At 49.3% G+C, this 72,089-nt stretch overlaps 1 protein-coding gene and 1 non-coding gene across 2 annotated transcripts; both read right to left on the minus strand.

Moving 5' to 3' along the window:
- Positions 1–666: 666 nt before the first annotated feature.
- On the minus strand, positions 667–31,948 carry IL4R (interleukin 4 receptor). Its single transcript, XM_033101672.1, is given in 14 exon segments — positions 667–2,868; positions 3,695–3,744; positions 5,061–5,139; positions 6,932–7,031; positions 9,796–9,952; positions 14,347–14,498; positions 15,692–15,746; positions 15,748–15,822; positions 15,824–15,845; positions 17,348–17,498; positions 19,039–19,126; positions 20,042–20,217; positions 21,506–21,649; positions 31,871–31,948. Coding segments are annotated over 14 exon segments (2,847 nt in total). The 5' UTR covers positions 31,890–31,948; the 3' UTR covers positions 667–1,289.
- Positions 31,949–66,935: 34,987 nt separating this feature from the next.
- On the minus strand, positions 66,936–67,009 carry TRNAK-CUU (transfer RNA lysine (anticodon CUU)). The gene has a single exon. It is a non-coding gene; the product is annotated as a tRNA-Lys (tRNA).
- Between the last annotated feature and the right edge of the window lie 5,080 nt (positions 67,010–72,089).

The raw sequence follows: 72,089 nt of genomic DNA on the forward strand, positions 1-72,089 counted from the left end.
GGAAGTGGTCCTTCACCAGTAAGAGATGGGAGTTGGTGGACAAACACCCCAGCCCCGCCCCCGCCTCACTTTGGCAGGGACACCTCTAGACATATGCCGTGCCTGGCTTTCCAAAGCTCCCCACGGGATTAAGCAGAATTGCCCACAGTGCTGCTAACACCTTTAATGTCCCCGGCCTCACGGCCCCTTTCCCCAAGCAGGGTTTCCTGGAATCCCATCTTAAGTCAATGAATTGCACTTGTATCCCTGTCTGGGGGGAACCCAAGCAAGTTACTTAATACCTCTTGGACCTCTTGGGAGGGTTCAATGCATTAATAGAGAGACAAACGCTCACCAGGATGCTTAGCAGTATGTTTAATAAGTGAAAAAACAAACAAACAAAAAGATAAAGAACCTTTGTTTACATAAAACTCCACCTCCTCCCATTCCACACTCCTCCGCAAACACAAACACCAGGTTTTCAACAATCTTTGATGCGCGCACAAACAAGTATTACTCAACCGGAGGTCTGGCCCAACATGCAGGCCAATTGCGGTCAGTGTCTAGAATGCCCAGCTCAGCCGGATCTCAGGTGAGAACCCTCCCTCTGGTCTCTGGCTGCCAGCAACGGGGTACGTGGGGGCACCGACTGGCCCCAAGGTAGCTGGGCATGTTTATTCTGGGGGGGCCCACGCTTAACAGGAGCCCCTAGTCTTACACTTGTGTAGGAATCGGAGAGCAAATTGTCAGTGCTTAGTCATCAGATTACCCTCCCTTTAGGAAACACCCTTCCACAGCCCAGAGCCGGCCTCCGGTACCAACCTAACGAAGCTCCGTAGAATAACTGGGCACCTCTGGGCGAATGACCTCCCTTCCAGGGCCTCAATTTCCCATTGGTTTCCCAAGGCCTCCCAAGGGATACCCATTGGCTCGGTTAGTTTCTAGGCTCAGCGTCCAATCTGGTGACACAACAGCAGTTACTCCCAGGACTGGGCAAGACAGGGGCCGCAGACTAGGTGGACAGCATGCAGTGGTAGCAGCTCGTTCACAAGCCAAGATTCCTGGAGGTACCTGCTGGAGGCACAGCTGCCAGGCACCCTCCACTGCCACAGGATGTGCTGAGCCATCAGTGTTGGGAACAGGGGGGACGAAGGGGGACCCCCAGGGTCGGACAACTTCCAACGTCATGCCAGGGTTCTCTGAGTGTTTCAGAAAGCTGCCAGCCTGGCTGCCTGCAAGGGGGAGGCGTCTGGCAGGCATGGGAAGGCCCAGTCCTCACCTGTAGACCTCGGAGCCAAGAGGGCACATCCCTAGGAAGCACTCATGCACGTGAGCCCTGCAGAGAGCGTGCTCACCACGTTGGGGGTGGGGCTTGAGCTCTGAGCACTGCTCTGGGCGGGCTGGGAGAACAGGGAGGGCTTACCCTTCTCGGAGACACCCGAGGGTGCCAGGGAGGCTGTCAGGAGGTGCGCCTCCACTGGGACCCCACCTGGCAAGGGGTCCGGGACCCTCAGCGGGCTCACCAGGGGTGAGGACCCGTCCCGGCAGCAGCAGCCACAGCAGGGGGTGGTCACAACGTGGGCTTTGCCACTCTCCTCCAGGCCGTGACACTGCTTCAGCTGGCCGCACAGGTGGCAGGTGAGAGCCGAGTAGACAAAGCCGCTGCCCAGGTCATCCCTGACGGGGTCTGGGGCTTCTTCTGGGGGGAGTGGGGGCTTCTGGCCGTTCTCTCCCTTTGCCACTGGCTCCAGCATGAGGCCTTCTGTGGAGCTGCTTGAGAGGGGTGACTTCTGAGGACTTTGAAAAAGCTCCATGTCCAGTCCAAAGGTAAACAGGGGGGCGGGGGTGGGGGCAGGAGCCTCAGGACAGTCAGGAGTGAGGCTCTGGAAGGGCTTATAGCCTCCCTCCTCACTACTGGCCTCAACCCCAGGTGTCTCGGGGCAGGTGGCACCTCTGGCAAGCAGGCCAGAGAAGGCCTTGTACCCAGCTTCCCCGGAAGGGTCGAAGCCCACTGTCCCCCCGGCCTGGGTGTTGCCCTGCTTCACGGCACATGTGAACTCCCGGTAGCCGCTGGTGGGGGCCGGGGCGGGGGTAGGGGCTGCAACGTGCTGGAGGACACTCCGGCGAAGGACCTGCTCCCAGGTTTCTGGCTCAGGCTGGAGGGCAGTGGGGGGCTCCAACGGCTGTGGGGCACAGAGGAGGGTGGGGTCCCCATCCCCGGGGTGTTCGGCCAGCTGTGGGTGTGAGTCCAGCTCTCCAGGACCCGACGACTGGCTCAGGAAGTTGCTGAAGCTGCGGTAAGCAGGATTGTCTGCGATGACGGCGGTTGTCTCGGTGAAAGGCAGGCAGCGTGGGCTCTGCCGCCACACGGCCGGAGGGTTTGACTCTGCATTCAAAGCCTGCTCCTGGCCCTGGAACGATGCCGCCTGGGGCCCTGCACTTGGGAACTCAGCCCGGGGCATGTGAGCACCCTCACTTTCTGAAGGTGGAAAAAGGCAGGACTCCTCCAAGCCCTGTGGGCAAAATCCCCCATTGTCAACCCCAAGAAGGTCCAGAATCAGGCTCTCAGTCAGGCGGGCCGCGATGCCCTCCCTGCCCTCCTGGAAGCTGCCCCCGCTGCTCTCGGGTGACGGACAGAAGCTCCTTTTATCTTCCTCCACTTCCTCCTCCTCCTCACTCTCCCCTGGGGCCTCCAACAGGTCCACGCGCTTGACCACGCTGATGCTCTCCGGCCAGAGAATCGTCTTGCTGACCTCCACAGAGTGCCATGCTGATTTTCCCGGGCCCTGGAGAGGCCCGTTTCTGGCCACCTTGGAGGAATCGTCATCCTTTTCTACGCCATGCTCCAGTAAACAGGGCAGGAGTTTTGTGAGACAAGTCTTCCAGTGTCTGCAAAAGCAAAGTTTGGTCCGGGTTCAGTTTCACCACTTGAGAACTCCTATTCATCCTTCAAAGCCCTAGTGGGAAGTCACCCTGGACTGATGTCTATTGTAAACATGCTTCTTGCCTTTATCATCAACAATCTATCAGTCTGTCCCACTACAAGCTGGGAACTCCTTGAAGAGTCTGTGTCTGACTTTGGGATGTCAGCATGTAACCTGGTACCTAATACAAACCCAGTCTATTGAGTAAGGAAATGTCTTTGTCAGGGAGGATGGTATTTAAAATACGTGTCAGCACCCAGCATCAGTAATGACCAATTAGAATGGCTGTGGGGTCCTGGGTTCCCAGTGTCCTGGAGTCTCTGCTGTCCCAGGTATAAACCTTTCGTTCCTGGACTGTGGTCAGGCCCAGGAGGCACTGAAGGAAAAGGCAAGGAGGCCAGCGTGATGGTGGCATACTCAATGGTTTAGGATAGTGGTATGTGCCGACCTGTATGCAGTCACGTCAGCATTTTAACAACTGGCACCACTGCCCTGGTTGTCAACTCTGCCAGTCTTGCTCAGGCCAGACTGTGCACCCCCAACGGGATTCAGCATGTGCCTGACTCCCCCACACTGAAATTCAGGGGGCTCAGCCAGCAGCCTACCTACCCAGACCACTCCCCCTCCTGCCACCCCTCGAAACCCAGTGTCACAGGAAAAGTGCTGAATGCCAAGAAAGAGAAGGCAGACATGGAGGGGATGTGGGACCCCACTTCCACGATGGGGTCCACCCCCCCAATTCCATCCTCTTCCAAATGTATGTCGGCGAGGACCTAAGGTCATATACGTACGGGCACTTGGCTGTGTCCTGACCTTGGGGCCGCTTCCCCCACAGTGACACCTAAACACAGAGAGAGACAACCAATGAAACGGAGCAGAGTGGCCTGTCCAATCAGCTTTGTTATGGGAAACCGAAGTCCTGACATCACACACGTCTGGTCCAATCAGGTCACTTCGGGGCTCTGAGCCTGTTTCCAATATCAAGCTTACGGGAATTACTGAGCCTGCCCCAATATCAAGCTGCTCTGGCCAATGGCAGACATGATCCCAGTTCTCTGTAGCTCCTCCCACTCCTTGAATCGGGCCCGGCCATGTGACTTGCTTTGGCCAATAGAATGTGGTGGAAGTTATACGGTGCCAACTGGGAGAGAGACCCATGGCTTAGTCACCTCCACAGACCCAGGTGAGAGCAGCCAACTGCCAGACCTTTGAGTGAGGCCGCAGGGGACCAGCCAGCCCAAAGATCTGCCCAGCCAGCCTGGTTCCCTCCACCCCTACCGCTGAGCTGAGTCCAAACTGCCGACCTGAAGAAGTAAGAGCCCAAGAAATGGCTGGTGTCACAAACTGTCTGTTTTGGGATGATTTTTTATAAAGCTAACTGATACATAAACCGCACTTACTATGTGCAGGACCCCGTAATATACATTTTACATGTACTGTCTCCATGAATTCCAACATCAGGTGTGAGGGAAACACTACTGCAACCCACATGAGGAAACTGAGGCTCAGAGAAGTTAAGCCACTTGCTCAAGTCCACTCTGCAAGGGGGAGGCAGAGCCAGGGTTCAAATCCAGCACCACTGGACTCCAGAGCCTGCCACAGGGTCCCTGGAGCATTGAGGACACCCGGACCTTCTGTTCTAACAGGTCCTGTACCCCCCACTCCCTCCTCCCTAGAGAACCCTGCTACTGCACAGGCAAACCCCACGTGGCCATTGCACTGGGGACGCTGGCCCCATCCCTAGCTCAGGGATGGCCATCTGGTTGAACCACTCCTCACAGGTGAACGGTTTAGGAAAAAGCATGGGATGCGATTCAGGAGAACTAGGGAGAGATTTGCTAAGTGCCTTGGGGGCAGTTTCCTGCTCCCCCCTCTCCCTCTCCTTTTGGTTTCCTGCCCTGGTACAGGGACCCCCCCATGAGATGAACAGGCAGATGCCCTCACGGGCCATCGTCTCCCAGGGGAGGGGAAAACATGGAGTGACCAACCCCAGGGGAGTAACTATGAAAGCCGAGGAGCGGCTAACGATCACCCCAAGTGGCTGATCGGACCGCCCGCAATTCCAAAAGCCAGTGAATAGCCTGCACATCCCGGGCATCTGGAATCCTACCTCCTGATACATCAGTGCAAAGCATCCGACCCAAACCCTGCTCCTACCTGAGACTCCTGGATCACAATAGTCATGAGGCGGCTGTGGGCAGGGTTGGGAATTTGGTCCCACCATTGTTTCTTAATCCTGGAAAAGAAAAGGGAAAGGTGCTGACCTCTGAATCCTTAACAGGTTGGTGCTCCTTCCCATAAAAAGGACCCCGCTTGAGTGGTTTTGGATGTCTTCCCTGAACGCCATGAACAGGTGCTGCCCCCTTCCCAGAGGAGCAGACCGAGGCCCAGAGAGGGGAGGTGACAGCTGGGAGGAAGAGCCAGGTTCCTGCTCTGGCATGCTGCTACCTAGGTGGAGTTCTGACTCGGCCATCTCTGTCCTCAGTGGGAACAAGCCCCAGGGAAGTAGGACAGACTCAAGCTGCAGAGAGAGAATTTTGGGTTTTCCCCTCGACAAGCCCGTCTCTGGAGCAGCCAAGAGCAAGGCGCCAGGGAGAGGCCTGGGATGGCCTGAGAACCTGAGGGAACCCTGGGAGAAACAGATTCCTTCTCTCTTCCTGAGTCAGCCTGGACCCATGGAGGGTCAGCTCTGAGAGGGAAGGTCCTGAATTAGCCTCCACCTACTCCAGTCAGTCAACATGCCTTTATTGAGCACCTACTATGTACCACTCAGTGTGCCAGGCCTCGGGGACACAATAGCGAACAAGGCAGACTAAAGCCCTGCCTTCTCAGAACTGACCTTCTAGAAGAGGGACAGACAAACAGATACAGGAATGATTACATGACATCATTAATTCATGGCAATAAGTGCCATGAATAACAATGAAGAAGATGAATGGAGAGTGCAATCCGGGAAGGCCTCCCTGAGGAGGTGACTTCTGAGTGGTGAGTAAAGATGGCTGAGGAGCGAGTCATGCAATGTCTGGGGAAAGGGCTTTCCAGGCAGGTGGCACAGCGAGTGCAAAGGCTCGGAAGGGACCTGCTTGCTGTGTTCAAGGAACAGCAAGGAGGCTGGAATGCACTGTGAGTGGGGCTGGGAAGAACAGCTGAGAGGGAAACTGAGGCTCAGGAAAGGGGAAAAGACCAGCCCAGCGTGGCTCAGAGGGGTCAGTGACAAGACATGGAGAGGTAATGTTGCCCTCCCTGCACAGTTAATGTGTGCCCTGCAAAGTACGGACACTTTCACTCATGTCAATCCTCAGCCACCGCTAAACCTGACACAGTGAGTTAGGCTCGCTAGTCCCACTTCAGAGGTGGGAAGACTGAGGCGCCGAGACACCATGCACTCACTGGAAACCAGGCTCCTTCTACCCCCCCACCCACTGGACTCTCTTAGGACTTTTAGGACAAAATATGCTCTCACTGTATCTCAACCTGCAAAGGAGGGACCCAAGGCCAGTGGTCCCACAGCTACCAAGAGCCACGGCCAGGATCTGAACCCAGGTCTCTTGACTCTGTCAAGGCGATCGGCTAGAATGCCTGTCTGTTGCCACATGCCCCCAAGTGTCTGGACCACAGACGGATGGATCTGAGCGTGATCCATCTCCCCTCGCCACAAGCTCTTGCCCCAGCTCTACCCTGGCCAGCTCGTTCCCCCAGTCAGGTCTCACCTCTGAGGTCTCCTGCCCTGGCCTCCCCACCTAAAACAGCACCTGAAACATTCTCTCCTTTGCCCCTGGTGTATTCCCTTCAGTGCAGGGACCACTATGGAAAAGGGCTGTGGTCATTTCCTGACCTTATATCTGTCTCCCCCCAAGGACACAGGGTGCGTATTGGTTTTCTTTCAGTTGTTGCCTCAGTGCCTCACACATAGTAGCTGCTCAATAAATACTTATTGTCGAATGGAGGGCTGCAAGCTGACAGGCTAGGGGGAGGGGGAAGGGGTTCCTGCCCGCCCCACACCCCAGAGGGGCTGGCCCAGGACTCACCTGAGGATGCTGAAGTAGCAGGACAGGAAAATGACCAGGATGGCCACGCAGGAGATGCTCACAGCCAGCGGAAGGTGCTGCTCCCAGGACAATTCATAGTCTGGAGGTGGGAGGGAAGCCACGAGTCGGCATCAGGCTGTGTACATCCTGCACTCCAGTTCCCAGAGCTGGATGCTAAGGCCTCAGGAAAACACCTTCCCAGACCCTGCAGGAGCTGGCCGCCCCCAAACCTCCCACCCCATCCCTGCCTACCCTCCCCATTGTACACTGAGCCCTCTCCAGGGCTGTCCCCTGCTCCTCCAAAGCTCGGGGCCACCTCAGGATCTTCGGCTTGCTGCTCTCTCTTTCCTGAAGCATAGAGGTCAAGGGCAGTTACTCTGGACCTGGACTATGTGAGCTCAAAGCCTGACTCTGTCATATCTTTGCTGGTGACCAGAGACATGTCCCTCGCCCTCTCTGTGCCTTGGTTTCCTCATCTGTACAATAGGGTTGGCAAATAATACTCTTCAAACAGGGATGATGTGAGGATTATACGATTTAATATATATTACACTCAGAATATACATTACAACGCGCGTCCAATAAGCATTTGCCGTTATCCTCTTCGTTCAGCTGGTTCCTTCTCCTCATTCACCGTCACCAGCTCCAAAAATCTTTTCCACACACTCTCTACTGTTGCTGCTCCCGTCACTGCATCCCCTTACCCACTTTCTTCTCTTCCCGGACTTACTGCCATCTGGATCTAGATATAGCAGATTTATTCATTTTTTTGGTTTCCTTGCTTATCTCCTGTCTTCCCCTCCAGAATGCCAGTTCCACAAGAGCAGGGATTTTTGTCTGTTTTGTTCACTGCTGATTCCCCACTGTCTGGCACGGGGGCCAGGCACATAGTAGGAGCTCAATAAACATTTGCGGACATAATGACTGAGTATCCAGTATATTGTATGTGTTCCATACAAGCTATTTCTCTTCCCTTCCCTTTCTTTCCCCAGGTCAATGGTAGAAGCAAATCAATTCGACAAAACTTGTCCAAGGACTTACTATGTGCCTGGCCCGGCTCTGGGCCCCGGAGACACAGACTCAGAGTAGACACGACCTACAGAGCTTGCAGCCCAGCATAGGAGACAGACAGGCAAAGAGACATCCACGGAACAAAGTGAGCAATGCTGAGAGGCACGTGTGGTGGGTGGGGTCAGAGTACCTGCCAATTATCATTGTGTCCAGCACTTTGAAGAATCTATCCTTCACTGAATGTTCACAACAGACTCCAGTCCTCCCCACCATAGAGATGCCACCTGAGGCAGCTTCCCTTACCCTATCTCCCCTTCTTCTTTGCCAGGTAGCAATGTGTCCACCCTGAGGTTTGGGCCAATCACGACTCTCCTAGTCCCCTTTCCACACATTGGAATTCCAGCCTCCATTACAGTTGGGAGAGTCCATGTGACAATCCTGGCCAATGAGATACAAGGGGAAGTCTTCTAGGGAAACTTCTGGAAATTTTTTTTTTTTTTTTTTTTGCTTCCTGATAAAGGAGAGAGATGCATGAGGTGTATTCCCTGGGGGCAGCCTTTCATTCCCTTTGGTCTTTGGGGTCTGAGGGTGTGTGCAGCAGCGGACTTGGGGCCATGAGGTAACCAGTCTAAGGATAAAACACTACCATGCTAAGGATGGCAGAAGGAAGGAACACGAGACGGGGGTGACATCACTGAGCTGCTATATAAACCTGGGAAGGTCCACTTGTAAGACTTCATTTTATGTGACATAATTCAATATTTCTATTGCAAAAGCCATACGTGATAAAGTTGCAAAGAATTGTTTTGGGAATGTAGCTACCAAGCAAGGAACTTCATTTTCCAGAATCCCTTGCAGCTATGTTTGGCCATGTGACCAGTTTCACCAATAGAACTTGAGAGGCAGTGATATGTGTCGCTTCCAGGCAAAGGCTTTTAAGAAGGAGGTGTGGTCTCCCTACTCTTATTCCCCTTTCTGAATGCAGATAAAGTCAGGGACCTTAGAGATTCTTAACTTGGGGTCCACAGACCTCCATCAAAGTTGCAGAGAGAATTCAGGGGTCTGAGAACTTGGGAGGGAAAGAAATGACACCTTTATTTCCACTAACTTCTGACACCTAGCATTCTCTCCCATTCGGAATGGAGGGAGGAAATAACAGCACATACAGCTCAGTAACAGCTCCCAACAGAAATCGTCAGTCAGTCAGCTCCCAACAGAAATTAGAGCTGTTCTCGTATCACGGTACAGCTGCCATCCCATGAAATACCATGCTCATCTACTTTGAAATTTCAGTATTTATGACAACTACCACCAGATCCTGTTTTTAACGTGTTGATAAAGAAGCATACATCCCTAGGTAAATGTACTTTAAAATATTTTTATAATTGCATTTCAATAAAATGAGTTTCCCTTGTAGCCCTATATATTTTATTTTATACATTGAACCAGGTTATTCTGAGGCGGGGTCCACAGGCTTCACCAGTCTACGACACAAAAAAGGTTAATCAACTTTGTCCTAGAGAATGACGGAGCCATGGGGAAGAAAACCACCCACAAACCAGCAAAGTTCACAATGTCTGAATCCCCTTTCCGGACATTCGAGTTCCTAGCCTCCACGAGCGAGAAATACCTTCCTACAGTGCTAACCCACGGACCCTGTGGGCTTATCGGTTACTGCAGCCTAGCCTACCTACCCCAGCCAGTTCACCACGTCAGTCCGTAATCTGTTACAGCAGTGACATCCTAAGATATGGAAAGCCACAGACTCAGCCAGGGGGAGCGTCTGGCCACAGAATAAAAGCGAGGAGCAGAGATTCTGTTGTAGCTGCTCAGGACTCACACTGGATACTCACAATTCCGCCACCTGATGCTGGGGCTCCACTCACTCCAGGTGCTGTTGTAGAGCTGAGCCTCGGCCTTCACCCGTATGATGTAGAAAACCCCAGACTTCAGTGCAGTGGCCGGGAAGAAGAGCGTGGTATTCCGGTGGCCCACATTATACTCTATGAACTGGTAAGGGAAAGAAGACATCAGTGCCCCAGCTCCCACCCTGGCTGCCGTCCTGAGCTAACCCCACCGTGTGTAAGAGCCGCCAGCCCGGGTATTTGGTTATTCCTCCAGTTCAGGCCTTTGCCATGTCTGAAACTGTGACCAGAGTCAAGTAAGATGGGTCAGGGAATCAGCCCTCACCCGACCCCCCACTAATTAGCCATATGACATTACTGGGTCAAGTTGATTAATGTTTCTGAGTTTTCGTTTCCTCATCTGTAAATTGAGGGTAAGGGTCCCTATTGTCTTTCTGGCTGTGTGACCTTAGGTAAGTGGCATAACCTCTCTGGGCCTTGATGTCGTGCAAAAACGGTGAAAATAAAAGTGCTTGCTTCCTGGGGTTGGTGTGAGGATTAAATGGGTTAATACAAATCAACATTTACGACAGGGCCTGAGAGGGATGTTTCTGAAGCACAGATAGCCACTGTGTGCCTCTCTCTCCTTCGTGGGCTCTCTAGAGCCTTTTTGGTCAAGCTCAAAATCACTAGCCTCCAATATCAGCCCTGCCCAATTGAGCCCCCACTGGGAAGGGCATTCCAAGGTCTGTTGTTAAGAAGGTAAGATGATTAGTAAGTGTTGTCTGCTGTCCTTTTGTATTAAAAAGTGGGAGGGGGGGAGAAGGCAGTGATGGTGTCAGACAGACGCTGAGAGAGCCCCAAAGCCCCCACCTTGTATCAAGTCCCGTGTGATCCCCTCTTCTTGAGTGGGGCAGGATCTGTGACTCGGGTCTAGCCGATAAGTGCCGGGTAGGTAGGGACTACACGTATGTGATTGCATGAGGTAAGGCTGTAATCCCAACTGGCTAGGACACCCTCTCTCTCTCTCCCTTTGTGATTCTGAGAAAGCCACGAGGGAAGGAACAGAGCGGGGGAGGGGGGCCTGCCGGGGGCCAGCGACTCACTGAGGCTCTCCATCCCACAGCCCACAAGAAACTGGACGCTGCCAACATCACAGAGCTTGGACGTGATCCTCCCCCAGCCGAGCCCCAGGGGAGACGGCAACCCTGGCTGACTCCCTGCTTATTGCCGGGGACCAGCGGGGGTTGTGCCCAGACTCCAGCACAAATTGTGGGGCAATAAACGTGTGCTATTTAAAGCAGCCATGTTTGTGGTGACATTTCGATGTGGCAATGGAAGACTAACATGGTGATGAATGAACACTCAGACGTCTGTTTGCACTAAGCGTAACCTCTGGACACACACGCCTCTGGGCCCTTCGCCTGCTCCAGCCTGGCCTCCCTCCCTGCCTGGCAAAAGAGGGAGCAGCGGTCAGCCTCCGGGAAGTGGAGATGGAGGATGTGGTCAGAAGAGGAACACATCTCCATTCCAAGCCCTTTCCTACCATTTGAATTTTTTACTTTATGTAAATATTACTTTTATTTAAACAACAACAACAAAACCCTAAAAAAATAAAAAATTAAATTAAATCTGTGGTCAAGGTCAAGGTCAAGTCTGATGGCAACTGTGTGGCTGGAACCCTCTGCCTGGGGCTCCTCTCCCTGCCAGGGGTCCATCCTTTTGCAGCTCTCCCTCCTCCTCAGGCCCCCTGCAGCCCCGGCTTCTGCTTGTGGGTTGGAATCGTGTTGGGGGAAACGGGCTGGGGTGAAGTGAGGCGGGGGGGGGAGGTTTGGTACAACAACAAAAGCAAAGCCTGAACAGGTTGCTGGAGGGATTGCAGGGCGGCTTGGAGCTTTCCAGGGGAGCCAAGCACGCGGTGGGAGTTGTGAGAGGAGACCAGAGCTGGAGCGAAGGACACTCTCGCTCTTCCTTTCTTTCTAAACATGAATCAGCTGGAAGCAACAGCTGGATCTCACCATTCACCCAAGGAATCGAACACCCTGGGGAGGAGCGGGGGATTGGGAAATGTTTTACCAGGAAACAAAAGAGAAATCGGAGCTTTCAAGGAACTCCTTGTGCTTCGTTGGCTTTTCACAAAAAGGCCAGGTGTGCGGGGGACCACCTCTGAGAGGAAAATCCAGGGGAGGAGAAGCAGCACGGGCGGCAGTTCAAATCCCGGCTCCGCCCCCCGGGCTGTGGGACCCTGGGAGAATCGCGCCACCTCTCCAAGCCTCAGCTTCCTCAACACAGAAAAGGAGAGACAAATACCTTCCTACCTGCAGGATTTTCACAACCATTAGTGATGACGTACGTCGTGTGTGGCACATAGTAGGCACACAAGAAATGGTCACCACGGATCGTGAGCGTGGCATTTATGATTCTGAACGGACATGAGGCCTCATTTTCTGCTTTTTCACTGCACATCCTCCTACATCCTCATAATCCCCAGATATGCCATGAATTTTCATGCCTCCAAGCCTTTGCTCACGTTCCTTATCTAGAAAACTCCTATCCATCCGGCAGTGCCCAGGCCACAACTCCACCTTCATTTTGGAACCTTGTCCAGAAATCATCCAGGACAAACAGTAGCTCCATTCCCAAAATCCCGCAGCAAGCTTCTATTATAATATCAATTCTTTAATGGATTCCACCCAGTCCGAGCCAGTGCAGGTGTCTGTAATACTATAGTAAACAGGGCTGGAAGGGCGCACCCAGCATCTTATGCCACTGAGATCCCCACAGCTCAGTGTAGATAAGACTCTGTCTCCAGCTCCAGGGTTAGTCCTCATTGGTCTAAACCAATCGTGGCCATCCAGTTCCTAGCCTGTGATTGGGTAGAGAGAAGCATGTGACCAGCTCTGGCCAATGACTAATGAGGGGAATTCCTCAGGCCCAGCCATGACCTTGAGAAGGAAGACATGGGGGAGGTGCATCTCAGTAGCCTCTGCCCCACCAACAACAGAAGCTGGACCTGAATTCTGAGGGCTGGGGCAGCCCTGAGCACCCACATGCCCACTGAGCCATAGCCCAGGCACGATGACCAAGTCTATCCACTGGCTGGAGTCTGGTGCCAGGTCCTAGACCTGGCTGTGTCTCAGCCAGCCCAGTCAGTCCCTGTTTCTCTTTCCCCAGAGTCTCCTTTGGGGCGCCACTCCTGCCTTATTCTCAGCCACCCTGCTTGGGTGGCGCTGACACCACCTGCAGCTCCAGAGGTGGGCATACGCCTCACCCCTGGACAAGCAGAGCATAACACAAGCACCCTCTCTCCTGCCCACAGCCTGTGACAGGTTCAGAAATCGGATGCCAGCAGCAACTGGACTGCCATCCAACGCCAAGCAACCGCTCATCGGCCCCACGCCTTTTACTGAGACTACGTGGGAAGAAAAGTTTGTCCCACTGCAGCTTTGGGTCACAGGCTGAGAGCTGCCGGCGGGCAAGTCAGCCACCAAATGAGACACGAGCCTGCCTCCCAACAGAGCCAGAGCAGAATAAAGCAGGCGAAGCGACGGGCAGATTCCTGGAACCCAGGTCCAGCCATGGGAAGGCAATACACGCATCTCTTCTCTCCCCTCCAGACCACCCCCTGAACGGAGCCTCGCCCAGATACAGGACTGGGGAGACGTCTGGACAAAACGGAACCCACCTCCTTCCTTAGCATCTGTGCGACCCCACCCCCCACCTGCTCTCTGAGCCTCACACTGTGTGTGCCCCGTTCCTGCTCCTGCCCAGCTGGGGGCCTGGGGGCCAAGGGGGAAACCACACCCGAGAGATATAAATCAGCCCCCTCCGATGGGAATGTATGAGGGGAAAACACGGGCGGCAGGAAGTGCCCTCCACCCCCACCTGCAACTAAAACAGAGGGGAGCCCCAAGCCAGCACTGTACAACCCCTGCTATTATTTACTTGAGAGTTTCCTCTGAATCAACTCTCCCCTTTAAAAATGTCAATACGTTCATGTAAAAAGGAACCCGCTATCCTTGCTGTGACAGGAAAGCAAACAGCAGATACCACGAGTGTCACAGAAGAGTAAATGCAGTCGGAACCTAGCGACGACAATGAGTCACGGCTGAACATGTTTTCGGGGGGAAGCTCTGAATCTGTGGACTCCTCTGGGAAGAAGAAGGATTAGTAAGTCTGTCAGCTCAGCTGAGACGCTTTCCCTGACCAGCAGGGTCGGGAGGCCACCGACTCCCTCTGACTGTGGGACCCCGTCATTTAAGTGTGTTGCTGAGGGACCACCTAAAATCTCAGTGTCCTGGCCTCTGGGAAACAGATGTGGCCCAGAACCCTCCTTTACAGATGAGGAGCAGTGCCCAGAAATGACTTCCCTTTTCTGCTCACTGGGCATTGGGGAGCAGCAGGGGCAGGACTAGCCCAGCACAGAGCCAGGGCAGAGCTGGGACTCTAGGTCCCCTGGTTTGCTGTGGGCCCCGGGCGGGCCATCCTTCCCACCTCCCACCCCAGGCCCGGCTCTCCGCCCGCCTGAGTCCCAAGACGGGGTGCAGCACCCCCACTCACATCTGTGGGGTCTTTCTCATTTGCAATGTTGACCAGGTAGGAGAGCGTGGAAGACAGGAAATTGCTAGACGGGTACGCAATGCTCCAGTCCAGCTTCCACGTGTGGAAGGTGCTGGCTTGAATTGTGAGGTTTTCCGGGGCCCTGGGTTTCATTCACTGCAGAAAGCAATACCTGGTGAGAGCTTGTCTGGCCCGCACACCACGGGCCATGGATTTTTAGTCAGCACCACCTCTGTACAGTACATTTAAGACTCTGTGTAGATTCAGAGTCAGGCAGAGAATTAGAATCACAATACTCACTCTAATGTCGCTACAGTTCCACAGGTTAGTTAATAACGGCGCTGTGGTCGTTATTAACTACCACCTTTCTACAGCGAATGCAAAGTGTATGAGCCAAAGTGACCCAAACTTTGGCCGTTTCACTTTCATCCTTACAGCTTTGGTCACATCTGGGTACTACAATTATTTACTAAGTACTTTTCTTTATTTGGTCATGCGTTTGAAAACTTGGTCTCTTTGAAGCAATCGTATCCATGAAGATCACAGGTATATAATATACACTACAATCAACATATACATGTAAGAATTATTTTAATTCATGGGTTTGTTCATGGGCCAATTTAAATAACCCCCCACCCCACCCCGACCACCAGCAGGATGAGTTGGCCCTTTAGGAACTGCTGGTGGAGTGGTGACGATGCGGGACTCTGTGACAGACTGCCTCGGCTCTTAGTAGCTGGGTGACCTTAGGCAGGTTACTTGCCTTCTCTGTGCTACAGTTCATTCAATTGCAAAATGGGGATAATCACATTCTTCTGCAAACTGAGAGGTAGTGTGACTTGCCCAAGGTCACAAAGCAATAAATGGTGTTTTAAACTCCTGTCACTCCACACAGCAAGCTCATGAGGGGGTGGCCGGGGGGACTCTGGGTACCAGGAGAAAGCCAGCCTTCCGGGGTCTAGACTGCCTGAAGTAGCGGCAGCTAAGCAGCTGGCGGAGCGGAAGGATGGTTCCCCGTTAAATTTTTGATCTGCAGCAAGCATTATCCTCCATCAAGCATGCCTGATCTCAGCACCCCAATCGGGGCCCTTACATTCAGGGGGTTGAAATATTGCAGCTGAAGGAGGCCCGGTGTGCTGCGGGGGCCCAATCTAATTTCAAAGATGGGGGAACTGGGCCCAGAAAGGGGCAAGAACCCCATCAAGTTTGGGGAAAAGGGAAGAGGCTGCTTGGAAACCCCTCCGAAAAGGAGCCCGCCTCCCCCCTGCTGGGGCGCAACCGGCTGTGGGAAGACCTGTGTCCCCCACCCCCCCCCCCCCCCCCCCCCCCCCCCCCCCCGGCTCACCATGCTCGCCGGGACTGAAGGTGGTGCTCCACAGCGACTGCGTCCCAGCCCACAGGTTCCAGCAGGTAGGTGTCCCCAAAGACCATGTCTTCCATCAGCATGTCACACACACACACTGTGCTGTCTCTGTTTTTCGGGGACACACGTGTAGTTTCTGCAGACACAGGGCTGGGTTAGGCTGTTCATGGGTCCCCTGAACACACCTTGAGGAGCCACACACTCTCCCAGTTTCCTGGTCGCCCTGTCTCCAGGACCACATCTGAGGCCTTGGGAGCAAAGTGGCCAGGGTATGGGGGCAACGTGGAGTAGCACTGCCTTCCCTGCTGGCCACAGCCCCTCGCCACACCCACCAGGGACTCTTACACACCCTGGCCGCGGCCCTGGTCCCAGGACGTGGCTCATCCCTAACAGCCGGTGAAAGGGATGAACCCATGGCATCAAAGAATTTGCAACAGCTTACGTGTATGTCCCAGTGTACCTCTGGAGGGCACGGTCTATCCCAGTGTCCAGCAGACTGTGGCATGCCCTGGCATGCTGCCCTGTGTGCCAACAAAAATCCTGACGTGCCACCCCACACAGCCAACCCTGCCTCTCATGAGCTAGGCCAGGAAATGGCAAATGACTTCTGGAAAGGGCCAGATAGTAAATAGTCTGGACTTTGAGCCTCATTTGTTTCTGGCGCAAATACACAACTCTGCTGCTGGAGCACAAAAGATGCCAGCCATAGACAATATGCAGATGAATGGGCGTGACTGCGTGCCAATAAAACTTTATTTACAAAAACTGGTGGTGGGCCGAATGTGGCTCGTGGGCCATAGTGTGCGATCTCTGGTAGAGGCCCATGTACCACATACAGAAGCACAGCCCACCCACTTCAGTATATCGTGGAACACCAGCTGTCAGTGCACCCTACGTTCTGGTGTGCTGTGCGTTTCAGCGTGGCCCTGGAACTGTGTGCCCAGTGAACCCAACCGTGTCCTGGGCACCACCTGTCACAGTACCCCGTGTACATGGATTATTCCAATGAACCACAGGGAACAAGGTACCCCATGTTCCGTGGTGAACTCAACTGCTAACGCTGTACCCCCAAACAATGGGCTAGTCCAGTGAGTCTCAAAGCATGGTTCAGGGGTCCACTAGGTCAAACTATTTTCATAATCCTCCTAAGACGTTATTTGCCACGTTCCCTCTTTCTCTCACAAGCACGGGGTTTGCCGGAGGCTACACAATGTGTGATGATTCACTGAGTGTGGTCTCGTGTGCCGTGGTGCTTCGAATGTTCTGTTTTACTTCCTAACAGGGTAAATATTGATAGCCATTAAGCTACCTACACAAAAGCTTTTGGGGTCCTCATTAATGTGTAAGCATGCAAAAGTCCTGAGACCAAAATGTCTGAGAACCGATGCTCTGGTCCAATATTCCACCCACACCCACAGGTGTCGGTGACAGGGCGCTCCAAGCATCGTGACGTACTCACTGTCCTTACACACACGGAGCCCAGGGCCTCACCTGTACCCGTGCACAGGAAGCCACAATGAACCTCATGCTAAAGCACCATGCACTCCGGGGCACCGCCCAGACGGGGCGAACACCCAGGGCCAACCTCGCCCGGCCACCCCCCACCTCCCTGACCTCCCCGCTCCAGCACCGGCTTACTCGGAGGTCGAGCTCGAGGATTGAAAATCCAGCAGGTAGGACAGGTGGAACTCGGCGCTGCAGTTGGTGGGGCCGTCCATCTTCCACTCACAGGTGGAGGTGCTGAGGTAGTCGGATAAGCAGGTGGGCCAACGCAGGATCTTGACACCCCCTGGGAGACACAGGAGCGCGCTCAGCAAGAGGGACACGCGCCACCAGGACACGCTGGAAATCAGCCCAAACAGGACAGAGGGGCCCATCGCAAAACAGGGAAACCACAGTCCCAGGCACGGTCATGGCCAGAGCTCCCAGAGCTGGGCCAGGACTGGGGCTCCCCGAGCTTCCCAGCTGGCACTGGGGTGACTGCTGAAGCGGACGAAATACCCTGGGGTGCAGGGTCCATTAGAGGGGATACACCCAATGTGCCTGTAGGTTATGCAGCTCAACAACTTGGCCTTGGCCCAAATTAAAGAACCACAGGCATCTGTGCGAGTGGGGGAGGTGCTGTGATCCATGGTCCCCTCCCGCCCCCCCACCTATTCTCCACCCTCTCTGCACTCAGGAGGCGGACCCCCAGGGACTTGTCACCCAAGTGTCCTGGTCCTCTGGCTCACTGTTGGGTGTGGCCAGTATGGAAGGGCGGGGTGAGAGCTGGGGGGACTTCTTCCAGCCAGTCAGGGGCAGAGCTGGGATTTGAACCCGGCAGAGTGTCGGCTGGGTCTGCCAAATCATCGGAGAACCATTGCCCTGGCTCTAGATGGCCCAGAACCTGACGGGAGGGGGGGGGAGGGGCGCCTTCTTGCTCCTGTGCCCAGCCCTGCCCCCCCACAGCTGCCATCAATTTGCACATGTTCGTGGGATAAAAGATTGACCACGTTAAGGCGAGTCTTAAGATATCTAGTAAATATCTCAAACACACTTCGTATCCAAAACCAGTTCCTGATTTCCCTGCTTCTCAGAAATGATAACCGCGTCCCCCCTGGTTGCTTAGGTCAGAAATCTCAGTCATCCTGGACACCTCTCTCTCTCACCTTCAAATCTCCCCCCGCCACCGTTCTCCCCGCCTTAATGGATCCAGAAGCTAATCTGCTCCCGTCGCCTCTGCTGGACCAAGCCACCCGGCCGACTGTACATCTCCTCCCGGACCTCCCGGCTCCACCGCTTGTGCTTACAACCGAAGGCAAGCCTTTTCATGTAACAGGCCGTGTCGCGCCTCTTCTCAAACCCTGCAAGCGCCTTCTTCACTGGGTCACCCCGCCACTTCGTTGACTTCCTCTCTTCCCACCTCCCACTCACAGCCTGCACCACGCTGGCCTCCTTCCGTTCCTCCTACACCCCAGGCGGGCTCTCGGCTCAGGGCCTCCCGAAACCCTCCTCTCCCAGATATCGGCATGGCTCCCCGCTTCCTTCAGGTCTCTGCTCAACTGTCTGCCAGTCCGTGAGGACGTCCCTGAGCACATATTTGAAATTGCGATCGTCCGCTCCACCCACCCAGCTTTCCCAGTCCTCCTGACTCTGCTCTAGATTGTCTTTTTCCATCACCTTCTCACAATCTTTAGAATTGGGGCCACTTGCCCCTGGCTGTCTCGTTTTACTACAGTGTAATCTCATCAAGGCCATGGATCTTTGTTTTGTTCCCTGATTATCCCAGGAGGCTGGCAAGTAAACAGTCAATAAACACGTTGCGGAATGAGCCAGAGGTGGTGACTTACCAGCGCCTGCCGCCCACACCAGGATCAGGCAGCTCACGCGGAACGTGAGCCCGGAGCCAAGCCACCCCATTGGGAAATCCTTAGGCAGCTGCGAAGAGAAAAGGAACCAGGTCAGTGTTGAGCGTGGTCCCCACCATCCCCATCGTCCCAGGTGCAGCCCTCAGAGCTCACCTTACTTCAGATACCACCATCCACTCCCCACCTTAGCCACTGCGTCTTTATCCACAATGACAGAGCTCTCTTTATAGTCACAAAACCCCATCTAGAAGCACAAAGCCCAGAGTGAGGGCCACGCCACACCGGCCCCAAGAGAGGCTTTTTGAGAAACAATCCCATGGCCTGCTAAGTTTGAGCAACCCCTCGGACTTTTGTTCATCATGCACATTTGCACGTAAAGGTTCTGATAAGTCCTGCAGTGAGACGATCTATTTTTCATTTAACCCACCACTTACCAAATTTATTTCCAACCCAACCCTCATTTGTGTGCGTGCATACATCAAAACCCCTGAAGGATTTACAATCCCTTGAAGTATAGTTTGGAAATGCTGTGGCCAAGCTTTTTCAAAAACCTCGTCTGAGGCTGAGAGAATAAGGGGATGGGGGACCCTGGGTGGCTACAGACATGAGTCACCCATCTCTTCGCCACACGGCAGGCAGAATCATTTTTAGATTGGAAACCAGGCCCTGAACTGCCTGCTCATGCCCTCCACTGGCCTCTGGTTCCTGAAGGGTGTCTTCACCTGGGTGCCACCAGTCCCCAGGGCTTCATGGCCCACTCAAGAGGGGCACCTCTGACTCCGAATACACTCCGAGCCCAGGAGTAAAAGCAGCCAAGCCGAAAGGGTGCTCACGGTGATTCCATTTGCGTAACGTGCTTGAACTGACAATACATGGGAATGGAAAACAGACTAGTGGTTCCTGGGGGGTCGGGGGGAAGGCAGAAAGGGCGGTGGATGTGGCTATAAATGGCAACAGAGAGGGATTCTTGCGATCTGTCCTTTACCTTGGCTGTGGTGGTGGAGACACAGAGCTGTCTGTGCGGCTGAACTAAAGACATGTGCACGCACACGCGTACAAGTAAAGCGGGCCCGGGATAGGAATGCGAGCCGCGGGTTGTCAATATCCTGGCTGGGAGGGATACTGTACAGCAGTCTGGTGAGACGTGACCCGTGGAGGAATCTGAGAACACAGGGGATCTCTCTATATTATTTCTTACAACTGCTTGTGAGCCTGCAAGTATCATAAAAGCTTAAGAAAATGAAAACAATAACAAACCTCAAGCCCCCCCGGCGACCCACGTGCTGTCCCCACCTAGGCCCTCTCCCTCCCCCACAATCCGTTGGTCCCACCGGCCTGCGTGCTCTGACCCACTCCCAGCACGCTTCTCCCTCGCCGCAGCCGTAATACCCCGTCATCTACGAAGGGCTACCCCTATTACTAATCACGGCACCCTGTTTATTTCTGTCGTCTACTTATCTAATCGTGTCGCCGAGACCACAGGGGCGAATGAACTTTATTTCAGGATGTAGATAGCAAAGAAAAACATTGGACTGCAAAAAATTTTCAACTGCCCCACGTCAAAAAAGGCCACAGAAAAATAGAAAGCAAGCAAGTGACTAGAAAAAGGGTAGCGACCTCCCTGACAGAGGGTTAACGGCCTTAATATAGAAAGAGGCCTCACAAGTCAGTAAGACAAAAACAGGCAGGGGAGAAACGGACCCCATTCTGCTGCTAGTTCATGAAGTTGGGAGTATAAAAGATACCCTGTAACGTGGAAGGGATTTCTCTGTCTATACATGTATTTTTTGTCATCCCGCCATGAGAATGTGAACCCCATAAGGGCAGAGCTTTGTCTGCCACGGTCATTGCCCTGTCCCCAGTGCCTAAACAGTATCTGACATATACACAGCAGGTGCTCAATGAACATTTATTAAACGACTGGCGAACATTCAACCGTAACAAAATCAACCATCTATTTTTAAACATGGAGTATGTACCTAGCCTTGGCCCATGGTAACTGCCATGCACATGTCGTATGTACTTATTATGTGCCTGGCGTTGTTCTCAGTGTTTATAATGTATTAATCAATTCGGTTTTCACAAGAACTCTATGAGGGCGGTGCCATTAAAATCCCCATTTTACGGATGAGGAGACTGAGGCACAGAGAGGTTAGAGCACTTGCTTGTGGCCACACAGCTAGGATCTGAACCGGAGGGCAGTCTCCCTCCAGAATCCACGTGCCTAACCAGTGCATTTCACTACCTCTGAAATGCAGTCCCTGCAACACTGGGAGGTGGTAGCATAGGCCAGAGGACAACTGAGGCCTCGAGAGGACAAGTGACAAGGCAAAGGTCAGAGTTAGGAAGCGGCAGAGTCAAAGAATTGGTGACAGCCCGAGCCAGGAAGACAGCAGAAGCCCCGGAGTAGAAAATCACTCCTGCTGGCCGAGAAACATACTCAACTCACTCTTTCTATTTGGGGGGAGGTGGGTGGCAGGTCGTGAAGCGTCAGAAGCCAGCAGCAGTGCGGACGTGACCGAGGAGGCTCTTCCTGTGCCCAGAGGGCCTCCTGTTCCTCTTCCTACAAACCCGAGTGAAGGGAGGGTGGGAGCTGGTTCAGCAGACAAAATGCAGTCAGTAGCAGTATAAGAGGTACGGAGAGGAAGCCAGTAGCACAGCAGGGGCCACGGAGGCCTCCCCTGGGAGCCACTGATCCCTGAAACTCCACAATCTTAAGACAGCCTGGAGCTTCCTCTGGCCTGGGGACAGCTGGGCCAGGCTGGCGGGGGGCCAAGGACGCACTTCTCCCTGAGGCAGCAGCCTTCCCGGAACTGCTGCCTGGCTGAGGTTCCCAGAACTGGCAGCTACGTCAGCAGCCCCACCCAGGACAGTGAGGCAGGCCAGGCCAGAGCCCTAAAATGGCCCAGGCTGCCTGCCTGCCCTACCCCCAGCCCAGCGAGGGACGAGGATGGTGGCAGCAGGCTGGTTCTGCTGCCACCATGAGCAAGACTCAGTCACCTCAGCCAAGAGCCCCCCCCCAGGCTCTCGTGTACCTACTGTGTCCTCCAGGCCCTCATGCATTCTTGGAGCAGGTGTTTTCTGAGCACCTACTATGTGCTGGGCACTACAGATGCAAAACAGGCCATTCATTCATTCATTTCTTCCTTCTTTCCTTTGATAAATCTTTGAGTGAGCAGAGACGTTTCTAACCATCCATCTGCCTGTGTGGAATGAAAGGCCCAGGAAGGTTCAGGAAACGGCCTAAGGATGCACAGCCAGTAAGTGGTGGGGTCAAAGGCAGAAGCAGGGACCAGTGAGGAGACGCCAGCGGATGGGTCCTGGCAACAGTTGCCGGGTCCCACACAGGGTGGTGGGTCGGGCCTGGGGGAGAAGGGGTCGGATTCTGGATCTGTTTGACGGTAGCCGCCAACAGGATTTGCTGCCAGAATGGGATTTTGTGGGGTGGGTGAGAGGAAAAGAGGACTAACTGAGTCAAGGTCTCTGGGGTTTGTGGCCTGCGCCCCTGAAAGGCTGGGGGCTACCGAGGGAGGAAGCAATGTGAGAAAGAAACCGGCCTGCAGGGGGCAGGAGGGACACCACCATGCGAGAATGTAAGAGGTAGTTAGGAGACGCAGTCTGCCAGGACCCTCCCAGACCTCCACTGTCGTCCAGGGTCACCTGTGTGTGTGTGTGTGTGTGTGTGTGTGTGTGTGTGTGTGGTAGGGGGGGGCATGACAGAATTCTCCACGGAGGGGAAGGGCGGGGTGTGAGAGGGTGGAAAAATGACCCACAGAGGGCGCTGTGGGCTCCCTGAGGGCAGGGAACCAGGCATACAGCAGGCACTCCATAAATGATCGTGTGCACCCGACCTTATTCTCATTGTTACACGTACTTAGAGCTTCCTTAGCTCTAAGGAGCTTCACTGCTCTGGATACTTAAGACACCCCAGGACGGGAGTAACAAGTATTAAACCCATTTTACAGATTCTTAAGGATCCTAAGAGAGGGAGGGAGGGAGGGAAGGAATAAGTGGAAAGTGTGTGAACAGCCAGGGAGAAAGGAGGGCACAGCCCAGTCCCTTCCCGACAAGACGAGCCCTTGGTGGCCGTGATGGGGAACAGGGGACGTGGTGATGAGAGCAGAGAAGTCAGTGGGGCCAGAAGACAACTGTCTCCCAGGCGTGGTAAGCGACTTGGCCTGCAGCCCAGGGCAGTGGGGAGCCACTTGGCAAGACAGGAGCTGCACTCCAGAAGCCCCACTCCGACCTGTGTGTGGAGCACGAGCGCATGGCAAGATGGAGGCGGCTGGGAGAGCAGGGGGCGCTGCTGGCGCTGGAGAAGAAAAGCAGACTCCAGCCCCGTTTGGGAGGTGGACGTGACCGTTCAGGGATGACCGGTGGCAGGCAGGTGACAGCCAGGAGGAGGTGGCTCTGGTTTGGGACAGTGGCAGGTGGTGGGCTAGAAAAGGGGCAGGGCTGCTAGGGGGAACCACAACACCTGCAGAGCTGTGGACACAGCAGTGGGCCCCATCCAGGATGCCAGAAGTACGTCCTCGTGGCCTAGAGCTCAGCAGAAAGGCTAGGGCTGGAGACCAGGGACCTCCTGCATGGCACACGGCTGGGCCAGACCCCCTGGAGGGGACACCACCTCGAGGACAGGCTGGCATCTTGCGCCAGAGGCCGCTCGATGGCAACGTGGACATTCGTGCTGGCCGTGGACATGCTGAGTCCAAGCAGATAATCGGGCCCCCGGGGAGGCATCCAGGCAACTCCAGCCAGGATTCTAAAAGGCACGGCCCCCTGCAGAAAGCACCAGAGGCCCCGCCGGAGGCTGAGTGCCAAGCCCTTGTCCTGCTCTATTGGTCTGCAGTGCACTGAAGGCCCTGTAGCATGTCACATGCGCACACTTCCTGTCCACAGTCCACATGCCCCGGGAACGCAGCTCCCGCCCACACGGCCAGAGCCTGTGTCCACCGCGTCCACTGCTACAGCCCCAGAGCCCAGCACCGTGCCTGGCTCAAAGTGGGGGTGACGGATACTTGCTGGATGGAAGAACGAATAGCTGCGTGTAGGGGGCCCGGTCAGCCACCCCTGATGGAGACAGGGGCACAGCTCCAAGAGCTGGCATTTTCTGCTTCTCGCTGCGAGATAAACACTGACCAATTGTGGCTTGGAGTCTCCGTCATTACCTAAGGCAGGCACCAGTGGGCCTCCCCGGGGGAGCTAACCTGCAGGGAGCTGGTAATTGGGGCATTACCATGATTCTTACCCCAAGATGCTGACAAGATTTTGGCTGTCTTTGTGACAGTCACAGCTCCTGCAAAAGTCACCATGGCCCTTGCGTGTCCCCAGTTCCTCAAGCTCTCTAAGGGCTGTCTGCCCATGGGTTCCACCTCTCCCTAACCCAAGGAACACGGCGGGTACAGTGATCATCCCCATTGGAGACGGAGAAACCGAGGCCTAAGGAGGTTCAGGAAGCTGCCTAAGGGTGCACAGCTGGTAAACGGTGGGACAGGGCGTAGAACCTGGACCTCCTGCCTCTGGAGTCACGGCACAGCGCCAGGCAAGGAGGAGGGAGCTAGGAACTCACTCCTGGTCTCACCTCTCTGTGTGCTCCTCCGGCCAAACCCCTGCGGAAGAGGTGGCCAAACACGCCCTCTGCATAGAGCGGGAAACCGAGGCTCAGAGGGGTTCAGAAAGAGCCCCCAGGTGACGAGGCAGGAAGTGACTGAGCTAGAATTTGGCCTCCATCTGTTTGCCCGAGAACTTGTCTCAACAGTGACCGAGACTTTGCCCCTGGGCAAAAACCCAAAGGGTGACACGTGGGCCCTGATAAGAACTCCCTGTTCGTTTTCTGTCTACAGACAGGCGGCGGGGGTGGAGGGGAGGAGTTCTCCCGCAAGTTCTTCCTGCTGTCTCACCCTGTATCATTCCTGCCATGGTCAGGGACACACAGACGTGTGGAGCCACTCATGTGAGCGCAGACTCCAGGGCATCTAAGACACGGAAGCATAATTCTGGGGCTAAGTCCCAGGCCCCACCTTGACTGTCTGAGAGACCCTGGCAAGCTGGGGTCCTCTCAGAACTTCAGTCTCCTCCTCTGTGGAGTGTGGGCAGCGCCATTTGCCTCATGGGACGGTTGCAGGGAGGCAGAGACCATGGCGGAGCAGAAGAGGCCTCAGACCGTGTTGACGGAGCAGGTGGCAAAAGCTCATTCTCTAAGCACCAAGTAAACTGTCTGAGACCAAGGCAATTACAGCTGCCAGGACACCACCAGCAGGTCACATGGGTACAAGCTGAGCCAAGGACGCTGGGCTCAAAAACGGCAACACTGATTCTATTTATATAAAGTCCAGAAAGAGACAAACTGATCTCGAGGTAGAAGTTAGGACTTCTACCTTGGGGGGAGGGGCACGGGGGGGACCAGGAGGAAGCAGGAGGGAGACTTCTAGTGGACTGGTTGGGTTATACACGCACATGTTCACTGTGTGAAAATGCATGAAGCTGGACACTTGTCTGCACGTATGTCGCAATAAAAAGCAAAAGAAAAAAAGATGAATGAGAGGGAAGGAAGGGAGTGGAGTGTGCAATCTAGAGTATTGGGGTGTGTCAACCAAGATCTCAGGGCAGGAGGGACCCCCAAAGACCCTCAGTCTACTCCCAGTGCTACGTCCGGTCCCCCAGGCCTTTCCAAGGGGCCATGCCTGCTCCTTCCTTCATGGCCAAGGAATCGTCTCCTCCAGAGGAAACTCAAATCATCTGTGACAAATGATATACGTGACCTCAGAGAGTAGAGAGGGGACAAGTGGCGGGCACATGCCCAGCTCCAGAAGGCAGATGCCACACAGCTTCAGGGGCTTTCTGCCACGTGAGACTGAAGGCACAGCCATTCTAGGTCTTTTGAGTTATTCAAAAGAAGCCCCAAATCCACATTTTTACGTGTGTAATCCTGATTTTCAAATGCTGCAAAAGAGTTCGATTTTTTAAAATCCCACCCTACACGTGTGGTCCCTTTTTGGTCAACGATCACCAGCTGGTGTCCTCCTGGGTGGGCAGGTGGGTGTCCTCAGACACCAGAAGACCCCCACAGGAGGCAAGGAGAAACAGAAGGTGACCCCCACACCCCCTTCTCTGACCAGACAGGCTTTGGGGAAAGCAATGGGTTTCATGTGTGACTCTGACCAACTGGATCGTGTCCAAAGTTGGACTGAACTCTTTACAATTCCCTGTGTCAAGAAGAATGATGCAAAGAATGACGGCTCTGTGGTCTGAAAAGGAGGAATACTGGGCTGTGATTGGAGGGGTGGAGCAGAAAGTGAAAGTTCCTGGAAAGCTAATATGGCTATATCTTAGGAAAAATCTTAGCCCAGTCAGAGCTGTCTAGCTGTGGAAACTGGCTTCTGGAAAGCTCCACCCTCACAAACAAGGCTGTCAACAGGAGTCTGTGGCTCTGCAGGCTCGGAGAGCTGCCAGCCCAGTGGTCTGGTGTCTCTCCTCTCCAGAGAAGTGCCGTTTCCTCTTTTGAAAAGGCAGGACGCTCTCCTGGCTGCTCCAGGAAAACCTCAGACCTTCTCCTCTTCTCCAAAACGCTGCTCCCTTATATCCAACCAAGAAATTCAGTTCTTTTCCACTCGACGCCTTGTGGGGGGTGGGTTCAGAACAGTGGTTTAGTGCCACGGCTTCCAGGTCAGATATCTGCATTTGCACCCAGACGCTGTCCCTTCTGAGTTGTGTCACCAGGTAAAGTCACTACCACGAGCCTCCGTTTCCTCCTCGGGAGAAACGGGGTGGCTCCCACTCCTCTACCCACCTCCCCCCAGCTTAGTGCCTGCTGTAGACTGGGGACTCCACTCGTCGTCACTCCGCTCTGTGGTCCCCTCTGCTTCAGTGTGGCCTTACTGTCAGCCCCTGGGGAAGGTGCTCATTGGGCAAATGATTTGCACAATGATTGGACCATTTGTGATGCCAGGCTGGCTGACCTATGGCAGGACAGCACTCCAACAACCATCTGAGTAGTAGGTGGGTCTTCAGCATTTGAGCCCGGTTCCCATTATGTGCTTACACATAGTGGTGACGACTGAGAACGCTGAGAACTCGGGTTCACAGCCCTGCTCTGCCACCTTCCCACTGTGTGACCCTGGGCAAGTTACTAAACCATTCTGTGCCTGTTTCTTCATGTGTGAGGTCTGAGTAAGAGCAGGTCCTACGTTGTCGGGTGATTCTACAAGTTGAGTGAGATAAGGCAGGTATGTGGCTCCTCTGTCCCTCCCTGACCTGCGCTCCTGCACCCGAATTCCATCCTAATTCGCATCAGCTTCCTTGTGGGCTAAACACACCACACCTGTGGGTCCCACCTTTGCACTTGCTGTTCTCTCTGCCAGGACCACTCTTTCCCCCAAAAAAAACACATCCACGTGTCTTTTTACTTCAGGTCTTAGCTCAGAAGTCACCTCCGTGGAGTCACCTCCCCCACCAGACTGCCCGCTCTGCGAGGGCCTCCCTTTCACAGCCCTGGCTGCCCTGTCTCCAGCCCCTGGCGAGTTTGCTGAGTGAATGTAAACAGTGAGCCTCGCGCCAGTCCTCGACCCATGTCCACGCCTGTCGCTTTCAGCTTTGTCACCCGGCTCTGCAGGCTGGAAGACTTGACACATCCACTGTTCAGAATTGCACCCCGCCCCTCAGGAAATCGGTCCTACCGAACCCTTGAGGGCCAACCTCTCCTCCCCTCACTGGGACCCACATCCTCCCTCTTTCACGGGAGGGAGGAGGAGAGAACCTGGAGGCTGGCCCAGCTAGTGGCTGTCCCCAAAGAGTCACAGCACCCAGGCCTGCTTTAGCTAAGACCCTGGATTTCTGAAACAACCTCGGGGAAATGAGGAGGCCCCAGGGGGGGCCCTAGAGTGAGAATGAGTCAGTCGGAGCCAAATCTGAAAACTTTCAGGTATCACCACTTCTTGGAAAGACACAGACATGTACCCTGAGACAGAACTGTAAGGCAGGGGCACACAGGGGGCCCGGGAGGGGGGTCAGTGGGATGGACGAGCCCTTCTCTGCCGTGGTGCCCTCCCCGGGGTCCATCCTTCCAGCCCTCGCCCCTGTCTCTCTGACATCCCTCCACCGACCCCGCCCTTCCCCCCCCTTCGCTTTTCTCCTAGCACTGTCACTAGCTGACAGCATACTGCAGGTCCCCGTTCTCTCATGTGAAATCCTGGGGGGGGGGGCAGGCGTGTTTCCGAATTACTCAGATTAAAGAAAGGTTATCTGGTATAAAATCCCACCTGACGTAAGCACCCCCGCCCCCCACGCAGCCAGAGCAGCAATCACGTGACCATCTTTGCAGAGAGAGATAGAGAGAGAGAGAGAGAGAGAGAGAGAGAGAGAGAGATGCATCCACACCAAGGAGGAGAAATAAAGACCCCAGATGGCCTCGGGTTTAGTTCCTGTCGGGTCGTGCTTCCAAGCGAGTTATGAAAAAGCTTTCGGGTTTTCAGAGCTGGTGGATTTTGGAAGGATTGATAAGGGCTGTAGATCCATATGTATCTGTGGGTTTGTGAACTGCCTGTTTTCTCAACTAGAATGTAAACTGCAGGAACAGGAGGGCTTTGTCTGGTGTTCTGTCACAGCACCAGCCACCGTACCTGGCACGTACAGGGGCTTAATAAATATTTGAAGAAAACAAGGAATGAGGAAACCAAGGACTGGATATGGAGATGCGACTGTGTCCTAAATGGGGAGAGAAACAGCAATTGGCGAGCCACGGGCAAAGTGCCTATAAAAATGATCTCATGACCATCTGTGTCCTATACCCATTTTACTGACAGGCAAACTGAGATTCAGAGAGGTCAAGCAACTGCTTCCAGATCACAGATGGGAAGCAGCAAGCTCACCTTTGGACGTGGGGCCCCTGTCTTCAAGCCTCTATGCCCTTCTCTCTGCCTCCAGCTCACAGAAGCAGAATTGCTGCAAGTCACAAGACACAGCAATGGGGGTACAGACCATCTGATGGTGGGTCCGGTAGGACCCTCCAGCCACCAAGTGGGGTTCTCCCATCCACGCTCTTGCAAGGGCAAGTTCATACACCATCCAGGCAAGCCGCTGGCCTCTCTTCTAGACTAGTGAAGGGAAATATGACCAAACGTGTCCAGGCATGTCTCCACCGGGCCAGTCACGAGGAATGCTGGGAAATCTGTCCCTCTTGCTCACCCCAGGAAACTGGGACAGTGGGAAAGAACACGGGCTGGGGAGGAAAGCAGGTTCTAATCCCTTCGTGTCTCTGTCATTCCTAGACATGGGACCTTAGGCAAAGTCCCTGCACACAGCTGTGATTCTCAGTTTCCTCACCTGCAAAATGGGCAGACGAAACCCCATACAATGGGGCACATTGATTTACTACAAATCCATGTGTTTACTCCGTACCAGCCACTGTTCTGTGTGCCCGACACTTATTCATTCTTTTCATCATCACTACAACAGCATAGTCACTACAATTTCACAAATGGGGAAACTGAGGGCCTGAGAAGCAGCAAACTTAGGAAGCAGCAAACCCAGCCTCTGAACCTGGGCAATCTGGCTCCAGGGTCCCTGCTCTTAACCTCCAGGCTACACGTCTTGACAGGTAACAGCGGACATGCATGTTTACTGTGGACATACGAGGTGTGGGAAACTGTTAAGTGGCATATAAAACACGATGCCATTCACCCGCATGAAAGCTCGCTTTGACCAGGGTGAGGAAACAAAGCAGCCGGGGGCTTCGGTCCCTGCCCCCCCTCCTAGGTGCATGGAGGGCACCTGAGCTCAGTGGCCCGTTTGGTCTCGAACCCTCTCCTCCATCCTGGGGTAGGGTTGGAGAGGAGAGGGGGAGGGGTCCAGGAAAGATTCTCTCTCCTCACTTCTTTGACTTCCCTTCAGCGCCTTGCTATGAGGTGGGTGCAAAAGTCATTGCGGTTTTTGCAATTATTTTTAACCTTGTAAACTGCAATGACCTTTGCACCAAGCGATCCCGGGGTTGTGCTGCACGATACAGAGACCGTACTGTACAAAACCCATCCGGATTGAGTCACTGCCCAGAATGTGGAAATGCTCAGGTCATCCGGACTTGCCGGTAAATGGATGTGCTGTAACCATGGTGACGCGCTCGTGGTTTTCCCCCTGCTGCCTTCCTATGGCTTCCCTCCAGATCTGTCTCCAGAGGTCCAGGCTGGCGCCCAGGAATCTGCATTGTGACTCCGATGTCTCAGGCAAAGGGAAGACACTGGCCTGCTTCTCAGCACGACGTTCGAGGCCTTTCCACAATGCAGCCAGCCCCACCTCGCCACCCCTCTCCCCACTCCCTGGCGCCACACAAGCGCCCTTCACATCTCCCAGTCTTTGCCCAAGCAGCGTACTCTTCCCGCCCGCTCTCCTCCTGCCGAGCTCCTCTAATGCACCAAGGCTGGCTCAGAGGTCTCTGTTCCCCATAGCCCGGCTCACGCCCCCCCCCCAGGGGTTGATCACCCCTGCTGTGCTCTTTCTCTGAGGGTAAACACCCTTGCCCTAAACAGCACTGGAGCAGAGCCCCCAGGAGCGCCAAGGACTAATGAGTGAGGGAACGGCTGGGCCGGTCACCCCCCCAATCCTAGCTGAGTTCAAGGGGCCTTTGCAGGAGTCTGGAATCCCCTAAGTGTGCAGAAACCTGGGCCAAACGGACACCTGAGCCTCAGTTTCCCCATCGGACTTTAGGATTTTAACCAAAGCTCTGATGTCCCAGCAAAGGCTCCAGCTCCTAAAATGCCACCCACAGGGGCCCCAGCTCACAGAAGGCTGGGGAAGGGCAGAAGCTAGGATTCACGCAGGATTCAGGGTAGCCTGGGGAAAATCTGCGAACCCAGCATTTGCCACCAGGTCACTGGTCCCCAGTCTCTCCTGATTACAGGAAATATAGACTTTTTTTTTTTTAATCCAGGCTCCTGGGTTTATTGAATCAGAATCTCACAGAAGGGGCCTAGGAATCTGCACTTTAATCAAATCCCCTGGAGAATTCATTTATGGGGTAGGTTGACAAATATTGTTGACAGGTGGAGAGCAGAGGGCTCGGGGCATCACACCGCCTGGGTCCCCATCCTGATCCACACTTTGGGGTGGTGGGGGGGACGGCATCACCTTGGGCGATTTACTTAGGCTGCCTGAGCTACCTCGTCCTCATCTGAAAAATGGCCATGATACACACACAGCACGACCAGAAAGGTTGTTTTCAGATTTAACTCAGAATGCTGACCGTGTTCAGAACAGAGCCTGAAGAAAATAAGCCCCAGGAAAAAAAACGATCGCTACTACTGGATCCATCCAGCAATATTCAAATAGGGAGTACAAAGGTGGAAAGGGCCTTGTTTGCCCAGATTCCTTCACCTGGTGTCCAATTTTACAGTTTGCGGAACTTTCCCCACCCTTTCTCTGCTCTCCTCCCCAATTCTCTCCTCTCCTCCCCAATTCTCATCAACTCTCTGGGCGCGGGGCCGGAGGTGACTGCCCAGAGAAGGGGACCTGCGTGGCCCAAGACCTGCCTTACCCCACGCTCCCGTCGTTTCCCACGTTCCGGACAGATGTCTCGGCACGAGTTTGGGGGCCCGCGCCGGGTGTCTGAGCACCCAGGAGCCAGCCTGCCTTTCCAGCTCCCCGCCTCGGCTGTCCCTGGACGACAGGGACAGAGCCGACCGCTCTCCAGGCACGAGCGGTCCTAGCGCGGGTCAGGGAGGTGCCAGGGACCCCCCGCCCCCCGCCCGGGGCCCTGGCGACCGCCCAGCACTTCCCCAGGACGATTCCTCCCGCCTGAGACCCGCGAGCCAGCCCCGCGTCCTACCTGCACGCTCCGGGTCCATCTGCCGAGCCAGCGCCCAAGCGGGAAGTGGAGACAGTGGGGTGGCCTGGCCCGGCCCGCGGCGCCACTTGGGGCTTTCCTGGGCGCGGGACTCAGCCCGCCCAGCTTCCTGCGCCCCGCCTGGCGCCCGCCCCCAGATTTGCATGCGCCGCCCTGCCGCCACACCCCCACTTCCACGCGGAGGGCGCCGAAAATCCCACGTCCCTGTCGATGTCCCCTCAGCCCACTCCAGGCCCGGCCGCTGACCTCCCCTGGGGGCACCCCCCACCCACCCCCCACACCGTCTCCCCGGAAGCAGCTGGAGGTCACGCCCCACGGAGAACCCGCAGTAGTTCCCCCACGCTCTCAGAATAAAATCCCATCTTCCAACAACACCCCCCCACCCCCGCATTAGGCTCTGGCCGGTCCCTCCGCCCCTCCCGCTGCCCTTCCTTGGGGGGAGGGGGGCCTCGCCTCATCCCCGCAGAGCAGAGCCGCAGGTGGGCAGGTGTTTGGCGCTAGGCATTTGGGCAACTTGAATCCTTCTCCACTTCCCAGCAATCCAACTCTTGCTAAGTGCCAATGTGTGCTGTGCCGTCCACAAGTGTTTCCTGAACGCCTACTATATGCTGGGCTCCATAAAAATGTATAGAGAGCAAAACAACCCTTCAGCGGCTAGCTAGTACAACCTGACTGGCCCTGTGCTAAGGCACTCCCTGTATTTACTCATTGGATTCCCACAGCTACCCTCCTCTGAGGGAACTCTATTCCTACCACTGAGGCACAGACCCCCTGAGGAGAAACTTGCTCAGAATCACGCAGCAGACGTGGCACTTGAACTCAGGTTCCATAGACCACTAACTACAGGACACCATAAAAGCCCTGATGTAGCCATGAGATAAGGCAAACACTAAATTAGAAGAAAGTAAAACAGAGAGGGACCTATGGGGCCAGTGGCGCTTGTGGTTAGGTGTCCCTGGGGAGGAGACATTTGAGCTGTGAGTCTGAAGAGGATATGGGAGAATACTAGTTTAGGAAATGAGAACAGCAAGTGCAAAGGCCCTGGGGTGGGAACCAATTTAACATGTCTAGGGATTGCGGGAAGGCCAGGTAGGCTTGAGGAGGAGGAAGCAGAAGGAGATGAGATAGAAGATGTGCAGACTCAGGCTTAGCAGTACGTGGACCCAAAGAGTAATCTGACCCCCCCCCCTCGTGCTCAAGGAGATGCTGGTCTGAGAGTGGAGGCAAACTCCTCGGAGCCAAGGACGTGACAGCCGAATGGGGTTGTGCGGTGAGGGTGGGCCAGGGAAGCAGCGAAGCCTCTGGTCAGGGTTGGCTTCCTAGGGGGAGGGCACAGTACGTCAATTCTCTTTCATTATTCTTCACGTACTCATTCTTTCTTGGCCCTACTGTGTGCTTAACCCTGTGACAAGTGCTGAGGACACAGATATGAAGATATGAAACAGGCATGGCCCTGCCCTCTGAGACCTTACAACCATATGGGCCAGACAGCCACCGACCTTCAAGTAAGTGACTTGGTCCCGGGAGTCCAGGATGGCTTCCTGGAGGAGGTGGCCTTTGAATGGTATCTCTAAGGGTCCTTGGGGAAAAGGAGACAGGCATTCAGGTGGAGGCGACTGCATGCGCAAACACTTGGTGGTGAGCTGTGCCATGGGGGCGGGAAAAATTACGATTATTTATTCAGCATCATTTATTGATGCCTGCACGTGCAGGGTGTTGAGCCCGGGGTGGGAGAGAGAGAAAGAGACTCAGCCCCTGCTTTCCTAGCCTTGGGGGTCTGGTTGGGGCCCTGACACATAATTAGACACAAACAATTGAGTATAGTGACAGCTGTGATGGGGCAGCAGAGAGGAGAGGAGAGGGGCCTCCGACCTGGGAGCTTGGGCTTCCAGAGGGAGTAGGAATTGGCCAACAAGGTGTGAATTCCACAGGTCAGATGGGAATCCCACAAAGCCCCTACCCGGGCCGCTCCAGCAGGATGCTTCACAGAGAAGGGTTTGTTCCTGCCTAGAAAAGCTCACACACAGTGTGTCCCACTCACCCACATTCACAGATTCACCAGCCCACACATATTCACACTCATATACTGACACACTCACACACACACACTTGCACTCACTCATCTATCCATACACATTCACATCAGGTACTTACAGTACCACATGTGTTCACAGCCACTCACGCTTACTCACACACCTCTCATGTTCACACTTACACATCCACACACATTCACACCCACGCACGGACCCACACTCATATACTCACACACGCAGCACTCCCTTCCACACTCCCACACCTGCAGTCACATTCACACACTCACAATCGGTATTTGATCCCCGGGCAGCTTGGAATGAACTCCGCCCGCTTCCCTTTGTAAAGAAGAAACTTATTTTGTCCTGGCGTGGCGTGTCTGAGTTTGAGCCCAGTCTCATCTGCAGACAACAGCAGAGGTCTCCCTTTGGGACTGTGTGGCGTGGGCTGTCTGCTTTCCTGGCCTGGCTCCCAAACTGGGCTCCCACCCTGTTTTGTACATCTGTAAGTCATTCTTCACTCTTTCGTTGCTTGCCACCAGACTGCCTCCGTCCGTCTGCTCAATGTGGATCAGTCCCTGGGCCTCAGCTTCCACCTGTGCAAAGCGAGGAGGATGACAGACCCCCCTGTGGGGGGCCGTGGGAGGGTGGAGTGATGAAATACGTGAAAAGTGCCAGGGACGATGCCCGGTACACATAAGGCGCTTAGTCAATGTCCGTGGTGGTTCTTACCAGAATGAAGATGAGAAAGAAACCACATTGGAACCTGATCCTCGGCGGGCCTGCTTGCTTGCTTGGGAAATGCGGCTGGAAACTGAAAAGACAGAAAAGGATGCGGTCGGGTGTGAAGACATTTGGGAAATCTGGGGGAACGGAAATCTGGGAATTCTTTGTACTTTTCTTGTAACTTTTCTGTAAATCTGAAATTATGTCAAAATAGTTCAAGAAAACAGGGCATTGTCCCGAGGCCCAAGAGAAGTAATGAATGTGAAGTTGGTCATCTCACATGCAATTCCACTTCTCACGTTCCTGCCCACACTGTCCAAACTTGATCAGAGGCTGTGTCAGGCCCCGAAGAGGGGCCTGGAGGCCCCAAAGTAATAAAATCTCAGGCCCTCACCTCAAGGGCTTCTTACATATTGCCCCAGTCAAGCTCAGCTCCCATTACATCACAACACACTTGTTTTTAAGCCTAGCCTTCAGGTTTTAAAAAAATTAATAAAAATTAATTAAAAAGTTTTACGACGGTGGTATAGTTACAGAAAAATTGATAGCACAAGAGCCCTCACAGACCTTCTCCCCCTGCACACAATTTCCCTTATTAACATTCTGCATTAATGTGGTACATTTATGACAATTAGTGAAGTGACATGTATACGTTATTGTTAACTAAAGTCAGTAGCTTAAATTACGGTTCACTCTTTCTCTTGTACACAGCGCTGTGGGTTTTGACAAATGTATAATGGTTGTGTCCACTAATACAGCATGTAAAAGAATCGTTTCACCTTCCTAAACATCCTCTAGGCTGATCTTTTTACTGTCCCTAGAGTTCTGCCTTTTTCAGAATGTCATATAGTTGGAATCAGACAATATGCAGCTACGAAGACTGGCTCCTTTCACTTGGTAATACGCTTTTAGGGTCCCTTCCGGTTGTGACTTGATAGCTCCTTTCTTTTGAGCTCTGAATAATAGTCCCTTCTCGGGGTGTACCATAGTTTATGTGTCCCGTCAGCCACGGAAGGACTCCTTGGTGGCTTTCAGTTTGGCGCAATTATGAATAAAGCTGCTACAAACACTCGTCTGCAGGTTTATGTGCAGAACCTGTTTTCGACGCCTTTGGGTGAATACCAAGAGCGATTGCTAGATCACATGTTAAGAATATGTTTAGTTTTGCAAGCAACCCCAAATATCTTCCAAGATGGCTGGACTGTTCCCACCAGCAATGAGCCAGAGTCTCTGTTGCTCTGTATTCTCGCCAGCATTTGGCGTTGTCAGTGTTTGGGATCTTAACCCTTCTAGTAGATGTGTAATGGTATCTCGGGGATGTTTTAATTGGCAATACCCCTAAAGACATATTAAGGTAAGTATCTTTTCCTATGTTTATTTGCCATCTGTATATCTTTTTTGTCTATTGAGATCTTTTCCCCATTTTTTTTTTATTGCTTTCAATTACAGTTCACATTCAGTATTTTTTGCTACTTCGGACTCCTGTTTTGCCCATTTTTAAATTGGGTTGTTTTCTTATTGTTGAGGTTTTTAAATTCTTTGTATAGTTTGGATGCAAGTCCTTCATTGCGTATGTGTTTTGAAATGATTTTCTCCAAGACTGCGGCTTATCTTTTCATTCTCTTAACAGTGTTTTTTGCAAAGCAGAAGTTTTTCATTTTAATCAAGTCCAAGTGAACAAAATTTTTCTTGCATGGATCATGCTTTTAGTTTTATATCTAAAAACTCACTGCCAAACCCAGAGCCTTGATTTTCTCCTATGGTATCTTCCAGAGGTTTCAGTTTTGTATTGTACATTTAGGTTTATGATCCATTTAGAGTTATTTTTGTGAAACGTCTGTGCCTAGGTTCTTAGTTCTTTCCTTCTTTTCTTTCTTTTGCAAAAGGATATCCAGTTGTTCTAGCACCATTGTGGAAAAGGCTATGCTTTTTCAATCAAATGGCCTTTGCTCCTTTGTCAGAGATTAGTTGACTATATTTGTGTGGGCTATTTTCTGGGCTTTTATTCTGTTCCATTGATCTATTTGTCTATTCTTTCACCAATACCACACGTTTTGATTACTGTAGCTTTATAATAAGTCTTGAAGTTGGGTAGTACTACCCAATACCAATACCAATACCGTGTGTCCCCGAAAATAAGACCCAGCCGGACAGTCAGCTCTAATGCGTCTTTTGGAGCAAAAATTAATATAAGACCCGGTCTTATTTTATTACAAGACCGGGTCTATATAATATCATATATCATATAGGTGTTATGTTAATTTTTGCTCCAAAAGACGCATTGGAACTGATTGTTCGGCTAGGTCTTATTTTCTGGGAAACAGAGTAGTCCTTCAACTTTATTCTTCTTTTCAGTATTGTGTTGGCTATTTTCAGCGTTACAATCTGTCTGTTAATATTCACAAAATAACTTGATGGGATTTTGATTGCGATATGTTGAATCTGTAGATCAAGTTGGAAAGAACTAGCATCTTAGTATTGAATCTGTCTAGCTATAAATGGAGTATCTCTTCATTTATTTAGATCTTTGGTTTCTTTCATCAGTGTACGATAGTTTTTTTCATACAGATCTTGCATATAACTCATTAGATTTATACTTGTGTTGTTTGTGTGTGTGTGTGTGTGTGTGTGCGTGCGAGTGCACGCGCACTCATGTAAATTTTAATTTACATGGTAATTTTTAATTCCAAATTCCAACTGTTCGTTGCTAGTACATAAGAAAGCAATTGACTCTTGTAACCTTACTTGTGTCCTGCAGCCTTCCTACAAAAACTTACTAGTCCCAGGAGGTAGTAGCTAGATGATAGATTGATTTATTGATTTCTTTGTCAACTCCCTAGGAATTTCTACAGAGACAATAATGTCATCTACAAAAACAGTTTTGTTTCTTCCTTCCCAAGCTGTACACCCTTTCTTTTCTTTTCCTGATCTTATTGCATTCCCGAGAACTGGATGTTGAGTAGGCACGGTGAGGGGCATCATTGTCTTGTTCTTGATCTTGAGAGAGAAAACATCCAGTTTCTCACCATGAAGTATTTTGGTAGCCGTAGGTTTTTTGTAGCTGTTCTTCCTCTAGCTGAGAAAGTTCCCCTCGACTCCTAGTTTGCTGAGCGTTTTTATCCTGAATGGGTGTTGGATTTTGTCAAGTGCTTTATCTGCACTTGTTGTCATGATCGTGTGATTCTTCTTCTTGAGTCTGTGGGTGTGATGGCTACCGCTGTCGTCTAAATGCTGAACCAGCCTTACACAGCTGGAATCAGTTCTGCTTGGCTGTAGTGTGTAATTCTTTTCTTGTACATTATTGGGTAGGATTTGCTAGTGTTTTGTTGAGGATTTTTGCATCTGTGTTCATCAGGGATACTCGTCTGCAGTTTTCTTTCCTTGTGATGTCTTCACTTGGTTTTCGTCGTAGGGTAATGCTGGCCTCCAAGAATGAGGTAAGAAGTATTCTTCTGCTTCTGTTTGCTGGAAGAGATTGTAGAAAATTGGTACAATTCTTCCTTAAATGTTTGGTAGACTTCACCATTGCAACCATGTGGACCTGGTGCTTTTTTACATACATTAATTTTTGATTCAATCTCTGTAATAGATCTAAGCATATTCAGATATTCAGATCCCTGAGCTGACATGTGAAACGATCGGCTGCCTCAAAGCCACCATGCTGGAGAGAGCACACAGACAGACCACGTAGAGTAAGAAGCCCAGGAAACCCCAGCTGGTTGGGACTTCCCAGCTCAGGTCCATATAGGAAACAATGAGCCTTCAGATGGTTCCAGCCCCCAGCTCCAGAACCATCCCAGCTGACACCGCGGGGAACAGAGAAGAATGGCGCCCACCAAACGCTGACCAAATTGCAAAATCGTGAGCAAAATAAATGTTGCTGTTGTTTTAACCTGATGCTACGTAGAACAAGCTGTCCCCACGCAGTGATGCAGATTGCAGGCTCAAGAGCAAAGTAAATGCCAGTGGGTTTGGGGATCATTTGTTTTGCAGCTATAGTACCTGGCTGCCACATACCCGTATTGTATTCCTTGCCCACAGAACCCAGACTTCATCTCTGGCAGCAGTGTACCCGACCTGAGGCACTGGATCAAGACTTGTTTCAGCTAATTATGACACTCCAATTCCAGTTTTCTCAGTCTCTCTTCTCAGGGCTGGCTGAGTGACCCAGTTCTGCCAACAAAACACAAATGGAAGTCTGGGGGTGGTACTTCTGGGGAATGTTAGCATTCCTGCTAGAAGGGGTCCTCCTGCTGTGAATACAGACCATCTTGCCACCATGAGGGAAGGCCCCGACAACTGCAGTGTGGGACCCCTGACGTCTATGAATGACTGAACCAACTGCAGCAACAGCCAATATCTGGAATTCTTGTAAGGTGAGAAGAATTTTCCAGACACGGGAGCCCTGACATCTTCGAGCAGCTGAACCACACCAGCTGTGCCTAACCTCCAGTATCCGTGTAATACTAGGAGAAAGCTGAACCTCTGTTTGTGCTTCTGTTGTTTGGCTTTCTCTTATTTTGTGGTTTTTGTTATTTTGTAGACCCAGTGGGCTTATTTTGAGAATTGGAAGCATCTAGGACCTCCAAGCTGGCATGTTCACTTGGTTTTAGTGGGTGAAGACAGAGGGACTGCAAACAACCCTGAGCCAAGCTCTGTGGATAAAGCCAGGAGACGTATGTGAAAGGTCAAAAGGGTTGAGGGTTGATCCCTTTGGCTGCCACCCTTAGGGAAGAATGACATCCAATCGTACTTCAGATAAGGCAGGTTCAATAAACAGGCTTTCTCTAAACGAATGTGACAGTGATGTTGATGATGGTGGTGCTGGTGGGGATGACGGTGGTGGTGGTGGTGACGGTGGAGGTGGTGACAGTGGAGGTGGTGACGGTACTGATATAGAGACATGATGATGGTTGTGGGGATGGAGGTGGTAGTAGGTGAAAACAGGATGACGTTAAGCACTAACACTAACACAAGCAGTGTGACACTATGTGCCAACCCTGTTGCAGGGTCTTGTCATATATTAATCAATCCTTACAGAAACTCTAGGAATTAGGTATATTGCTATTAGGTCCACTTTACAGATGCGGAAACAGGCACAGAGAGGGTAATTTGCTCAAGATTCCCGAGCTTGTGAGTGCTGAGTGCACACACTTTATCAGGAGTCAGAAACTTCTCCCAGGAACATAACAGACATTACCGTGCTCACACTGCTTGTTGCAATACCGTGTTTCCCCCAAAATAAGACCTAGCCGGACCATCAGCTCTAATGTGTCTTTTGGAGCAAAAATTAATATAAGACCTGGTCTTATTTTACTACAAGACCGGGTCTTATCTAACATAATATAAGACCGGGTCTTATGTTAATTTTTGCTCCAAAAGATGCATTAGAGCTGATGGTCTGGCTGGGTCTTACTTTTGGGGAAACACGGTATGTACACAGAGCTTAGAATCTGGATAACGACCAAGATTCCTGCCTGCTTACCTCACTGACCTGTTGGGGAAAAGGGAAAAAACAGTCCTGAATCACACTAGTCTCGTGGGCTGCCTTCCTCCAGCCCACAACTGACTCAGCTGTCAGAGTTCAGCAAGTTGAATCTCAACCTCAATATCTGTCCCTATCTCTCTTTCCCTCTCCCTCTCCCTCTCCCCCTCCCCCTCCTCTTCCCCCTCCCCCCTCCCCCTCCCCCTCCCCCTCCCCCTCTCCCTCTCCCTCTCCCTCTCCCTCTCCTCGTTGAGAATTCCCCTGGCGCTTCCCATTGCTTAAAGGTTAAACCAGAGTTTCTCAACCCTGGCACTACCGACATTTTGAGATGGATAATTCTTTGTCATGGGGGCCAAACTGTACACTGTAGGATGTTTCGCAGTATCTATGGCTTCTATCTACCAGATTCCAGAAGCATCCTCTCCCCAGTTGTGACAACCAAAATGTCTGCAGACTTTGCCAAATGTCCCTGGGGTGGGGAACAGCCCCCAGGTTAGAACTCCTGGGTTAAAGGAAGCCGGGTGATGACCTGTAAAAAGTAACGTGACCACAGGTCTGTCAGAAGACTCTCCCACCAGACAGAGGGCTCTCCTCATCTCATTTCCCTGACCCCAAATTTTATCTGTAGCTCACAGCAATGAGGGGTCAAGACTGGATAGACTCACAGAAAGTGGTGTAGGAAATACGGGCCTACAACAGGGGAGTGAGTGCCAAGGATGGCAGCCTCGGAAAAGGGCACGCAGGGCATCCGTGAAGAGGCGAGAAGCTGCAGGTGAAAGTACAGGAGCTTTGATGAGCATTCAGGCAGGAAGAGCAGCACGAACACGGCCCGGGGTATACCTGTCTCAGGGAGAGCCTGGCTGGGGCAGCTTGGGCCGTATTACCAAAGGTCTTAAACGCCAGCCTCGGGTGACGTGGACCATCACAGATGCCAAGCCAAGGCACGAGAGGCTCAGCCCGGGGGTTGTCGGATAATCCCTGGCAGAGGCATGGATGGTGAACTTGAGGGAAGACATAGCTGGTGACCCAATAATCCAAGTGTGAACTGAGGCCCCGCAGAGGGGCTGGCAAGAGGCGGAAGGATTCTAGACGTGCCAGACATAGCGTCCTCCTATGTCATGGTGGATACATTCTAATCCTTCCCAAGAGTGCCAAGGCAAATACAAAGTTTCTGGCCCAGAGTAAGTGATTAATACTATGAGGTGCCGTCCTCCAAATCTGTGCCTTATTCACACTCTTCCCGGGCCAGCTGTGGGCTTCTTTCCTCGGCCTGCAGAAATCACCCTCTTCCTTGAGGGCTTGACACCTCCTCGGTGGAGAATTCTTGAGCTTCCCAGACTTGGTGTGTTTTTTTTTCTCTATTAGAGCTCTCTGCAGGCTGTGACTATCTCTGTCTTGGTCGTTTGTTGCTTGACCAATATTTATTGAGTACATATTATGTGCCAGGCACCGGGATAAGAGCCATGAACAACTGTTGCGTATCCCTGGCGCCCACAGAGGGCCTGGCAAATGAATGAATGAATGAATGAATGAATGAATGAATGAACAGTGGGATGGCTGAGGTAGCTGAAACCTAGAGAGGTTGGGTGATTCACCTGCGACTGCACAGCAGGAAGTGGCCGAGGAGGAGCTAAAGCCCAGACATTGAAGGGACGAGGAAACCAGCTCTCCCCACACTGGGTGCTTTTCTGGGAGGTTTTTTTGTGCTCCAAGAGCAGCTTCCCCTGGTGGCGGGACTACCACCTGTCACCTGGCGTGGCTCTGCCTATTCAGGTAGCTGGCTGAAGACACAGGACTGTTTGTAGTGAGAGTTGGGTGGCTTGTTTCCCACACACACTTGGCCCCTGGTTGCCAGGCAACAGCCCTTACTGGCTTCTGCATATCTACCTCCTCCCATCTCGCCATCCACACATCTGCATGGGTCTCCATACCCAGCCGAGGATTGGAGCGTGTGGCCCAGGCATAGTTATTCAGTGCAAGCAGCAGTTCCATGGCCACAGGGCCATAGAGCTGGGTCCGGGGCAAGCTTGTGACCTAAGTGCTCTAGGCTAGTCCAATCAGAGTGAGCCTCGACTTGTCGTGGGACTGCTGGGACAAGCGTACTTATGTCCTTTTGCACTGGATTGGAGTGTGCAAGGCGTGCAATTCTACCTTCATTGCTGTGTGCCATCTTAGAACCACCAGGAGAGAGCCTTCTTAGATATGGAAACCCACGGAATGGACTCAGAGATGGAGAGAGAGTGAAAGGAGGTCCCGACATCACTGTCTGAGCTCCTGGATCCAGCCAGGCCTGAAGCCAACCAGATCTTACCCCGGGCATTTTGATCATTTCCTCAACCCAGTTTGTGGGATTTTTCTGTCCTACTGGATGCTCAGCCTGTGGCCAGGACATATTTGTACAGATTAATCTGCAAGAGAAGGGCGTAGGGATGCACCGTGGCAAAGCTGACACCCGTGGCACCCACTCCTGCCCTCTCGATGATTTGCAAGAAAAGGCAGCAGAGCACCAGGTGCTGTGAACAAGGTATGGCAATGTGTGCCTTGTGTTCCTGGAGTACGTTTCCTAAATGGAGTGCCTTCCCGGTTCCAGACTTTATTCTTGGGTCTTCCCGCCACCTCTGGCTACACTCAGGGATGCTTGTCCGTGGTGATGTCCTTTCGGGCCATCCCCATCTTCAGTCTTTAATTCCACTTACCCCTGGCTGAGTTTCCTCCCTTCTCCTTGTCTCAGGGCACTCAGACATACTCCTTGGGAAATGTCATTCCTCCCGCCTGGACTCAGCCCTGTAGCTCTCATTTCCTAGAAAACTGCCATGTGCTCAGTCCCATATAATCAATTGTCTCACTGGACCTTCAAATAACCCTATAACGTTCCCATTTTAGAGATGAGGAAATCGAGGCTCAGAAAGGTTAAGTAACTCGCCCGAGGTCTCACAGCTAGCATGTGGTAAAAGCAGACCACAGCCCAGGTCTCCCCTACACCACAGCCTGTGCCCTCCCTCACCCACTCTGTTTCCTCTCTGGGATTCCATCCAGAGGTTGCATCTATGGGCTTCCTTTCCTCGAGAGCAGGACCCAGTCCAAAATAAGCCAATGTCCTAACAACCGGTTAGCACTGTGACCTGTTGTTCTAACTGTAGGAGACGCTGTCAATATCCTCTCACGCTTGCCAGTCCCAACGTCGCAATGCCAGCACCTGCGACTCTGTCCAAGGACATTCTCTGGCCAGAGGAGCCAGCTTCACCTGAGCAGAGTTAATGCCTGCAGAAGCAGGTCTCAGCCAATGAGGATTGGAGGTGGAGAATGAATACCCCAGTTTCCTCACTTCTCAGGGAACGTGGGGGGACAAGTCTGGGGGCATGTTCAGCAGTCTCCCAGAAGTCCCAGAGAGATGGAGCCCCGGCCCCCAAGCAGTAATCTGCTCATTGAATGTGCCTGCACCGGCTTCCTTTCCTCCTTTCTCTCAGGTGTCTTCTGGGATCATGTCTCATGTAAATGAAGTGCCCCTCGGTCCTTATCTCGGGACTTCCGGTGGGGGGGCTATCTAATCTAAGTCAGCCCCCTCCTATAGCATCCTTGATATTCCTCTGCTGAACCTCCCTTCCCAGCTCAGTCCATACAAATCAGCGCTGGAACTGACTCCGCCCTGCCTCCAAAAGTGGGCGTGACTCAGGAGAGCCAATCAGAACCTTCGCCTTAGTGATTTGATCAGAGATGGGCATGTGACCCACCAGAGCCAATGAGGCGCTTTGCGACTTCTCTGCGGCAGCTGAAAGAGAGTCACCTGCCCCTTCCACCGGTGTCTCTCACCTCTACCACCTGGATGGAGGGTGTAGGGCTGCAGCTCTGGTAGCCATCTTGCTTGAAAGCAGCTCGACTGCTTTTTCTGAACATAAAGATAGACCATGTACGAAGGAGATTGCAATGATGGTGCCAATTCTTTACCCCTCCCCGTGCCCACGCTCCTTGTAATTTATAAGTGTCTTCCATTTGGACTCTGAGCTCAGCCACACGATTTGTCTTGGCCAGTGGGACGGTAGTATACGGGACGGGGCAGAAGCTTGAAATATGCTTCCACGATTGGACTTACTTCTGCCATTGCCGTGAGGACATCTCCAGCCGAGGGCCAGTCTAGATCACCCACCTCCGGCCTGTGCGCAGACATAACAGAGCCCAGCCACGACAGAGCCACCTGGCCGACCACCGAGTGCGAGCCAGACACTCATACTGTTGTGGACCACGGAGGGCTTCTGGCAGCAATGTCTACAGCCGGAGGTAACTGACGCGAGTCTCAGTGAGAAAGTTGAAGCCATACAGAAAAGCATACACTATTAAGTGCAAATCACCTGGAATCTCAGAGATACCCCTGTGACGGTTTGGTGAACACCTCTCCACGTGCACATCCACCAGACACACCTCCTCCACAATCAGAATTACTGGGGAGGGTTCTGGGGCAAAGGCCACAAAGATAAGGATATGACGTCATCTTCAGAATGACAATTGTTTGCCTCAGCGTGTCTGGCAGGAAGTAACAATGATGAAAGGCCTCTGTCTTCTGCTGGAGAGAGGAAACTTGACAGGCTAAGGCCTCAGGCGGTTCAAGGAGGTTATAAAACACGATGGTTAAGAAATCAGAGAGGTACAGGACAGTAAGACAAGCAGGAACGGGGTCCTGGGAAAGAATCACACGCGTTTATTTAAAACCCTGTCACCCAGAATCCTGACGTTCATTCATTCATCCGATGACTATTTATTACGGCCTATGATGTGTCATCACAGCCCAGGAGGTAGGGACTGCAGAAGTGAATATGACATGGTCCCTGTCCCCAAGAAGCAGTGGTCAGCTGGAGGACAGAGTGACCAAGTAGTTATGGTACGACATGATACCAGTTCTGCGAGGGAAGCGTGGGATCCGAGAAAGTTTTCTAGAGGAAGGGCTAATCCAGTGGGCATCTGATGGATGAGTAGGAGTTCTCCAGTTTGAGGGCGAGTGGGACAAAGTGAGGAAAATGACCAAGGGAAGAAGCACAATTTGCAAACGTACGAAGGGGAGACCAATCCCTGGGGTCACTGGGGTCAGAGAGTGACAAGACAAGAAGAAACAGGGATCTGATGCAGGAGAACAGTGGCTTTTAAATCCTTTATATGACAACCCACAGTCAGCACTGCATTTTCTGTTTTGGCCTGGTACACTCACACTCACACTCACACTCACACTCACACTCACACACACTCACACTCACACTCACACACACTCACACTCACACTCACACACACTCACTCACACTCACACTCACACTCACACTCACACTGACACTCACTCACACTCACACTCACACTCACACTCACACACACTCACACTCACACTCACACTCACACTCACACTCACACTCACACTCACACTCACACTCACACTCACACTCACACTCACACTCACTCACACTCACACTCACACTCACACTCACACTCACACTCACTCACACTCACACTCACACACTCACACTCACACTCACACTCACACACACTCACACTCACACTCACACTCACTCACACTCACTCACACTCACTCACACTCACACTCACACTCACACTCACACACACTCACACTCACACTCTCACACACACTCACACTCACACTCACACTCACACACACTCACACTCACACTCACACTCACACTCACACACACTCACACTCACACTCACACTCACACTCACACTCACACTCACACACGTGCGTGCGTGCGTCTGAAACAAAGCAACACTTCACCCCGCCAACATGCCATTCATTCTGATAGTTTATAACCTGCCCTATTTTGTTTGTAAACTGTCGGGGAGGAGCAGACTAAGCTGATCACAAAATAGTACACAGCGTCGGATTCCATTTCTGTGAAATTCTGTTAACAGCAAAGCGAACGTATGGTGGTAGAGATGAGATCAATGGTTGTCGGGGTTGTGGAGGGGGTGGGACAAGTTTAACTGCAAAGAAGTGAAAGAAAACGTTCTTAGGAAATGGAACTGTGGCATATCTTGGTTGGGGTGGTGGTTACACGGGCATGTGCATCTGTTAAAAATAAATACATAAAAATAAATGCATGTGAGAAGACGTTCTGGGGTGGTGTTGATGTTCTATATCTTGATAAGGGATTTGCATTGCACAGGTGAATGCATTTGTCAAAACTCATTGAATGAGGGTAAACAGGATCAAACATATGGTGATGGAAGGAGAACTGACTCTGGGTGGTGAACACACAACGCGATATATAGATGATGGATTACAGAATTGTACACCTGAAACATTTACTAACTTAACTAACTTTATTAAAGTTACTATGTAACTTTACTAACCATTGTCACCCCAGTAAACTTCAATTAAAAAAAAAAACTCATTGAATGGTACACTTAAGATGTGTGCATTTCATTGTATGCAAATTTTACACTAAAAACGGTGGACCAGTATTGAACTGTAGTTGATGATACACATGCTGAAATGTTAGGAAGAAATATTCTGATATCTGCAACCCACTTTCTGAAATGCATCAAAAAATAAGAGAGAGTGGTGGATGGACAGAGGAATGAGACGATGGACAGATATGTCATAAAGCAAATATAATAAAATGTTAATTCATGTCCAGACAACTCACTGTGGAAAGACTATCCTTTTCAATAAGTGATGCTGAGACAACGGCATAGACCCATGCAAAAGAATAGAGTTGGATCCTTACCTCGTATCATATATACAAATGAACTCAAAATGGCTCAAGGACTTAAATAAGAGCTAACCTATAAAACACTTACTAGAAAACATAGTTGCAAATCTTCCAGAATTTGGATTAGACCGTGGTTTCTCAGCTATGACACCAAAGCACAAGCAACAAAAGAAAAATACAGATGAACTTGACATCGTCAAATTTAAAAGCTTTTGTGCTTTAAAAGACACTAGTAAGAAAGTGAAAAGACAATCCACAGAATGGAAGAAAATTTTTACCAATCTCTGATAAGAGACTTGTATCTAGAATATGTAAACAACAATTAGAATTCAATATAAGAATACAAAGGACCCAACTTAAACATCGGCAAAGGATCTGAATAGACAGTTCTCCAGAAAAGATACACAAGTGGCCAAAAAGCACATGCAAAGATGTTCAAAACCATCCGGGAAAGGTAAATCAAAACCACAATGATGCACTGTATTGTAAAGTGGAAAATGCAATGTCTTAAATAAAACTATTTAAAATTGGCACCATAAAAAAAAAAAAAACACACACACACACAAAAAAAAAACCCAATGAGATACCACTTCACGCCTACGAGGATGGCCGTTATCAAAAAGACGGACAATGACAAGCGTTGGTGAGGATATAAGCAGTCAGAACTCTTACACGCTGCTGGTGGGAATGTAAAATGGTGCAGTCACTTTGGAAAACAGTCTAGCAGTTCTCCAAATGGTTTAAATATATATTTACCATATGAGCCAGCGATTCCGCTCCTCGTTATAGACCCAAGTGAAAGGAAAACATGTGTCCCTATAAAAACTTGTACATGAATGTTCACCGCAGCCTTATTCATAGTAGCCGAAAGCTGGAAACGACCGAAATGTCCCTCGGCGGAGAGTGGATAAATAAAATGTGGTATATCCAGAACGAGGGATCATTATTTGGGAATTTAAACCATGAAGTACTGATCCATGCTACAACATGGACGCACCTTGAAAAAGCATCATGCTAAGTGAAAGAAGCTTCTCACAAAGGATCGCATATTGTGTGATTCCGTTTCTGTGAAAAGTTCATAACAGGCAAATCTGTAAAGGCAGAAAGTAGATGAGTGCTGCTGAGGGCTGAAGATGGGACTGGAAGAGCGGGAGACTGATGGTTACGAGGTGCAGTGTGTCTCCTTGGGGTCATGAAAATGCTCTAAACTTGACTGTGAAGGTTGCACAGGTTGCAATCTGTGACTATACTAAAACAATTGAATTGTACACTTTAAAGGGATATATATCTCAATAAACCTGTTTTTAAATCTTCATGTAACTATAAATGAAAAATGGATAAACTGCACTTTGCCAAAATTTAACGCATCTGTTCTTCAAAAGACACTACTACTAAAAAGATAAGCCACAGACTGTGAGAAAATATCTGCAAATTATATATCCAATGAAGGACTCATGTCCATAATATATAAAGAACTCTCAAAACTCAGCAAGAAAGCAACTCAATTTTCAAAAATGGGCAAAAGAACTTGAATAGACATTTCACCAATTCAACACGGACTCGTATACTAAATAAACACACGAAAAGATGCCCAACAGTATTGGTCGTTAGGAAATTGCAACATAAAACTACAGTGAGACACCTTGACACACACATTAAAATGGCTCAAATTTTTTAAATATACCAACAAAACCAGGTGACGGTGAGGATTAAAACAACTGGAATTCTCCTAATTGGTAAGAATAATGCAAAATACAGTCATTTAGAAAATAGGTTGGCAGTGTCTTAAAAACACAACACATGTTTTACATATGACCCACTTTCCTACTCCTAGGTATTTATCCTAGAGAAACGAAAACTCAGGTTCCCACAAAAACCTGTCTGTAAATATTTATAGCAACATTATTTGTAATTGCCAAAAAAACAGAAACAACCCAGCTGGTGAAGGGACAAACAGTACATTCCCACGACGCAACACTATCTAGCAATTTATTTAAGTCTTCTGATACACACAACACGATGGGAAAATCTCCAATGCACTATGCATCATGAAACACTCCAGACGCAACATGCTATATACACTGCATGACTGTTTCTATGATAAACTATAGGCACAGGAAATAGACCCATGGCTGCCAGAGCCCAGGGTTGAGAAGAAGAGTCAACTGCAAAAGGGCAGGGGATTGGATTGAAGGCACTGTTCTCTTGTCATGGCTGTGGTGGCGGCTATTCGACTATGTTTGACAAAACTCATAGAGCTGCACACTAAAACAGGTGGAGCTTACCTGTTACGTAAATTATGCCTTAGTCTAAACAAATGAAAAAATATATATTAATGGTAGAAGGGTGGGATGATGGATATTCACTGTACAATTCTTTCAACTTTTTGATGTGTTGGAATATGTTCATAATCAAATGTCTGGCCAAAAAAAATATCAAAAAGATAGTAGGTGGTTGATAAAAATAAATGTATGCATGACCGCCCTACTTTTACCGGTGGGTGTCAGGAAATAAATATATACGTAAATAAATAACCAAAACAATTAAATTAAAAGATAGTGAGTCATTTCACCTTTCTAATCTTAAATAAATATAATAAAGCATTAGTGGGTCATGACCCACTAAATTGATTTTGAAAGCTATTAATGGGCCACAACCTTCAGTTTAACGAATGCCAGGGTTAGACCAGGGTTAGGCACTTGAATTTGAACTTGAGAGAACCTGGGGCCCCCAGCAGTGGTCTGAGCTGGGCCGATTCCCTGATCTGGGGCCAGAGCTAGTTGGAGGTCCTGGGGAGTAGCTGGGGGGCCTGTGCTCAGCTCAGGGAAATGGCTGCCTGGTGTCCCCAGGGAAGCTGGACCAGGAAAAGGACCCGCACCAAAGGAGCCAGCTCGGGGCGGCCAACAGCAGAGGCCCGTCCACATTCTGGAAATCCCTGGGGTGCATGAAAACCACAGGGCGTCCTCCACCATCTGGACTGGATCACCCTGGATTTTCACGGGACTCTGAATGGGGGAAGGAAACCCAGAGTGACAGGGATTAGCTTTCTTACCCAGCTTGTCACTGGGCACACGAAGCCCAGGCTTAATTTATTAGTAGACGCATGTTTCCTGCATCCACGATGACTGTGGTCGGGGAACACTTTACCCCGTGACATCTAATTCGTATACTGGAGTTACAGTGAATTTCTACTTATAAAGGGGTTCATAAATAAGAAAATGCTCTGCTATTTAAAACTGCAAGTCTGGAAACCTCTCATTCAGACTCATTTCTGCAGTGTGACGCCTATAGTTCAGTTTTATTTCCAAATATGGGTCTTACCTTGGACCCCATGGCCTTGAAGCTCCAGAGAAAACCCCGGTGTCTTCTTAACCAGCGTCATCTCTGCTCTCTGTCCTCTGTGTCCTTTACCCAATGCTCAGCATATTCACAGCTCTGAGGACCAGCAATGTCTTTCACATCTCTTTGCCTCTGCAGTGACCTTTCCCCTCTTTTTTCCCCCTGGTGAACTCCTATTCATCCTTCAGTGCCCTGCTTAAGCTGCACCTCATCTGTGGAGACGTCCCCGGATTCCTTCTCTTCAGTGATTCCCTTTTCTGCATGTCTGCCTATCTGTGCATACAGCTGTAAAGCCAGACGGGCTTTCTCTCTGGATGTGCGAAGCGCCATAAGATAGGAATTCGTTGTTCCAAATAAAACGAAATCTGATGCCAAGCCCTCGTGTTCCCAATAGTACGGTAAATTACTCCCAATGACTGCTGGAGTCTCTCCCTGCCTCCAGGGTAAAACAGAGTGCAGACACCTATGGAGAGCCTTCTGGGCTCTGATCTGCAGAAGGCACCTCCGCCCAGCACTGTTGTGAAATTCTGCCCGCCTCTGGGAGGTGGGTGTCCTCCTGTGAGTGTCCCAGCAGTGGCTGGGTCAGGCCTCCCCTCCTAGCATCGTGCAGTCATTCACACTGGGGTCCCGTCACCTCCCTGGGCACTTTGAGGCAGCACAGCATTATCACACACCCCAAAAATGCTCACAGCCCCTCTTCCCGGGTGGGGGGTTCTCCCCCTCCTGAGGCCCCTGCTCTGTCCATCTCCCCCAAGTACTTCTCTGTTCCCTTCCTCCCTGGGAGTTTTTTCATTGGAAACGCAACGTCGGGTTCGCGTGCCTAGGGGAGGGGGCCCGGGATGCTGACAGCCAAATTCTTACCGACTCACACCCTGTTACTCATCGATTAGCACTTACTTCATCGTGACGTCTCTCCCTGCCGGGGCCTTCCTCTGAACTGCAGGTTTTTTGAGGTCAAGGGCTCGCTCACTGGCTTTGGTCTCCAAAAAGCTGAGAGCACGCTTTCTAATTGCGTGACCGTGGCAAGTTTTTTAAAACGCTCTGAACCTGTTTCCTTGCCCGTGAAACGAGGACGGCAAGAATCCCAGTGTCGTGGCCGTGTGGTTGGGACGAACCCAGGCGATGCACGTTCCTCCCTTAGCACAGTGCCTGACACGTCTCGATGGCTCAGTTAATATTAGCTGCTATTGTTATTTTTTATCCTCACTATTGTTTCCTGCAGCAGATGTTTGGTTGCCTACCTGACAGTCATTCCCAACTCCTTTTTTCCACCAGAGACTGAAAATGCAAAGTATTCAGCTCGCCAACCTTCCTTGCTGCGGAGGCCCAATTTGGGGCCCTAGGACTTGAACGGAAGTGTGCCAAAGGCTTCTTGGGAAGAGTGTCCTCCCCATGAAAAAGACAGAGAGATAGAAAGAGACTTTGGACACTGTCATGGAGAGAGGTGATGCTTGGAGCAGTGGCAGCCATCTCGTGACCATGAGAACAGAGCTAAGGATGAAAGTCAACATCCTGAAGAGGTCAGAGCAGAAAGAGGTAAGGCTCAGGGGCCTGTACGACATTGTGAGTTGCTGCCCCCACCCTGGGAACGCCCACCTTGGAACGCTTTGTTAAATGATATCTGAAATGTCATTATAAAGGCCACTTTTAGTTGGGTATTCTGGGATTAGCAAAAGCTGAAAGGATTTCATTGAATACATTACTATGGAGATTTATACTCAGTAACTGTTGAAAGAAAGTGGCAGTGCCAGGATGGAAACCTCCAACTCCTGAGGCCCAGGCCAGCTTTGGATGAGCGCCTCCTGTTTCCATCCCCCAACGCCCCCCATCCAGACTCACATTTGCAAAAGAGCTGGCTGCCAACTGAGGTCAGAGGTGGGGCATGTTTCTGGGCCCACCTATTATGTCGGTTGTTGGCCTCGTGGGCAGTTTCACAGACTATCCATGGAAAGGGGGTGAACACGTAGCAAAAGAAAGTGCAAAGGGAAGGGAGAGAGGAATTACAAGTGAATAATCCAACTCCTCGGTTTGGTTTTTCCCCACTCCATCTTATCAGCCAGCCTTGTTCGTTGAATAGGGGGCATCCCATCATCCAAATGGCAACTTCAGGTTCAGTCCACTGTTGGCGCGCGATGAACCATTACATACCTTCTAGCCTGTTTCACTAGTATTTCGAATTTAGTTTTGGTGTGTTATTCTTTCTCATGTGTCAGAGATTCTGTCTTTCTGTTGCTGAGAAAAGGCAGGGGGAGGGGGGTCGTGTTTCTCTTGTTTCTGGTTAATTTTGTGGCTAGAAAAAATTTCGTGGGAAAGAAGAATGCACAACATATTTTTACCACAACTACTACCGGTCTCGTGGTAATGCAGGATGTCACAGGAATGACTGCTGCGCCTTGTCCAGTTTCATGCAGTAGCTAACCCTTCGTGGTTTGGTGCTCCTATGGCAGGTGAAAAACCAGCTAAACAGTGAGGAGCGGTGGGATAATACATTTTAAAGATCTGACTGGTCTCCTGTAGCCAAGAAATGTCGTTTCTCTGCCCCAGCGCTTTCTCGAGCTGCCGTGTTCTGAGCACCTTGTGTCACCACACTTCTGTGAATCTGACTATATTTCATCTCTGCACTCACACACTTTCTAGGGCCAACAATGGAAGCTTCATGAAACACACAGGCATTCTTTTTCCACTTCTCCCCCAGTCTCCTCCACCCCTGCAGCCGCTCGTTCTACAAGGAAGGGTGTGCTTTTGTGTTGAATTACCAGATGCACTGACTCTCTTACTCCCTTTTGCCTCCTTGCATCCTGTCCTCTGAATGGAATCATTGCCACGCTCTCCTTTTTCCTCTAGCAAGCACTCTCCTTTTATTCAACTCATTCGTGAACTTACTTTTCCCTTCTTGAATAAGATGCACGCCCATTATCAAAGATTCAACATGCGTAAGTCTACATTCTCCCCTGGGTCTACCGCCCACCAACCCCTCTGCCCAGAAGGAGCCTCCATGAGCAGCTGGAGATACACGTGCTTTTGGACCTTGCACAAGCAGAGGCATCATCTGACAGCGTGGTTCTGACAACAGCTCTGTGCTAATAACTCTGTCTCTTCTTCTGGCCCCGCCCGTGCTCTCCAAACGCCTAAGACCAAAGTTACTATCTTTCTCCACCCTTACTTCTCCTTTGTGTCCTCAGCCTTCCCTCTCTGTCTCTTTCTCTTCCCCCTTCTCTCTCATGAGAACCAGGCATGAGCCACCATGGTCTGTCCACCCCATGTCTGTATTCATTTTCACAACTGGCCTATTTCCCTCTCCCTGCCGCTTCTGCCCTGGTCCAGGTCCTAATCCCTCTCATCTGAACTAAAGTGACATCCTTCCCTACGTTTCGTTGCTGGTGGCAGCCTCTGTCTAGAGCCTACCCAGTCCCACTGCCCCTTTCTTCCTCCCCTCCCCCACTCGCCCTACCAATTCAGGCTGCAATGGCCGCTGCCAAGAGATTGAATCATGATTGACCGTAACTACGATCCTAATCTCCTGTAACAGATTCTCACCTTCCCGGGCTCCTTTACAGCAAGGGGTGGTGATATGATTCAGCTCTGGCCAGTAAGACACGCAGGGGAAATCTGGAAAGAGGCCTATGAAGAAAAAGACCTCGGCCCACTCCCCTTCTTCCCACAGTACAAAATACATTTATGCTTTAGAAGTGTAAACTCTCTAGGCTGGCATTTGAGGTCTGTACAACTCTCCACTTGTTTTTCCTCTAACGTGACCCACTTATCACCACAAACCGCATGCTGGAGCCTGGGGGTACGAAACCCAAGGGCAGGGACATCCTCCATGGTAGCTGGTCTGCAAAGATGGTCCCAGAAGGAACCCCACTTCCCAAGGTTCACAATCTTGTGCAGCCCCCTTCTCCGCTGACCCTGCTGCACTGGTTCTGTGAAATACTTTAACTCCTGGAACGCAAAGGACACAAGGCTGGGCCCATCTGGGCCCAGACGACTTAGGCAGCTTCTGCTTTTGCACCCTCAGGAGCCCTCAGCCACCAGATAAGCAACCCAACTCTGCTGAGACCACCGTGTGGGGAGTAAGTGTAACCTGGCCACGGGGGAGGCCACGTGGAGGAGAACTGAGAATGTACACCAACACAGAACCAAAGGCCACACTCAGGATGGAGTTGGAGTCATTCTAACCAGCCCTCACCCTCTTGTGTCCCCTGAGCTGGCACCACGTGGGACAAAGCAGGGTAAGTTGGGATGAAAAAGTTACTGAAAATCACTTCTCATCAAAGTCTGCTCTTTCTTGAAGAAGGGCTGCTTGCAAACTTGGCTTATATTTCCCTTTCAGCTTTAGTTTGCTTTCCTTCTCATCAAATGTATCCCATCCTCCAAGGCTTGTCTTGAATGCCGCCTCTTCTGTAAAACGTTCTCGATTATGTCAACTCTGAACATGGATATTGTGACCAGCTCTGGAGCTGGTATGTGTCCTTGGCCACCTGCAACTTCCCCAACCTGGTGAAGGAAATACACACACAGGCCCAGGAAGCACAGAGAGTCCCAAACAGGATGAACCCAAAGAGGCCAACACCAAAACAAATCATAATTAAAGTGCCAAAGGTTAAAGACAAAGAGAGACTCGTAAAAGCAAAGAGAGAAAAGCAATGAGTTTTGTACAAGGGAGCTCCCACAAGACTGTCAGCTGATTTCTCAACAGAAACTTTGCAGGCGAGGAGGGATTGGCAGGAAATATTCAAAGTGATGAAAAGGACCTACAACTAAGATTACTCTACCCAGCACAGCTGTCATTTAGAATCAAAGGACGGATAAAGAGCTTCCCAGACAAGGAAAAGCTAAAGGAGTTCATCACCACCAAACCAGTATTACAAGGAATGTTAAAGGGACTTCTTTAAGAAGAAAACAAAAGACCAAAACTATGAGTAAGAAAATATAGAAAAGAAAAAAATTATCACTAACAAAGGCAAACACTTAGTAAAAGCAGTGGATCATTTATAAAGCTAGTACAAAGGTTAGAAAGCAAATATAGGAAGATCATGTGTAATTACAACAATAAATTAAAGGATACACACACACACAGATAAAAGAAGTAAAAAATAATGACAAAAAACATAACTGTGGAGGGAATGAATACAATTTGTAGTAATTTTAGAATGTATTTGAACTTAAGCAACCATCAACTTAACATATACTGCTATAACTATAGCTTGGTATATATAAATCACAAGGCAACCAAAAAGCTGTCAGACATACACAAAAAATAAAGAGAAAAGAATCCCAACACAACACTATAGAAAGTCATCAACATATAAGAGAAGAAAGCAAGACGATAAGAAACAAAGAACTACAAAAACAATCAGAAGGAAATTAATAAAACGGCAATAACTCTATACCTATGATGAATTACTTTAAGTGCAAATGGACTAAATGCTCCAACCAAAAGACACAGGGTGGCTGAATGGATACAAAAGCAAAACCAGACCTGTCCATATGCCGCCTACAAGAGACCCACTTCAGATCGAAAGACACGCACACAGACAGTAAGGGGAAGTAAAGGGATGCAAAAAGATACTTCATGCAAATGGCAATGAAAAAAAACAAAAGGCTATCAGACAAAATAGACCTTAAAACAAAGGCGGTAACAAGAGGCCAAGAGAGCATTTCACAACCATAAAGGGATCAATCCAATGAGAGGATATAACTCTTATAAATGTCTATGCACCCAACATAGGCAAACCTAATATATAAAGCAAACATTGACTGACAGAAACGGAGAGATGGACAGTAATTCAGTAGTAGTAGCAGGGGACTTTAATATCCCATCGACATCGACGGATAGATCATCCAGACAGAAAATCAACGAGACAGTGGCCTGAAATGACACATTAGACCAGGTGGATTTAATTGATAGTTCTAGAACATTCCATCCAAAAGCAACGAATGTACATTCTTTTCAAATACACATGGAACATTTCCCAGGATAGACCACATGTTGGGCCACGACACAAGTCCCGTTAAATTTCAGAAGACAGAAATCGTATCAGCATCTTCTCCAATGACAATGGTATGAAACTAGACACCAGTAACAAGAAGGAAACTGAAAAACACACAAACACATGGAGGCTATATAACATGCCACTAAACAAGGAAAGAGTGAACAACCAGATCAAGAAAGAAATCAAAAGATACCTTGAGACATGTAAAAAGGAAACTACAATGACCCAAAATCTATGGTGCACAGCCGAAGCAGTTTTAAGTGGGAAATTCGGAGCAATACAGGCCCACTTTAAGAAACAAGAAAAATCTCAAATAAACAATCTAAACTTATACCTAAAGGAACTAGAAAAAGAATAAACAAAGCCCAAAGTGGGTAGAAGGAAGGAAATCACAAAGGGCAGAGTGGAAACAAACAAAATAGAGTCTAAAAACATAATAGGAAAGGTCAACAAAACCTAGAGCTGGTCCTTTGAAAAGATAAAACAAATTGATAAACCTTTGGACATACACATGAAGAAAAAAAGAAAGAGGACCGAAATAAATAAAATTAGAAGTGAAAGAGGAGAAGCAACAACTGACACCACATAAATACAAAGGACTAAAAGAAAATACTACAATCATACACCAACAAATTAGACAACTTGGAAGAAATAGATAAAGTCCTAGAAACATACGATCTTCCAAGGCTGAATCAGGAAGAAACAGAAAATCTGAACGGACCGATAACTACCAATAAAATTGAACCAGTAATCAAAAAAATTCCCAAAAAACAAAATTCTTGGACCAGATGGCTTCACAGGTGAATTTTACAAAACATTCAAAGAAGAATTAATACCTACCGTTGTCAAATTATTCCAAGAAACTAAAGAGAAGGGAAGGCTGCTAAACCCATTTTATGAGGCCAGCATTACCCTGATGTCAAAACCGGACAAAGACACTACAAAAAAGAAAATTATAAGCCAATATCTCTGATGAACATAGATGCAAAAATCCTCAACAATATTAGCAAACTGAATTCAGCGGTACATTAAAAAGGTCATACACCATGATCAAGTGGGACTTATTCCTGGGATACAAATTTGATTCAATATCTGCAAATCAATTAACGTGACACACCACACAAGCAAAATGGATAAAAATCATATGATCCTGCAATAGATGCAGAAAAAGCATTTGACAAAATCCAACGTCATTTATGATAAAAACTCTCAGCAAAGTGGGGATAGAGGAAACATTTCAACATAATAAAGTCCATTTATGACAAACCCACAGCTAATATCATACTCAATGAGGAAAGGCTGAAAGCTTTTCCTGTAAGATCAGGAACAAAGCAAGGATATCCACTTTCACCACTTTTATTCAACATAATATTGGAAGTCCTAGTGACAACAATCAGACAAGAAAAAGAAAGAAAAGGCATCCAAATTGGAAAGCAAGAATTAAAATTGTCATTATTTACAGATGACATGATACTATATAGAGAGAACCCTAAAGATCCCACCAAATAACTATTAGAAGTAATAAATGAATTCAGTGCAGTAGTAGCATATGAAATTAATATTCAGAAATCAGTGGCATTTTTATACACTAATAACAAACAATCAGAAAGAGAAATTAAGAAAACAATTTTATTTACAATTGCATCAAAAAGAATAACATGTCTAAGAATAAATTTAACCAATGATGTAAAAGACCTGTACTCGGAAAATTATAAGACATTGAAGAAAGAAATTAAAGAAGCTACAAATGAATGGAAGGCTGTCGACAGCAAGAATTAACATCCTTAAAATGTCCATACTACCCAAAGAAATCTACAGAGTCAATGCAATCCCCATCAAAATGCCAATGGCATTTTTTTCACAGAGCTAGAACAAATAATCCTAAAATTCATATGGACTCACAAAAGACCCTGAACAGCCACAGCAATCTTGAGAAAGAAGAGTAAAGTTGGGGGTATCTCGCTACCTAAGGCTACAGTAATCAAAACTACAGGGTATTGGCATAAAAACAGACACACAGATCAATGGAACAGAACTGAGAGCCCAGAAATAAACCCACACCTATATGGTTATTTATCTATGACAAAGGAGGTAAGACTATACACTGGGCTAAGGACAGTCTCTCTTCAATAAATGGTGTTGGGAACACTGGACAGACACATGCAAAAAAAAATTCTCAACATCCATTTTGAGAATAAACTCAAAGTGGATTAAAGACTTAAATGTAAGATCTGAAACCACAAAATTTTAGAAGAAACCGTAGGTAGCAAACTGTATGGCCATCACTTTTAGCAATATTTTTTTGGATATGTCTCCTCAGGCAAGGGAAACAAAAGAAAAAATAAACAAATGGGACTACCTCAAACTACAAAGTTTTTGTACCGTGGAGGAAACCATCAACAAAACAAAAAGACGATCTCCTGAATGGGAGACAATATTCACCAACGATACATCTGATAAGGGGTCAATATCCACAATATATAAGGAACTCATACAACAACAAAAATAACCCACAATCTGATTTAAAAATGGGCAAAGGACCTGAATAGACATTTATCTGAAGAAGATAACTGGTACATGAAAAAATGCTCAATACCCCTAGTCATTAGCGAAAAGCAAATGAAGACCACCATGAGCTATCACCTCACACCTGTCAGAATGGTTGTGATCAATAAATCAATAAACAAGTGTTGGCAAGGATGGAGAGAAAAGGGAACCCTCGTGCACTGTCGGTGGGACTGTAAATTGGCGCAGCCTCTATGGAAAACAGTATGGAGGTTCCTCAAACAATTAAAAAGAGAGCTACCTTATGCTGGGTATTTCTCTAAAGAAATCCAAAACACTAATTATATATATATACATATATATATATTCATTGCAGCATTACTTACAATAGCCAAGATATGGAAGCCACCTAAGTGCCCATCGATAGATGAATGGATTAAGAGGTGGTACATACATACAATGGAATATTACTCAGCCAGAAACAAAGAATGAAATCTTGCCATTTGCGACACACGGAGGCATCTAGAGGGTATTCTGCTGAGTGAAATAAGCCAGACAGAGAAAGACAAATACTTATGATCTCACTTGTATGTGGAGTCTAAAAACCATAACTGAACTCTGGAGGAGGAATTGAGTTCAGCTTCGGCGTCAGTTAAATACGGTCCATTATATTCCGTGGTCCATCACTGTTCATCCCTTCATCCCTGGAAGACATTCTTGCAGAGACTTTCTTATGTCCTTCTCTTATTCCTCCCTGCTCATCTGGAAACCCACCCCACCACTCCTTATGGTCCAACCATCTGCCTCCCCCATTTCTGCACGTTCAGTGGTGCTGGTGGACAGTCACATGACGAGATTGATGTCCCTACGTTAAATAAATGGGTTCTTACTCTTCCCAGCTTTTTCTTGATGTGTAATCACATAGGTGTTTGTTTTTCTGTTGATTGCCTATACGGGGGGGGGGGGGCGGGAGGGGGGGTGCCCCCAAAAATGTATACACATGACTTGTATTCATCTTTTGTTATCGGTATATATTGAGTATTACAATTTTAATACAGTTTTTTTTTCCTTTCTTAAAATGTGTATACATTTTTTGGGCACCCACTGTATTTTCCCACCAGGCCCTAAGCTACACGAGGGCAAGAACCGTGTGTTTTGTGCACAGTACACCCAGAGCTTTGTGCAGCAGCTGGCACGCAGCGGGCTCGCAAATATTTGTCACCTGAGTGAGCTATTCATGCGTCTGTAGAGTCAAACACCTGCTCTTAAAACAAAAACGCAACATCTTCTGCTCTGTGATCTTATATTTGTAGCTAAGGTTAACACAAACCTGATAATGAGCCCACTTTATAATTTTCAGATGCCAAACAAAAAATATGTGTTACGTGTTATATTTTGTTTTTTACATACATAAGCACTTAGTGAGATAGCTTTTCGGTCTTAAATGTACACCATACCATGTCTCAATGATGATGGCATTCAGGAAAGTATTCTCTGCTTTCTGAATATGGAAACCATGCGGCCCCGAGTGTCTGGGAAGGAACGAGGCAGCTCTAGCTAAGCTCTTCTCTCCGGACATATCTGGTTTGATACTGCAGGCGACAGGCTGAGGCCACTTCAAGTGAAAAACGAACCCCGCTCCCCCAACGCAGAAGAAATCGACACAGCATACCCCATGTATAGACCTCACAGAAAATCAGGAAATGCACAGTGGCTTCTCTCTCTTCCCCGGACATTCACTAACCCGCCCCCAGGATCACTGTTTCCAGCTGTGCAGAATGAGCTGTGAGCCAGGTGCCCAGGCAGGGAGACAAACAGTGTGGGTGGACCAAAGTCACATCCCCCCAGAGGAAAGGAGGCCTATCTCTAACTCACACTAAAGTGCCCGAGGGCTGGCAGTGGCCGCACTTCTGGCGGTCTCAGTCACTTGTCTGGTGTCACAGAAGCACGTGAGAACTTGGCCTACAGGACGCCTGCATTTGAGCCCTGGACACGTGGAGGGGACTGTGGGATACCTCATCCCTCTATCCGACAACGGGTTTTACAAAGGTGCCCTCCTTTGGTCTCTGAGTGCCAGCTACAGGATTCTAAAAGAACAGGACGACTCAAGCCACGCCCCTGGTTCAAGGGCACTGTCAAAGCCCGACCTCTTTCTTCCAGCAGGAAGTAATAGCTCACCAGCAGATTTGAGGTGAGGTTAGACTCACGGCCCCAAAGACGGGGCCTGTTTCCTGTTCTTCTTCTGTGAGTCAGTCTTTGAAGAGCAAGAGCTGATGAACTGAAGATAATCAGGTCCTGCCAAACTGTAAATCTAGAAATGGTGACAAGGCCGGCTCCTGGGGGTGAGGTTGTGGGTATAAATCTGACGGGACATATTCCTACTTCCTGTCTGTGGTACAACCTTCTTCATACCCGAGGGTGAAACTTTATTCCTTTCTGCACACATGAGATTTTAACCCTAGTCTCTTTTCTCAGAATATCTCTGAAGGGGTTCACAGCATGCTGTCCCCAATATCCCACTCTGGTATAAGGATTGTTTTGAACTGAAGGCATTTGGGAAGAAGCAGACACAAGAAAAACTCCCACCCTCCTCCTCCCCACCAGGAAGGGCAGGGCTAGTCCTAATCCTGAGACAAGGCTAGGTCTTACCCACCCAGAGCTGGAGCAGACGAATTTGCATAACAAATCTCACTGGAGCAGCCTTTATCTTCCATTAGTTTTCCCTATATTTGCCTCCCAGATGCTCAAAGTTCCTTTCCTTTGTCTCGCGGCTTCTCTAGAGTTTATTGTTCTTTTGTTATAAAAGCCCAAGTTCTAACCACCCCTTGAGTTACTCTTCACTGAGTTCTCCTGTGTGTGTATCTGTGTGTGTACTCAGATGCACTCAGTAATAAATTTCTGATTGAGAAAGAAAGAAAGAAGGAAAGAAAGAAAGAAGGAAAGAAGGAAAGAAGGAAAGAAGGAAAGAAGGAAAGAAGGAAAGAAGGAAAGAAGGAAAGAAAGAAGGGAGGGAAGAAGAAAGGAGGGAGGGAAGGAAGGAAGGTGGAAAAGAAATGAGGAAAGGAAAGGAAGGAAGGGAAGAAAGAGAGAAAGAGGTGTCCTTCCTGAGTGCTTCTGGGTTGAACAGCCTAAGAAAATGGATTCAGCTTCTCTGGGCTTCATTTCACAGCTTGGTATGCAATGAGTGGCCAGGACACTTGAAGTAAAATGCTGGAGTTTCTGACACTTCAATTAAAGTAAAGCAGCAGCAGCTGGCACTGTCTGTGCCAAACTCACACTTACTCTGAGCACCGTGCATCCATTTAGAAATAAAATTTCTACCCTCAAGCCTCGAATCATCAGAGAAAAGGACATGTAGGAAGATTCTTCCATCAACAGAGTTACCGTCACGCAGAATTGACAACGTTTGATGATGTTTTGTTTTATGTCACCGTAATCATTTAAGTTTCAAATTAGGACCCTGGTGGATACTGCGGGAAAATGCGTGAGAACAGGCAGGAGTTCTGCTATGACAAGGTCCATCACCAAGGACGACCGCTCCAGCTCTAGGGTCTGACTGCCTCAGTTTACAGGCCGTGTTACATACGAGCTGCGTCCTCGTGAGCAGGAGGTTTTCTCATCTTGGTGCCTCCGTTTTCTCATCTGTTAAATGGGTTAACAGCAGGACCTACCCCATTGGTTGTTGTTAGAATTCATTCATCAAGGCTTATGTAATAAGCGTCCGTGCCCTGCACAGAGGGAGGGCTCAGGAAAAGTCAGCTATCTGCTATCCTCATTCATTTGAAGCATGCTTGGGGAACCCACTACGTGCCAGGCACTGATAAAGTGGTAACCGAGGCTCAGGAACTCTAGGTGACATTCTCCTAGCATTGCTGGGATTCCGGGGCTCTGAATCCATGCTCTGCCATTTACCAGATATGTGACTTTGCGTGAATCACTACCTCTGTGTGCCTCTATGTTCTCAGGTGGAAAAGGGAAACATCAAAGTACTTACCTCCTGGGGTTTTTCTGACAATTACACAGTGTAATGAGAGTAAAGCTCTCAGCCCAGTGCCCACTGCCAGCCTACAGACCTAGACAAATTACCTTATAACCTTATAACCTTATAATCTTATACCTTATAACCCTATAGACCTGGACAAATTACCTACCTCTCCCTGTGCCTCACCTGTACATGGAATTGTGAACATTCACTGTAAAGGGATTAAAAGGGAACCTGGCTTGGGCAGCACTTTTACAGGCGGTCGGAACTAGCCCAGACGTGGGCTCCTAAAATTCCAGCTGCCAAATTGCAGTGAAAACTGTACTACAAATAAATCACATGAGACTCACAAAAAGAGATTATGTGATTGTCAGGCGGGGTCTCGGGTCCCCGCACAAGAGCACAGGACATGGTGAGGCCAGAAAGGAACACCCACGGAGCCATAGATGGGGGAGTCAGACCACTATAGTCTCGCTGGCGGCTGGGTTGGAGACACAGGAAGCAGGAGCCACATGATCCGCAACCTGCCGTCTGCTTCTCTGCCAACCCACCAACCCCTAGCGTAGCCACGGCGGTTGTAGGAGTGGCTAATGGCTCACTGGTTAAAGCTGAGGACCAACTAGTCACAGTGGACGGCCATCTACTACCCGAGCCAGCACCTTTCCACGTGAGGCCGAGAGCCTGGAAACTGCTCCCTGGGGCTCTGTCCCCACAGTTATACTCATATCTGTGGAAGGAGGCCTTTTCTGGCATCCATCTCACAGATACAATACTCTGAACTCCCCGTACTGGCTGTTTGCTCTACGAGGTCAGACAATTAAGTTCACGAACTCATCCTAGAAAAAGTGCTACGTATCTCATTGCTGAATATCACTATGGTCACCTTCGAAGGACTCCCCTTGGGAAGCTATGCACCGACGCCAGCGCCTAGTCTACCCTTCAAAGCAGTTTTGGAACTCTTCTTCTGGAATGGCCATCAGAGCCGTTGTCACGATGGCATGACAACACCCGTGATGTCCTGAATGTCATCAAAATGTCTTCCTTTTAATATTTCCTTTCTCTTTCAGTAAAGAAAGAAGTCACTGGGGGCCAGATCAGATGAGTAGGGAGGCTGTTCCAATAGAGTTTTTTGTTTACTGGCTACAAACTCCCTCACAGACAGAGCTGTGTGAGCTGCTGCATTGTCGTGATGCAAGAGCCATGGATTGCTGGCGAAAAGTTCAGGTCATTTAACTTTTTCACGCAACCGTTTCAGCACTTCCAAATAGAAAACGTGGTTAACTGTTTGTCCAGTGGGTACAGATTCATAATGAATAATTACGCTGACATCAAAAAAGGTTAGCAACATTGTTGCCACAAGTTTGTGAACTTAACTGGCAGACCTCGTATGCTTTACGTTCATGAATCCATCCCATCTTCACAATAAAGACAGCGGTGACGTCAGCGGTATTATCTCTGTTTTCACAGATGAGGAAATAAAAGCCCAAGGAGCTGAGTAGCTTCCTAAAAGCCGGGCAGCTCAGGAGCAGTAGAGATGGATTTGAACCACATCTGCCCAGTCTGAAGGGAACACTGTAAAACCACTGAGCAGCACAGCTGGAGCTCTGTCACCGGAGCTCACTCCTAATGCCAAGGGAAGGTCAGGTGTGAACAGGTGCTTGTACTCATCCCAAGAGGGAGGGCCGAGTGAAAAAGAGCAGTCATCATCAGCAAGAGGGACAGGTGGGCCCCAGATAAGACGTGCCACTCAGGTGAGAAGAACAAAGACCCCAAAGGAAGACGGTCCCTGTACATGCCAGCTGGGAATGGGTGACCTCGGCCATGCCAACCGTTGGCCAAGCCAACTGACGTTTCCCAGGAACTCACCTTGGCAATGGTACCATGTAGAGTGAGCAGAGTGGAGGATGCCTGATTTGGGATATTCACTAACCCACCCCTTCCTGCTTAACTGCAGAGAAGCTGAAAGCAGAGGGGAATCGATTTTCTTCTTTCACTTCTTTTCTTAATTAGGTTGTTTCCTCAGTTCTACCATGTTTGTCCTACCAATGTCCTAAGGCATTTGGTGAAGCCCTGGCGATGGAAACATCATTTTAAACAGTTCAATTAGGGCAAAAGTAACGTTCGACTTTTGTTACCACAGAAAACTGAGCATAAGGAAATAAGTAGCATCAGACAGACATTTTGAGGCCCTGGGACCTTAACTAGAAGTCAGGCCATGAAAGCAAACTTTGAAAAGTGCTCACTGGCCTGAAGAGCCTGCGCTTTATTTGCTCCTCTTAATAAGATTATGAAATTTCCTAAGTATCTTTAAACACCACGAAGGTCAGGTGAAAAAACCAACCAGGAGAAACCAAAGCTGAAGTTGATTCACTTTAAATAGAATTTCCTGGCTCTTGCGGTTCTGAGTCTCCAACTCTTAGTGTAACCTCAATGGTGCTGTGGAATCTTTTTGTTCTTCTTTGTTTGTTTTGTTTTCCACCCAAAGAAACAAAATTACAGGGTGTATCACTTAAGATGAAAAGGAATTTTGGCTCCTGTGTCGCTAACTAGTTCATCTTGTGATTTACAAACCATATGGTAAAACTTCCATTAAAATCATTGTGGTAGGGTCCTTGAAGAAAACGCTGTAAATATTAAACTGTGGTGTCAGTGGGTTTTTTTAAAAAATCCATTGAAAAGGACCTGATGCCAGTATGAAAATAAAATGACCACTGAATGTTGAGAGAATGGGTTGGTTTTTCTTTTGTTTTCATATAATAGTGATCATTAGTTGGCTTGTCTGTAATCAACTTTCTAAATAAATGGTGATATATCTTCTTGAATATCTCCAAATTTCCTAAATAGCATGTTTAAAAGTTCCTCACCAGGGAAAAAGTAGAAAGTATGGCTGGAATCCGAAGTATCATTCAAAGATTAAAGTGATCTAATGGTAGGGATTCTCTTTTACTTCTTTGAAACAATAACAATGAGTATTCTCTGCGTACCAGGTACTACGCGTAGGCATTTTACAAGCCATCGCTCATTCGTGTACTTACTCATCTAATAAACACTGAACATGGCTATGTGCCCGGGGTTGCCAGCTCACAGTTGACCAAAAGCAGATCTGGGAGCTGCCCCCGGAAGTTCACAGTCCCGTGAAAGAGACAGACACGAATAATGCCCCCACGGAGGGAAAGAATGAGACCCTGGCAGGGGTAGGAGGCCAGGTGTTGGGAAGAGAGGGCTCTGCTGAAGAAGAGAGGTTGAGCACACAAGTCAGAAGAGAGGAGAGGAGATTCCAGCAAAGGTCCTATGGCTGGAGGAAACCCATTCACCTGGGGGTTGGGACAGGTGGAACAGATGTGATGAGACAGGACACGTGGGCAGACACAGCACACAGTGGCCCTCGGAGGCCACCAAGAGGACTTGGCTCTTGAAACCATTGAACGGGGGCTAGAGAATCGACAGGACTAAGAGGATATGTCTTCAGCTGTGCATCTTAAAAACATGATCATGGCAGCTGGCTGCTGTGTGCAGAATGGACTGCAAGAAACAGGAAGGCGGTGTCTGCAGTGGCCCAAGCAGAGCAACGAGATACTGAGAGCCCCCGTTTGTCAAGGCAGAAGGAGACGGGCTTTCTTTTTCCATACCTGCTTTACCGACACTAATTGAGACTGTAAAGCTGCTTCTAAAACAAAGCTTTTAGAATTGTTAGGTTGTTGACGCAACACATTCCTACTTGCAGGAAAACTAAAGAAGGCTCAACACCGCCGTGTAAAGAGCAAGTTGACGTTCGTCCAATTAACCACCATTACCGTGACCACTGTCCATACTCAATCGTTCTCAGCAGATTCACAGAGGCTTTGTTCTAAAGCAAGAAACTCACCTAATTGAGTGTTGCATGTAGCTAATTAAATATGAACATAGTATTGTGTACTATTCAAGTTTCCAGAATACTCCTTAAACGTGTTGGTTCTGATTGGCACTTACTATAGAAATCTGTGTTTTTCTATCAACACTGGCCAACTTGCTACTAGATTGATGTATAAAGGGTCACAAATACATACATCTATAGTTTACTGGCAAATTACAGTTATTGGGTAAAGGTTTTGCTTTTCCAAACCAACATTAAGTGGCACAAAAAGGCACAAATTAGTCTTACATGATACTTTCCGCTACTATTGAGAGCTTTCTCAAATCATCTATTCTTTTTTTTTTTTAAAGTGTGTTTTTCCAGGACCCATCAGCTCCAAGTCAAGTAGTTATTTCAATCTAGTTGTGGAGGGCACAGCTCACAGTGACCCATGTGGGGATCGAACCGACAACCTTGTGGTTAAGAGCACCACGCTCTAACCAGCTGAGCTAACTGGCCGCCCCTCAAATCATCCATTCTTAAACCTGCCTGGGGGGTTAATGGGAACTCTGCTCCTCCGGAGCTCATTTCTCTTTGCCCACCACTCTCTCCCCCGAAGTGAAGGACCATGGTCTTCACAAAAACCCCTCTCATTTGTAAGAGAACAAACCCAAGTGCTCTCGGGCGGACAGAGGTACCAAGCAGCACGTGGCCTTGTTTAAGAATGTGGGGTGTGTGTGTGAGCCCCACAAAGGCAAGAACAAATTTTAAAAATGAACCCAAGTGTCCCATATACTGTTGATGACCTTTTCACTGACTTTGGTGAAAATGATTTCTACAGAAGAATTCATAGCTTTGGCTCCCAACCCATGTATCATTCCTTCTGCCTCAGTTTCCTCATCTTTAAAATGGGCCTATTAATATCACCTATCTCTTGTTGTTCTTGTGAGGATTCAATGGGGAAATCCATGGTAGGCCCTTAGCATAGTGCCGACACAAAGTAAGTGCTCAATAAATAATACTGCAGTTGCTGTAATGAATATCACTGTAATTCTACCAATGTGTTTCCTTGCTATCTTGAAAAGGTGCATGCAGACTTCAGGGAACATGCTGTTATTATAATTACTAGTTTGAAGCCTAAATCCCAACCGATTATTTCCATGTTGCCTAATCAAATGATCTAAGGGCACCATTCTCCAAAGAATCCCTGGCCGACCTTAGAAGAGGTCGTGGGAATGAATGACACTGCCTAAAACGTCACTCCTTTCCCTCCCCTAGCGCTCCATCTGAAGACCCTCCTCAAAGCACCCACAGATTGGCCTTCCCCTTGCCTTGAAAGGACAGAGCTGGGTGGAGGGTTGGTGCTTGGCCTGAGATGGAATTACCAGCACTAAGCCATCAGAACCACACACTTCCCCATCCCTGCAAACACTCCCTCCCCCACCCCTTCCCCATCACCAGGGAACTCAAATGTCCACCAACGGATGAATGAATGAATGAACAAAATGCGATAAATCCATAAACTGAATTCGTCTTCTTCCACAGAAAGGAATAAAGTCACATGGTGTTGCCACTGTGGAAAACAGTATAGCAGATCCTCAGAAACTTGAACACAGAATTAATGTATGATCCAGCAATCCCCCTTCAGGGTATATATACTCAAAAGATTTCAAAGCAGAGACTGGCACCAATATTTGTACACCCACGTTCATAGCCGCATTATTCACAATAGCCAAAAGCAACCCAAGGGTCCACTGATGAATGAACAAAATGTGGTATATACACAATGGAGTATTATTCAGCCTTCAACACTGAGCAAATTCTGACACATTTCACAACTTAGATGTACCATGAAATCATGACGGCAAGTCACAGAAGGACAAATACATGATTCCACTTCTAACAGGTATCCAGAGAAATCAAATTCAGAGACAGAAAATAGAATATGGTTGCCAGGGGCTCGGGGAAATGAGAATGGGGCGTTAGTGTTTAATGGATACAGAGTTTCACTTGAGGAAAATGAAAAAGTTCTGAAGATGGACGTGCTGATATTTGTACAACAATGTAAATGTAGTTAATGCCATAGAACTATATACTTTGATTTAAATGGTAAATGCTTTTTAATCATTTACCATGAATGATTTAAATGGTTACATATATCTAATCACAATGAAAAAAACAAATGAAATACTGATACATGTTAGGACACGGCTAAACATTATAAACATCGTAAAAGAAAAAAGCCAAGCAGAAAAGGACACCTCGATTGGAGTCATACTCTGTGCTTTAAATCCACCAAAGTTTGGGAAATGAGGGAAAGGCTCAGGAACAGTTATAGAAAACTAAAACTGGATTACAATGAAAAAAGACATTTTCATACAGCTGGGGCAGGTGGTGAAAGTTGAAGTAGGACTGTGGATTGGATTATAACGTAGAGACCATAATGATTTCCTCCTTGGGGTTATGCAGTGGGTCTCTGGGACAGCACACCTGTTTTAGATAAAACACTGGTGTACTTGGTGTGAAAAGGCAAACGCGGTAAAGCAATAACAGCTGGGAAATCTGAGTGTAGCGATAAAGAGTCTTTGTAATGCTACCGCAAATTTTCTGGGTGTTTGAAATTACTGGAAAGTAGATTACTTTTTGAAACAATTATGCCACAAAAGCAGAGAAGACATCAGACTTCGTTAGAGAGGTCAAGCCGTATGCAGATCCAGCACCCCAAGTGGGGACGCTGATTGCCCAGGTGGAAGTCCACATGTTATTACGCTGGGGAGATTATACTATGTAGTAGCTTCTAGGTCTTGGGTGTCGTGGATGACCTGGCATATGGTACATACAGTGGGAATTTTGAATTCCAATTTTCCACCACAAAAAAAACTGTTACAACTAATTAACAAATCCAGTGAATTTACAGGTACAAAATCAACATACAGAAGTCAGTTGCATTTCTATACACCAATAACCAGCCACCGGAAAGAGAAATTAAGAAAATAATCCTATTTACAATTGCACCAAAAATAATAAAATACCTAGGAATAAATTTAAACGAGGAAGTGAAAGACCTGAACACTGAAAACTATATGGCACTGATGAAAGAAATGGAAGAAGACACAAACAAATGGAAAGACAGTCCCTGCTTATGGACTGGAAGACTTAATATTAAAATGGCCATTCTGCCCAAAGCGATCCGCAGATTCAAAGCAATCCCGATGAAAGCCCCAATGGCGTTTTCACAGCAATAGAACAAACAATCCTAACATTTATGTGGAACCACAAAAGATGCCTGAATAGTGAAAGCGGTCTTGAGGAAGAACAAAACTGGAGGTATCACACTTCCTGACTTCAAACTACATCACAAAGCTGTCATCACCCAAACAGTGTGGTACTGGCATGAAAGCAGACACACAGATCAATGGAGCAGAACGGAGAGCCCAGAAATGGACGCCAGTACACGGCGCTGGGAACACGGGACAGCCACCTGCAAAAGAACAACACTGGACACTGTCTTACTTCACACAAAAAACAAAATACCCCACAATTTTGCACATCAAAATTGTGCAAAATTTTGGGGGACACAGTAGAGGAAGGGCTGTGTCCCTTCGGGGGACACAGCAGAGGAAGGGCATCTGCTGTGTCCCCCGAAGACTGACACCCCACCCCCCAGCAGTCCACGCTCACAGGAAACTTTCCTTACCTTTTCCTCCCTCCGTGGCATCCCCCCAGAGGGTCCTCAGGAAACCCAGCTCCTGTCAGCACTGACAGGTCGTCCCAAAGCCCCAGCGACGCCTCTCGCGTGCGTCCTAAGGGGACCCACCTCCCTCAGCCTGCACGAAAAGCCAAGGCCAAGGGCAGAAGGTGCTGGAGCCGGGAGGGTCCGAGAGGCGGGCCCGGGCGCCCCCTGCCGGCTAGCGGGGACAGTGCAGGACGCGCCTCTCAGTTCAGAGGAGGCCAGGCCCCCTCTGGGCAATCCCGCTGAATCCATCCAACTTTGAAAATACAAACTGAAATGAAGCCAAACCTCCTATGACTCCTCAAAAAACAGTTAAGGAAAAATGAATTGGAAACCATAGGGAATGAAATGAATGTTGACGCAAACTTTACAATTTACACCAAAATTCACTCAAACTCGTCCATAGACAAATTTAAACGGCAAAACTATAAAATACCTAGAAGGAAACAAGAGAAAATCCACATGATGTCGGCTTTGGTGATGAGTTCTAACACACAACACCAAAGCCTAGCCACAAAAGAAAAAAATTAATAACGTGAACTTGATAAAATAAAAACTTCTGCTCTAGTCAGGGCGGCCGAGCATTTCATTCTGTTACAGGACCACATGGGGGGGGGCACTTGAGGAGTGGAAGAGATGTGTGGGGGCACCTGGAGAGCATCTTAGGACCCCACCTTGTGGCCACCACCTCACCCTCCAAGAGCCCCTCTTTCTTTACCCCTCTCCCCACATTTTGGCAGGAACTCTCATTCATTACCGGGAGAATATTCAGCCACTTTGGAAGAGAGTTTGGCAGTGTTTTTCCAAAGCTAAACAAGTCTTACCTTAGGACCCAACGATCCTGCCTCTAGTGTTTATGCAACTGCTGGGAGAAACTATGTCCAAACAAAAACCGGCATGTAGTGATACACAGCAGTACTATTTATAATGCTAAAAACTAAAAAAAACTATGATGTCCTTCAGTATATGAATGCATAAGCGAATTAGGGTACATCCATGTGAAGGGAGGCAGAATATGCTGCCCCAAAATATGCTTCTCTGGCATAAGGATTATTTTTGAGCTGATTAATTTTTTAAAAGAGCAGACTTCTCTGAAACCCTTTATTAGTTGTCCTTTCGTGAGGGAAATTGACATTTATAAGGGAAATCTCCATCTGTACCAGAAAGAGAAGGATGACTAAATCTGAGACTCTTTTCAATGAAAACAGGCCTGAACTAAATTTGCATAACAGCCATACCTTGTTTACCGTGCTTTGCCTGGTAACCTGCCTCAATGTGCTTCTCCTCTCCCCTAGCATCTGTCTTCTGTTTTTAGCTAAAAATGGTATCTAAGGTTATGACTGGGGCCATTTCAGGGAGTTACGCAGTTTTCCTGGGTAGCTTCAATGTATACGGGAGGTATAGATGTTATTAAACTTCGATTTTTCTCTTCTCAATGTCTTTATTATAGTTGGGTGGGGGTGGGTCTCAGCTAAGAACCTAGAAGAACAGAGAGAAAGTTATTTTTCCTCCCCTATACAAGCAATGGAATATTATTCAGCAATAGAAAGGAATGAACCATCAACTCATGCAAAGACATGGATGAATCTTACAGGTATATTGCTAACTGAAAGAATCCCATCTGAAGAGACTCCACAGTATATGACCCCATTAATATGACATTCGGGAAAAGGCAAAACTACAGAGATGGCAAATCATGGCATGGGAGCTCTGAAGTATGCCATATGACAGTTTAGTCATGGATACCTGGCACTCTACATTTTTCAATACCTGTACATTTTTACAGCCCAAAGAGTAAATCATAATCTATTCAAATTAAGTTATTTATGATGTGGGAGTGTCGCAGGATAGAACGTAGAATGTGAC

Source organism: Rhinolophus ferrumequinum (assembly GCF_004115265.2).
Source record: "Rhinolophus ferrumequinum isolate MPI-CBG mRhiFer1 chromosome 15 unlocalized genomic scaffold, mRhiFer1_v1.p scaffold_54_arrow_ctg1_1, whole genome shotgun sequence".
In the NCBI taxonomy this organism is placed as follows: Eukaryota; Metazoa; Chordata; class Mammalia; order Chiroptera; family Rhinolophidae; genus Rhinolophus; species Rhinolophus ferrumequinum.